The sequence below is a fragment of the Genypterus blacodes genome, unplaced genomic scaffold (assembly GCF_046128005.1).
Source record: "Genypterus blacodes isolate CSIRO-AG114 ecotype Tasmania unplaced genomic scaffold, CSIRO-AGI_Gbla_v1 ptg000007l_1, whole genome shotgun sequence".
Classification (NCBI taxonomy): Eukaryota; Metazoa; Chordata; class Actinopteri; order Ophidiiformes; family Ophidiidae; genus Genypterus; species Genypterus blacodes.
The window spans coordinates 6,004,742-6,075,786 of record NW_027466821.1 but is presented as its reverse complement, the minus strand read 5'-3'; the positions used below and the strand labels follow the sequence as shown (position 1 = coordinate 6,075,786).

Below are 71,045 nucleotides of genomic sequence, written 5' to 3'. Positions count from 1 at the left end.
TGTGTGTTGGTGTTTATACTGCGTGGGTGGACTCCATGGAAGCCCTCGATGGCAGCGAGTCAGTGTGAGGAGATGCAACAGACGGGAAAAATGGGAGTCGTGAGTGAGATAACGGAGAGGTAGGAGGCCGACAGATAAGGCAGCACAAAGGCTTCAGGTTCTCACACACAGACAAAGAAGTGTGTGTGTGTGTAAGTTCTTCGAAGTCTGCATACAAGCTACCCACAAGTGATTTATTAAGATTAGATTAGAAATTTGATTAGGGGGCATAAAAACCTGAATGCGTCGTCTTACCTCACCACAATATTTCCCAGGGTCCTCGGCGTCAGCTGGCGCATGTCGTCGTCGATCACGGTGACTGGTGGAGAGGGAACGAGAGCACAGAGCATCTTCAGAGAGGCTGCACAAACATTCAACACTCAGCAGGAGAGGACTTTTGTTATTTAGTAGAATTGGTTCCAAAATGGGCCGTTTCCAGATCCTTTTGCACGAGGCTGAACTGCACAAAATGAAGTGGGTCACACGTGAGCACCCTGCTGTGACCGATTACACTCAGCAAGGAGCCGCAGAGGCACACAGTCACATTTAGTGCAATATTGTGGAGTCGATGCCTTGAGGTGACGTGGGAGTTTATGTGAATTCAGCTGTGCACTGGCAGATTTCTGTAGGAGGCGTGTTGAAATATTGTAAATAATTAATCTAAAGGATTTGAGAGTCCTCAATCAGCTTTCCTTTGGTTACAGTTGGTTTTTCTTACCATTGTAACCTGGAACGGATTTGCCAGCTTGGCCTGCAGGGGGCGAGAGCGAGTTGCCAAGGCCAACACAGGAGGAGGTCATGGGTGAGCCGGTCTCTGATATGAGAGAGAGAGAGAGGAGGAGAAGAGAGAGAGACAGAGAGAGAGGGGCAGTTAAGCAACTTGACAGTTTTGATCATTCTTCCTCCTCCTCTTCAGCAGCTCTAACCTACATTACAGTAAACTGTCACACCTCCTGTGGGCTTGCTGGCTCCACTCTGCTCCACTTTCTGCCCGCCTGACAGCCCCGCCAAGACCAACACCAAACAATCAATTACACACACACACACACACACACACACACACACACACACACACACACACACACACACACACACACACACACACACACACACACACACACACACACACACACACACACACACACACACACACACACACACCAGAGAGCACAGAGATCTGAATCTGTGTCATCATCGTGTGTTCCACTTCAATTTCAGCGAGCCTGCAAAGGAGCTGCCTCGTCGATTTCTCAGGGAAAAATGTGCCCGACTTAAACTGACAAAGTTGCTCCTACGCCTCATGGGTCAAGAGTAATGGAGCACATGCACACACACACAAAACAACAAATCAAGCACTTCACAGCCTATTTCATTCATCAGACTGAATTACTGTAAGCTGGAGCACAGTTCATCAACTCATTGATCTCGACGCGCTGTCCTGGTTGCGGCGATTTCGGCTGTACCAATCTGAGGTCGACGCACATCAGCTGGAGCTGGACTTGGCGAGACTTCATCAGGGGCCCTTGATCATGATCGCCCTCTAAATGAACCACAGATTATCCACACGAGAGCTCAGTTTCCAGTTTTTGGATACACATCAAACATGTCTGAGCTCAGCGCCATGGGTTTCAACCCCCCATGAGCTCACGGGGGAGAAGAAGGGATGAAACCATCCAATGAAGGGAGGAGAGGGGGAGGAGGACACTTTAGATTTGACTGCATTGGCCTCTGAACTGGCAACCGCGTAGGCCTCATTTATCAGCGGCCAGTTAGCCACTCCCCCCCGCTGGGTTCAAAGCCCCTCGCTGTCATTCCACGCTAACTCTGGAAAATGTAGCCCCGCCCAACTCGGTCAAAGAGCGAGGTCGCGACAGAGGCGATGATAGAAGCCTGTCGACCGATGATGTCTTCACACGTGCAACATTTATGAGCGTCACATCACCTGAACTGGATCAAAGGGGAAACAAGAGAGCACCTTGTTATTACAGCCAGATGAGCAGGAAATCATAAAAAAAATATGGGGTTTGATGATATTGACATCCTGTTTTCATGACAGACCAAACTGATGTGGCACTGCTTCATAAGAGCGCTAAGTGCTCGTCTATTAGGCCTGGACACAGTGGCTGAGCTGTTTACTCCCTGCAGGACACTCATACACAAATGTAAAAAGACAATTTAATTGGACCTTGACATTTCACGAAGGCAAGCGGCGAGACGGAGACTCGCCAACGTGCAGCTTCCGGGCGGGAAAATCAGGCCCGTGCAAGAGGCAACACAGTCACCGCCACGATTTCAGACCAGACAATTATCTATGACTGTTAACAGCTTCTGCTCCGTCTCCTAATGGACGCAGATGTTGCCAAAGAACTGCTGAGGTTTCTCCAGAAGCTAACGCATGCCATAGATCACGAGAGGAGTGCATCGTAATAGATCATAACACCGTCGGTGTTGAATATGCATCCCCCCTTCCTCCCTCTGTCCCTCCCTCCCTCCCTCCCTCAGCCCCGGGAAGACGAATGCTCTGCCAGGGAAGCACAAAACGTTTAAAAAGGACTGAAAAAAAATGGGAGTCAAGGACGACGAGCGGGAGGAATTAATAAGCACAGAGCAGAGACAACAAGAGGCCCAAAACATGTGGACTGCAGTAAATCGAGAACTGCAGTATGATTTCAATATGAGAGACTACAGAAGGACCAGCGGTATCAACGCCCCCTGCTGGAGGAATTGATTGATTGACAATGCTCAAATGTCAACGATCAATTAGTCAAGACTTGATTTTCCCTCATTTCCATACTTATAAGCATTGAAACAGTTTCAAGACACGCTGCTCAGTGGATATATGAGCACTAATCTGTTATTGAATTTGAAGAAATCCATTTTGGCAATGAAACTTTGTTTAGTGATTTGTCACCATATCATTCCTCTAATTAACTGATAAAACAACCAGTAGATTCATAAATATTCAACATAATCATGCAGTATCCCTCAACAACACCATGGAGGAGATTATAACTTGTTGATTTAGGCCATATTTGTGTCCGTTTAATACTTGATATTAAACAACACAGTCAGCTGAACAGCCACAATACTTCTGTCGGCACGGCTGATTCTATTGTGGTCTCACGGTGCGGTGGAGATTAGGTCTGACGGATAACAAATGCAGACAAGAGAGGCGTTTGAACATCAAAAAGAGCAAGCGCTGCCCGTCTACACACACACACACACACAGCTTGGTATCATGTAAGTCTCTGTCCTCTCCTTTTACCGCCTTCCTCACTCTCCCCCTCTCCTTCACTGCCCTGTAGTTGCACAAACAAATCAATCTTCCCCCTTCGACCTGTTGGAGATGAGCTTGGCAGGCGAGAGGCACGTTGAGGAATGGACGAGGGAGGGAGGGAGGGAGGGAGGGAGGGAGGGAGGTGGTCGAGGAAACATCAGCTCTTTACTGGAGGCCACTGGTCAGGGAAAACAAACCCTGCTCTCCACTTTCTTTACAAAAACAAGCAGGACTGAGGGACAGGGTTTTGTTCTTCAGCACGGCACGTTGGGGAAACGCAGATTTATAGACGTCACAAGGCCAATCACCAAGACAGCTGCTTAAGAAAATGAAAAAATCTCGAAGCTCCAGCTGCCTGTTCTTCTTCTCCCTGTGAAATGTGTGGTTGGTTAAACAAAACTAGCTGACAACTGGCTAGAGGGCGTTTGCATGCAGCAGCCACAAGACGGCGGTGAGGCACACTACTGCCTTTGCGTACTTGTCTAACGGGTGCTAGTGTCCAAGCCGTGAAGTGGTACACACGACTTATAGGAACTGGTGTAGTGTCAACGAGTTTATGACAAGTTTACGAGTCAAACGACTATTTGATTGGCGAATCTTTTTACGTCACATGCAGGGAAACTCAGCGGCCATAAATAACAAAAGCAGATCTTGTTTGTACATCACATACAGTATATGCGTGGTGGGGCTTATGGTTGTCCTGGTGATGCGTGGTTGCTGGGGAAACTGTCAGGGGCTGAACCTGAGTTGAGGGAAGCTAACGCGAAAAGAGGAGTTGGTGTAGGAGTATGAGAGGGTGTAAGTGAGAGAGAGAGCGAGAGAGAGAAGGGATGGAGAGCTGTTTGGCCAAATTTAGAAATGTATTTTTACTTTTTGCTTTCTTATGCAATACAAGTTCACATATTACAGCCTTCAGACGACAGTGATCATTTCAAAGCAGAAAAAATGAAAATTTGAAATGAAAAATGAGATGTGTTTTTTTTCTGCATCCAAAACATAAAACCAAACTCTCCTGAATGAGACGTAAAAGGAGTAAAAGAGGAATGAGTCAGGAATCAGAAAGTGCAAGAGGACGACTTTGTACCAAACAAAGAAAAAGGAGCCATCAAATTGAGCGCACACACTCACACACACACACTAGTCCTTCATTTACATCTCTAGAGGATAATTTCATTCCATTATCTAAAAACATCCCCCCTTCTCCTCCAACACGTTCAGAGCAAAGTTGGTTGCATACAAATTCACTACTTAGCTCCTAATGAAAGGCCGCCGCCTGGTGTCTCAGGAAACCTCGGCAGACAAATGCCACAGTGGCTCGCCGTGAATGCCAAATGAATTCTCGAGTCAGAGAGCTGGCAGCGGCGGCCTCCAGCAAACATCTCAGATATGCAAACACGGCAACACGGTTCTCGGAGAAGTAATTACACACGCCGCAACATCTGCGACGCCGCCACGGCTGCTTAGAAACGGAGCCAAAGACGCGGCGCAGATCCCACAGGTGGACCGCCGGGTGCAAGGGTGCCGTGACCCAGGAACTACTTTAGTGATAGGAAGAAATGTATTCAGATTCATGTCTTAAAAAGGAGCAGCAGAGGGACTGCTGTGTGTGTGTGTGTGTGTTTGTGTGTGTATAGAGAGAGCAAGGAGGAGAGAGCGGTGCTGGGAAGGAATATCAATAAGCAGAGGGACGAGTGGGTGAGTCTCTTTGTTGCAATTCTTCACTGCTTTATATGTTTATATTCATTTACTTTGAATAAATCCTCTCTTTATGATTAGATATGAATGAAGATCAATAGTTACACAGCGAAGGAAGTGCTCTGGATGGAGCTCTGGAGCGGTTTAAAGTACAATCGAAATGTTTATTCTTCACTGAATCAGCTTGGTCTTAACGACGATGTGACTTTGAGACCAGCAGATCAAGATCCTTCAGGGTACCAGCCTTGATTTTCTGCTTCCATCTAGTGGTAAACTAGTGATACTGCAGGCTGAGCTGTCAGAATGGCTGTCTATGGCCTCAACATAATCCCAACCCCGAATTCCTTCCTGTCCTCCCCTACACCTTTCCATGAAATTTCATAGAAACTGCATTGGCGAAGACCTCATTAAGTGACATCAGAGACGGTTGTAATAATTTGAACATCCTTCAGATTCAAATCCTCATCAACACAACGTTGGTATTGCTGTTGAAAGCATCAGTTCCAGGTGCAGCTTTGTGGTTTGCTGGGCTGTGCTGATGCCTGCTGAGCTCTTACAAACCCGTTTTACTTCACAGAGCGTTGCATTGATTCCTGCTTTGCACAGCCTGGCCATGAAACCCTTCCACTGTTTTCCAGGAGGAGACTCACAAAAGGAAAACAAACCATCCCCAAAACCTGCAGTCAGCAAACAGCAGGGGGGGGGACTCAGAATTTCCCATTGTTATTTCATAAGAGGGACGCTTTGAAGGAGTCTGACGTTGCTTTGAAAGACGGTTCCATCTCTGCACAAAGACATCTGCTGCCTGACAGAGACGTCCACCACACTGCAAAACCAAACTCCCCTCGCCACCTCTTATTGGCGAGACAGCCAAACCCTGCCAACTGGAAACGCACATTTGTTGCCAGGCAACACCAGTGACATCAGCAACCTTCATCCTCACACCCCTCCCTCCTCCTCCTCACCCTGCTAGTGGCGCTTGGGTCTTAAAATAGCACCCAGATTATTATCAGGCTTCAAAATGGCAGACATTATTTCATACAGTATGCACATAAAGGGACGCTCGCAGAATTGCGCAGCTCAGCGGTGATTTTTACAGTGTGTGCGTGCGCATGTGTTAGCACAGCAACAATGGGTGTTAATTCCTGCGCCCAATAAAGAGGCATATTCACAAGACAATGATGATGATGAATGAGACGAGGAGGAGGAGGAGTAAGAACATGCAGGTAACAGAGTCGTGTCGGGCTTGATGAGACAGACTGAATCAGCAAATCAGGCAACAGTGGGAGACTGAGAGATGATTGACGCCGGTGCACATGGGAGTAATGAGCACACCAATCACTTCTCCTCGGCACCGTTGGAAAGACTAATCTCTGCCTCTGCACCAGCCGCGCAGTCTTCTCCTCCTCCTCCTCGGCAAAACTAATCACCGGCCAAATTGGTGGAATCGGTCACATGCGCGCCCAGCGTGCTTGTTAGTGCAATTTAATATTACATTTAATATTTCCATGGGAGGATTTCTAAGCTGACACCAAATGAGAACAGACGGAAAAAATGTCAGAGCCATAGCTGGTTTAACTTCTTGTCTTTGGATGTTTGGAATCACAAGATCAAAGCCGCAGAAGAAATGTTCGGGTGCCTTTTCAGTAGTGAGGCTTCAATCAGCCAAATGTGAAGTCACAGATGAGAAGAAGTTTTGATGCTCGCTTGAGATTGTCAATGCAACTGATTTTAAGAAGAGCTGAATCTAAATCGCTGAGGCCATTAAACAGAATCCCAGCCACGTCACAATCGACCCTTCAACTTCCTAAACAGTCATCTTAAGTAAGACTTCCATTTCTAACCCAGGCAGAGAGAGAGAGAGAGAGGGAGAGAGAGACTGCAGAGTGAAATAAGTGGTTTGTGAAGTTTAGATGAGTTAGGCTTTGACAACAAGGCGTCAAAGCAGCGGCGATTCAGCTCAAAGGTAATTTTCCGGGCTGTAGTTAGCCGAGTAGTATTGGAAGTACTGTTGAAAGTACTGCAAAATCACCTGCGGTCCCATTATTTGCTTGTTTTCGCACTATCAATTTTACATCAGTGGTAGAATATTCCACCGGCAAGACGTTGAGATCAATGAGCATCAGCGATTGATTCTGTTCAAATCTGTTCACAACAACTACAAGGGCAGAAACCCCAGATGGAAACCAGGGCGATCACACATCTGATTAATTATAGATGCAAATACAATGTGCCACCTTTTCTGAAAAATAACTTGAGTTCAAAACCCCGACGCACAAACAAACTTTGCATCTCAGGTGTGTGTGTGTGTGTGTGTGTGTGTGTGTGTGTGTGTGTGTGTGTGTGTGTGTGTGTGTGTGTGTGTGTGTGTGTGTATATATATATATATAATGAGTCAGACTCCAAAGCAGCGGTTTGTCTCGCGTCGCCGCGACTATGGCTCCGGAGCAAACAAGCCTTGAATGTAAAACACGCCTCTACCGCCAGCCGTGGCGATGCTCGTCTGATGGGAGTGAAGATGAAGGGGAGTTGTCAAGGCACCGACCCTGCTTAAAGTTACTGGATTGATGCCCCGTCTGCAGAGAGACTGTAAAGCAGTGCACTGCAACACTCCCTGCCATGTCACTCATGAACTCACAGGACACACACACACACAGTATCTGAGCATGTGGTGAATAACAGAGCAGCTAGAGAATAAAAAAGTCATAGGGTCAAATCCCTGGACTGACAGGTAAACACAATTACCTATCAACATGCACAAAGGGATGCTCGCAAATAAAGACTGAAAACCTGCTGATCATCTCTGCTGTACAGCCCATGCAAATGTGAGTGTGGGTGTATGTGTGTGTGTACACTTGGACCTCTCCAGCTCTCCTACATAATTTAGGAGTTGAGCCGAGTTCTGTAAGAGTCAGAGTGGAGTTGCATCATTCTAAGAATCGTGGTGCATTTACATATCTTTAGTTATCGTTTTATCAAAGAGCGCAATTTAACTACTGTAGCTTTAATGCTGCCGATGCTACGTCTCACACACACACACACACACACACACACACACACCCACACACCCACAGGGTTCTACTACCATTTCACTTGACACAGAGAGGAAAAGACACGAGTGACACTCCGAACCTTATAACTGACTTGGTTGAGAGAGAAACAAGGTGCTGCAGTGTTTATTCTTTCCACCTCCGCAAAAACAAGACACACACACACACGACCACACACACATACACATAAAACAGCAGGGGAGCCAGGCTGGTAGAGCTTTGGTCAAACGCTTCCATCTGCCTCTCCGGCCAGATGGAGCTGCAGGTGGAGCGAGAGCGAGCGAGCGAGCGATCCATAATACACAACAAGATACTACATCACGCAGCACCAACAGGCTTCCTGAGGCCATAATCCTTTGTGTTCACGCCCCAACAACCCACACCAGCACAGAAAGCTCATGCAAACCTTACATAATACTCTACTCTGTGTGTGTGTGTGTGTGTGTGTTGGCTGGCAGAGGCTGTATGAGTTAAGCCAGATTTTGCGATGGGATAGAGCCGCCTTGCAGGTTTTGTTTCGCTCTAAATCAAGCCGATCGGAGTGAAGTTGCCTGGATCGCCTGCCTGCACGAGCAAACCCAAGGTCGATGGCTTTCCAACGGTCCAACAGCAAAATTGATTCCCATATTTAACACGGCGATGTCGTCTTGTCCCTGCATTGACCTCCCATCGGCGCTGGCAGCGTATTACAAAAACAACAAGACGTCCAGCAGAGCTCATCCCCTCATTCATCTTACTTTCACTCATTCTGGGGAGGGGGGGCAGTAATTGAGGCGAGTTTGGGGGGAGGATAGTAGCGCGATGGCTTTCTGCCCGGGCACGGGTGCTGCATCTAAGAGAGCTAATGGGGTCGCAACCAGTTGAGAATTATAAGAAATAAAAGCCTGAGAAACGAGGTGGTGGAGCAGTAAAACCCTGAAATTCAACAATCCAATTACAAATTCAATGGGAAAACAACAAATAAAGTGAATAATGAGAGAAAACAATGAGATCCAAGTCACGGGCTGAGGTGATAGAGTTTCTTAGAAATTCGTAACACAAGGGTCTTTAGCAGAACGAGATAGCGTCCAATCCCCTGGTCAACCATTCAAAAACACTGAAAAGGATTCATTAGCGCGGGAAAGTGTGATAAACGGCGCTTTACTGTGACAGCAGGCATTCTGGGAAAACAGATTCTGCAGCTATAACTTTCCTCCAGGGCAATTTATCGTCAACCAGCCAGTGAAATAAAGCAAAGAAGCACATTTGTAGTCTTCACACAAGCGTAGCTTAGGTGAGAATGAAGCTAATAATGAAGCAATGATCTAATCTATAGTAGAGTTAAATGCTTTACGTTTTCATGGTAAAATGTTGCTAAATTGGTATTATTGGAAGTCCACAACAGGAGGGAAATCTCAGAATTTGAGCATCAATCTCCAGAAATCCTAAGGTCAGTGAAGTGCACACAGGCTTCTCCTGTTTATCAGGACGCTCAGCAGAGCAGATTCCTACCAGTCTGCCACCAGTGGTCCAGGACGGGAACGCCAAAGTTCTTCTTGGCCCATTCCAGTGTGTCGACATCGCATCGCTCCCCCGCCAAGAACAAGGTGCGCAACCTGTTAGGACACACACACACACACACACACACCTGTGAAATCATCTCTAGGCAACAGGAAATATCTTACACCAGCACAGGATTGGTCCAGACTGGAACATATTTTTTTCTGGGTTTGACATTTGAGCTCATGTTTTGCAGCAAACCAAATATACCACTCCGATATCCCCCAATATCAAATCCAACTCCTGTGCTCGTCTTATCTCGACAAATCTATAATCCTCTGTGGCTCTGCTTTGCTCCTGCTGCTCGCGTTTTCCGTTTTGAAAGCAGAACCCGTGTGCGTCTGCACCCTGTGGCGTCACGGCGTCTCTCCCTCTGTGATGTTTGAACACATTGGCTTTTAATTCAAACTTGTAATGCAATGTAACTGCGATGCTTCAGTGTTAATAACAGTGTGTCCCAAAGGGGTCGTTCTGACAAAAACGCTTCACGCAGCAACACTGTCAAGTTTGAGAGATCACGTTAGAGCTTATAAAGTCTCCAACTGAGTTCATGCAGCTGACTCTAGGTATGTTAATATTTGGCCTCAAGGTGATTCAATTCAATTCAGAGCTTGGAACTAAAAATATCATCATGGGACCTGAACGGCTCAACTGCAAGTGAGAGTGCAAGGATCATTAAAAAGTAAGTTTACAACAAGCATGAAACTTTGGTTAACACAGTCTGACGAGCTTGAACACTGAAAACAATTCACGCTGAGTGCGTTTACACACACGGGAGGAAGGAACAAAGACAATAAAAATGAAATGGCGCCCTGATGAGGCTTTGAGGAGGTAACTTTAAAGTGTACACTTCCATCAAAACCATATTGTTACACCATTTTAAGTGAGACATGGCGCAGTGTGTGATGGTGGAAAACTTGATCACGCAGCAGAAACAGCAGCCAACAAGCGAGATTCTGCAGAAAGTGATTTTTGGAGCAGAACCCGTCTTCGTTCAAGGCGGCCGTCTCCAGTTCCACGTCAGGGTCCAATGGTCATTTTCTCTTCAGCCCCTGTCTTATCTGCTGCCCCCTTACAGATGATTGCTGACACTTCTGCTGAAAATGCTCTTTCCCTCCCTCTTCAGAAAACGCTCCAGTCGACTCTTTCCCCCTCCTCTGTTCTCAGTTCTAGTCGCCTCGCGGGTATTTCAAAAGCCTAAGGATGAACTACAAAACAGATGCTTGTCACTCCGGCTTGTGACCAGCTTGCATCATGTTCAGTTCCAAACTCCCATGTGGATGTTGCCAGGGTTACCTTCCCGCTGATCAGCTGGTGCCTGTCACTTCCAGCTCCCCGTCCAGACCCCTGGAGCGAGCCACAAACCCCTCACCTCATTTCACCTGCATGTATATTTCCACAAACACGCTCTTTTGGTCAATGCCCGCGAGCCAAGTTCGGACCAAAGGCTCAGCGCCCACTTCTTGGAAATAAAACCCTATTTTGAATACCAAAATTACTCATTCTCCACCTTAACTCACTCGTTGTTCCACGTTTCAATCAACTCCCACTTCAGGCCAGCTGCTGCGTCCTGACACACTCTTCTCTCTGCCCTGTAACCAACACAAAACCTGATATCTCCCACATTCCTTCGGCCCACTCTGTAGGCTGCCCGCGTTTGCTCACAACAAATTCAAACTGCTTTTTGTGAGCTACAAGGCTGCGCTCTCCTACAGCCCTCGCCATCTAAGCGGCAAACTCTCTGAGCTCCAAACGTCTGCTAGTCATCACTCATCAGTCTCAACTGCCTCCTTAATGGTGGAGTGACCTTCTCACGCCAATCAAACCGACAGTCACAGTCCATCTTCCATCTGAAAAGTGTCCACACACACACACGCACACGCACACACACACACACACACACACACACACACACACACACACACACACACACACACACACACACACACACACACACACACACACACACACACACACACACACACACACACACACACACACCAAAAATGGAGCTTCTGTATTTCACATTATTATCAGATAGATTCTCCCCTGCAAGAGTGGAATAACATGCGGGATGAAACCATAGTTTTGTGACCTTGTGCTCTAAATATAAATCCATCAAACATCCATCACACACAGACAGTTTACATTCTTTGTGGTTCCATTTTGTCTACGAACCTCAATAGACACATAAGTTTAGGATGTTTACATGGGAAAAAAAATTACACTGACCTTGGAAAGGCTGAGAAACAGCAGTGGACTGACAACAGTTTGGCTGAAGCCCAAACTCACAGCCTGAGCCCCGGATCAGCAGTGTAAACATCTATCAATCCTCCAAATAGAAAATGTAATGTTAAGCAAACAAGCAGCGAGTATTCTACTTTTGTGGTCAAATATCTTGACCTCCAATGGACCCAGAAGTATCCAGAAGTTGTACATTTTTTGCAACTTGGCCTCAGATACTGCATAGGTTACCATTACTCAGCCACTTTATGAACAACTCAGCGCACTCACTCCACTTTGTCTCACGCCTGTAATAAAAAAACGCTTCTCTGAACACGGTAGATCATCTCTTATTTCACACAACTGACACAAGTTGAGGGGTATGCGAGCCTCCAGGGCAGGGAAAGCAGACATGTTGGAAATAGCACATGATTGGTTGCATTCCACTGAGGTGAAGTTTTCATTCATTGTTTTTATATGTTTTACATGGCATAATAAGTTATCACAGCTCATCTTCATCATCATACCCGAATACTCTCAACAGCCTTTATAAAGTAGCATGCAAGCCCAACAAATACTTGATTTAGGCCAAACAGTAGCACCAACAGAAAGTATTAGGTAACCTATTCACCGTAATAAACAGGTGCAGTCCAAACACCCACTGAAGGTAATAAAGTAATAACAGATGTACTTTGAAATTCAGGGACACAAAACTCTGAAGCAACATCAGTAAAAGCACTCCATCTCAATGGAGAGATCATCCACTCAGAGGCCACAACTTTTTACTCAATAATAACAACTTCCTGAACAGTTGAAAAGGTTCCTCACACACAGTTGTATCCTTAGTAAAACATTACCCAGGTTTAACAGCACTGCACTAATCTCTACGGTGTGACCTTGAGTATTTTCGATAAAGTGGCAAACATGGTAATCTGAGGTTATCCCCTTCGTGCCCTTTTGTCACATGCTGAGTCTACTACTTGATAATATATGTAGGTAAACGGGCAAATAGATGCTTAAAGCTGCAATAATCCATTTTGAGCAGTCGGCTAAAGAATAAAACGAAAATGTGACAAATTGTGGCTTAGCAGGATACTGCTGTAAATAATCACCCACTTATATGTTCATAAGACACAGAGCAACATGAGGAAACCCCTGGAGTTTGAGTTTCTGTTAACCTTATGGATTGCAGGTAAAGTATCTGGGTCATCCCTGGTTTGTGAAGAAGGTCCAGCATCTAGCAAGACAGTTTGATGTTTGTTTGCCATTTGACGTGGCCATTCCATTGCCATTGTTTGTCTTGACAGCAGAGTCAATACAAGGGATATTCATATTACACGTAGTAATTAGATTAAATGTCAAATTGAGAATATTGATTCCTGCAGGTAGATTAATCTATGGCACCATAACATCTGCAGTTTGTTGTTCGATATAGAAATGCGTGAGCACTACGGGATCAATGCAGAGGGAGAACACACACTCTACTCTCAGGAGTCCATTTTAATTAAATGCAGACGAGCAGCAAGCATCACCTGGCTGAGTGCTTCTCATCCACCAGCTGGAGTCGTGCACTTCGTCACTTTGTTTACGAGGCATCCAGATTTACGTCAACTCTCCCCGCCGTGCGCACCTCGCCCCGCCTCTGCCGCAGAACAGCCCCCGCAGTGTCGTTTTCACATCAGCAGTGACAAGTAATATTGCTCGAGCGCGCCGATAAGGGAGCGGGTCCATTACAGTCGAGCGGGCAGTACAGAAATAGAGCGTCTTATAGTGCCAATAAACCCTAGATAGGGACGTTGAGCTGTGGGCAGTTACCTTTCAGGCTTCTGTGGCATGAAATTATGCATTTGATAAGGTAGCAAACACTTTTATGAAGGCTTTCCCCGCTTCTATCAACAGTGTTTTAATTAAAGGCAACAGCATGAATATCAACATGTCCTTTTAGGTGTTGTGGGAGGCAGCATAGCGCGTTCCCTACACCTCACCGTCACCACAAGCACTGCGACGGGATATAGAACCAAGAACATGAGGATGATACAGCCCTCAAAGCAGAAACACTTAAGGGCTTCTGGAACATTTGTGGGAGCGTTTTCCCCGTAAAATCTTCCCTCTGAAGAAAATGAAACATTCAAGCATCAAGAACTTAAGTAGAAACTGTCACCAACTGTGCTTTGTGCTCTCAGGAAAACTACAATCTTTCCAGCATTATGACAATTTACATAAAAAGGGGACATTGGGCCTTCTGTGAGCTTCCTTCCCTTCATTTTTATGGTGCAATATAATTGTGCAAAGTGTCAAAAATGGAGCTTCATGCATATGGAGGGTTCCAAACAGTTCAACTGGCCTTTCAGAAGGGTGGTCTTAAAGAGGTAGTACCCACAAATGGTCTGTTCTCACTCGCAGTGAGGCAGCTATAAGGCAGAGCAGAAGGGGGTCAATGGTTTTTTCCACATTAACACATTTTAAACAGAACCTGGAATGAAAACTTACTTACTTAACTTACTTAAATAAATCAAATACATACATCTAGACGTTTAACTGCCCCACACCGACATGTCATTTCATTTCTGCCACTGTGCTGCTGCTGCTGCTGCCGCCGTGTCACGGTGACATATTTTCGCTCAGTGCCAAGTGCTGTAATCTTTCACTTACCTGCCTCACCCAAGGGAAACAGACGCATTAACAATAACAAAGTGCACACACACATAGGATGACAGATTGCATTTGGATAGGGAACTAAGACAATAAACGCCACCGACACTGGAAATGAAACGCCGGGGAAAATAATTGCCTCTGCAAGATGGCAGTGTGGAGGTGTTCTGGATTCAGCACATTGACCAACCGAGGGACCATCATACTCGCCACACAAAACAAGTGGGGTACTGAATGATTCACAGGGGCCGCAGGGTCAGCCGCACTCAGAATTGCTTTGCGATTGTGTGCTTAGTGGCATTTTCAGACCGGTGAGCAGAATGAAAGTGGTGTGACAAAAGCACAGAACCCTACAAGTCAGAGCTTCACAGCGGCACGCCCAAACAATTAACACCTGCTTAATCACAGCCAGCATCTGATTCCTTGTGCAGAACTCATGCACTGAAAAAGGTCTGATTCTCTGTCGAGTAACAGATGACCTTTGCGAGAGCGGCGAGGAAGCAGGCAGGTCGTGCGGTGTGATTGAACGCAGGGAGGGTCGCAGTGACTGCCGATGTTCGTCATCCATCCTGATTAACGCCCAAGCTGCGGATGAGTGATAAAGCTCGGAGAGAGACTAACAAGAGGCTGGACGGGTTGAGCAGAACCACCCTCAGACATGCAGTACATCACATCACAGCTGCTGGTTCAGAGCAGTAATCACAGGAGATTGTTAAAGGTGCACAGCAGGGGGTCTGCAGGTAGCCCGGCAAGAAACTGATTACATGGCAGGAACAGGTCTACAAAAGGTTCTCCTGACAGTCAGCATCACATAGTATGATTCTCCCCACATTACATTACGATCATTTGGCAGACGCTTTTATCCAAAGCGACTTACATTGCATTACCACCCTTTGCAGAGGGGGGAGCAATTGAGGGTTCGGTGCCTTGCTCAGGGGCACCTCGGCAGGGGCTCAAACCGGCAACCCTCCGGTTCCCAAGCGGAAGCACTACCCACTGAACCACTGCCTCCCACATGGTGACCCTCACTAATACATCTGGAAAACTCTGACTGAAGTTTGTTCGAAACATTTTGATTTAGCAGGCAAAAACTTGGGAAACTTTTTATGGTTTGCAGATTCCATTTATCATGGTTTTGCAATAAAACGCCTGAATAAAAGTTTCCTTTCACCTTTTGCGCTTTCTTTGCAAATCTAAACTTTATTCATAAAGTTCTAGCCCTGTCTAGCAGCCTCGTCCTCCAGCACCGAGTACTGTGGTGCTTGCTAGGACAATCAGTTTCCCGCTTCCCGTGTGTGTGTGTGTGCGTGTACCTGGACAGGGGGTATTTCTTCCCAACAGCAGCATGAGGATCCTGCTGGCGAATGGCTCGGATGGCAGTGGGGGCCGTGAACATGGAAGACGCTCCGTGTTCCGACAGGACACGGAAGAACGCCCCGGGGTCTGGAGTCCCTACAGGCTTACCCTGTTCACACACACACACACACACACACACACACACACACACACACACACACACACACACACACACACACACACACACACACACACACACACACACACACACACACACACACACACACACACACACACACACACACACACACACACACACACACACACACACACACACACACACACACACATATCACAGACTAACAATGGATGCAGCCATAAAAAACATGACTCAATTAGCTAACAAATAGATGTGTTTCTGAAAATTTCTGATCAATCTGCGATGCATATTCATAGAGCGTCTGTTTAAAATGCAGAGACAGCCTAGCTGCCTTCCAGACAGATGAGCACGACAAAATCTATGACTTAGTCGTACTATTGAATAAGTGTTGCGTGTCTGTGAGAGATAGAGAAAGAAAACGAGGCTGCGGGCAAACGCTTCCCACAGCAATTTCCTCAGTTTTAGCAGCGTTCATTCAGACAGTGAGCGGACAATTGCACATGAATGAGAACAGTGAACAACAGAGTCAGAGTAATTTTTCGTCTGGGAAAATATTTGCTTCGAGACAAACATGGCTGCGGGCATCTTGGCTACAGACGACAATCAAAGTCAGACATTGATTTCAGAGAGGAAATCACAGCGTTAATGTAGATAAATGGAAATCAACTGAGCGGTTTTGGCTCACCTCGTAGAGAATGGTGGTGTTGCCGTGGAGCAGGGGGGCGTAGCAGATGTAGGAGTGGCCGACCACCCAGCCCAAATCAGACGCCGCCCACCACACCTGCAACAGGTCATTGACAGGACTCAGGCATCTTAATAACATGTGCTTCACGTTTAATACTGGACACCGTCGTCCCTCTGTAGCTAGTTTTGTTGCCTTACATCTCCGGGATTGAGTCCATAAATATTGGACATGGTCCATTTCAGCATCACAGCGTAGCCGGCGGTGTCCCGGACGATGCCCTGGGGACGAGAGGAGGACGAGACCACAGCGGTGACAGCACAGGTTTAATAACGGTTAACACAGCAGCTCAACCCTTTGAGTTGACTCTGCGCTATTATTAGTCTAAATGTTTGAGAGAAAAGACAAAACACTGAGTCCTGAAATCTTTACGTCGAGAATTTTGAGTTTCCCCCTCAAAGTTATTGTGCTCCTGCAGCCATCGGCCAGGAGTTCACTTCTGCTGATGCTCTTTATCTCTGAGGCCACGGTCTCCGATTATGGCGGATATTTCATAGTGAGAGATGGTCAGAGATGAAATGATGCTGTTGGAAAGGAGCAAAGGCTTTTCCTCATTCAAACCTGCCTGCAGGCGCTTCCTCCTGTGGACACTTTGTCTTTTTTATGTCAAGGTAGAGGCACTTAGATCAGGTCTGGTGAGACATAAATGCTTCAATCCCACATCGACTACATTGTCTGATGCCAAATTGCGATTTTCCAGCCTATATCTGATGTTTTCAGTGGCAAATATCAATACCTGCGTTTACAGATACAGGCTATTGCTTTCTGAGGCAACTTCTAAAATGACTATAAGTAAACTTGAGCATCTATAGAATGTCTGTACCTTTGGCGTTCCAGTGGTGCCAGAAGTGTAGAGGACATACAGAGGGTGGTTAGAGGGAACGGCGACGCAGTCGTGGGGCCGAGCGGTGGCCATCTCCTCCTCCCAGTCCAGACTCAACTCTGGACCCATGGACACTTTCTCCTAAAAGAAAAAGGTCAAGTTAAGGAGATATGGTGATACGCCACAATTAAACAATATATATAAGTGAATTCAAATGTCTAAAACGCTCCAACTTGCAAAAATCAAACTATGTCATTGACCTTCTTCAGATCTAAATTCCACAAAAGTGAGGAAATGTAGTAGAATTGTCTGAATATTCCTTCAACAGCTGTGATATATTCTCAACTGGCAGTCATAGAATTGTTGTTGGAATTTTCACAACCAAGTCTTGATGTTGGACAGGGTAACCATGGGTAACCACCCTGCTTACCCATGTGCTCAGCAAAAAACTCAAAACAACAGGACTGGGCCAAAGGTCATCCTGTTTAAGATCTCTCCCTCTCTCTCTCTCTCTCTCTCTCAACTTCATCTCTCCTCGCCGCTGCGGCAACCAGACCAATTTAATGAAGCTTTCATGTTGTAATCTGAGCCCGCCCGCATGTGACCGTGACCTCTTATCTCACTGCTTAGCCGAGAACGGCAGAGCCCAGTGAATGGGGAGGGCGGGGAGTATGGGAGGGTGGAGCGCCAGCCTCTTAAATGTTGCTTCGCATCAGTCCCGAGACGTTCAGTTCCCCTGCGAGTATCCAGTGAAATGATCTCTGACAGCCTGGAACCTTAACGACAGCTCGGCAGAAGCACAACTTCCATGCCCGGCGGTGATATCGTATCATTCAATTTATCATAAGATTGAAACGATTAAAATTGATCTTGTAGTATTCATTTAAAACCACGAGAGAGATATAAAGACTAACTGAAAACAAATCCGACCTAGGCGAGACGTAGAAGATATGAATCCAATTTCAGCGCCACGACCTCAATCCTGTCCAATCAATTTGACGATTGTTTTCCCAGGAGCCCAAACTTCCGTCGTTTTCATTCATGGGCCGTGTAAGTGAAGCCGTCCGCCGTCAACATGTGAATATGGAATCAGTGTGGATGGGTGCCCTGGGTCGGCACGTGTCAGATCCGTGAAAAGAGGGTGTGCGGAGCTCCAGGGCGTCCTCACCATGTTGGGTCTGTTGTAGATCAGGACCTTGGAGGGCTTGTGGGAGCTCATCTCCAGGGCCTTCTGCACCAGAGGGAGGTACTCCACTCTCCTGCCTGGCTCGATACCAAACGAAGCCGTCACCATGAGTTTAGGCTGCGAAGAGAACACGTCAATGAGGTGAGTGAGGGTTAAATGAAATCGAGTCATTTAACGTAAGAATCAAATGCACAGGCGCATCTTCTCACCTTTGCATGGCTGATGCGCACCGAGAGCTCTTTGGCAGCGAAGCCACCGAAGATGAGGCTGTGGGGGGCACCGATCCGCGCACAGGCCAGCATAGTGAACATGGCCTGGGGCACCATGGGCATGTAGATGACCACCAGATCTCCCTTCCTGACACCGTTGTTCACCAGGACCCCGGCTAGTCTAGACACCTGGATCACAAATGCAGAGAACAGAGGAAGTAAGGAGGCAGAGGGAACTGGAGCATATGAATCATTGCATTTCATTGTCCTACATGATCATGCAGACTCCAGCTGAAACCAAAACTTTGATAACCATCTCAGACAGCTTCCATGGCAACACAGATAAAACCTGATTTCAACCTGGTCCTGGAGTTCCCTGAAAGTGATGATCTGCTTGGTTCCCGTCACCGGGCTGTCGTAAATGATGGCTGCCTGCTCTCCGCGGCCGCTCTCCACGTGATGGTCCACGGCGTTGTAGCACATGTTCAGCTTCCCTCCCACAAACCTGACGGGGGGACAATTCAAATCAACCCTGTGAAACGACTCTGGCAGTCGTGACGGGTTTTAAACTCATAGTGGCGCCACGCAGCAAAGTGCAGCAGATGGTGTCTGGGCACTGCTGTTTTCGGTCACCGTGGAGACGCAGCGGTGGCTTCGTCCTTCGTCTGCACCAGAATCACTCTGTCTTCTTCTTCTTCTCAGACTGGCGGAGAGTCACAGCGCTTCCATCTTCACATCACTGTCTGTGTGTGTGTGCGTGTGTCTGGGCCGACGTGCATTTGACTAACTTTATGAAAACAGCAGAAAGGAAACTAAACTCTTCTGCATATGAACACTGGATAATGCTGATTTAAAACATCTATCTTCTATCTGCCATCTTGATCAGAAATGACCATATGGAAGCTTGAATCTCTGACCTACACAGTGCTATTTTATGGTTACCAATATATTTTCAAAGGTATCAAAATCAATCGGCGAGGTTATCTGAGAATAGAGATAACATCATGTTCCCAAAGATAACGTGTCACATCCTTCAATATCTGGTTTCCTCACATGTTCCTGGCTAAAGCTTACACGGTGATATCACACTCCAACAAAATACAGGAGAAATATTGTTCCCTCCTGTTTGCACGATGTCCTGGACAACACATTCCTGGACTACAGACAAAGGTGGCTGTTGTGACTTAAAGCTAAAAACTTGATTCATCAATTTTGCAAAAAGAAGAAGAAGAAGGAGGAGGATTGTTATTATTGGAACAACTACTGCCCTGACTTGACCCATGTCTCCTCTGGATGTGGATCTCTGGTGCAGGAATGGGGGGATGTCAAACAGCTGGAGTGTGTGTGTGTGTTTCTCACAAACTTTCCAGGCGCATGCCCGTGAAAGCAGCGGCTCGGGTGTTTTGTTGTTGTCTGTGGAGCGTGGATCACGAGCAAAATGCAACATTTCTTCACTTTTCAAACTGTTTTGCTCGCTTTGTGACTCACCAGTTTGGAAACACGGGGTCCTCTACGTGCAGCGCTTTGCTCCATGGCTCAAACCAACTGACGCCGCGGCTCACCTCGGCCCAGAACGCCTCCGGTCGGTCCCGGGCCGAGGCGAATGTTCGGTCGTACGGGTTCGCGCAGAAAGTCCTGCTCGCGGGGGCGCGCTCCGCGGGTCCGGTGCTACGTCGCTGCGCGCAGACGGTCCGCAGCTTCCACGTCGCCGCGCGTGGGTTCAGGCGCAGCAGAAGTTGTTTGAACTCCGCGTGCATCATTGCGGGACTGGATCGCACGCGCTTTGTCTTTTTTCCGGTGTTGAAGCGATAGGTATTGGGTTCAGTTCAAGGATCCGCGGCGAGGCAACGTGATCTGAGGCCGCCTATGGGAGGGGAGCGCCTCAAGACACACACACACACACACACACACACACACACACACACACACACACACAGCCTCAAGGAATGTAACATTTCTTTATTGCAATCGCAATTATCTTAACATAACAAGCATTAAACAAGGGAAACAAAACAATTCAAATGTGGATCACTTTCATCAATTTTTTTCACACAATTATATTAGCTAAAACTACAAAATACTTTAATTAAACCTCACAATCCTGCAGTAATCTGTATATGCAGCTGTACTTTATATTCCAAGCACGTAATTGCAGAAATGTACCAACTCTTAACAATTTTTGCAATGGAATGTAACCTTTGACCTGCATTGAGTTGGAGTACTGAGGCGCTTTTCACAGCAGCAAGGCTGTTACATAATATCACAGTTATTTGAAGTTTATGAGCTGTAATATACAGAGTCCTCTGATGTTGTTGTACATTCATGCATAAAGATGATATTTTGTGCAAATAGGTTTTCCATTTTGTGTTAAGACGAGTATCAACTATATCCACAAGATATTACATGTTTGAACAAACTTGTTTAAGGTGTCATTTAGGGGGAAATCTGGGTGACTGAATCTGGGTGAAACTGTATGGCACACGTGTGTTTGTGATCAATAGAAATTACACGTAAGATTGATCTGCTAAATTAAATAAGAAGTTTTGATCCTTTCTTGCACATGCTCACAAGAGTCTCTTCCTCAAAAGGCATTTCAATTTTAATTGATAGTGCACAATAGAATCCTGGACAAACCCAACACAAGCCCCTATAGGGAATATTAGTTTAAACCCACAATACAAAACGATAAAGCCGGTCTAATGTAAAGTCAGTTTAGCATTGACTTATTTTGGAGTTTAATCCCCCAGCAGATGTTACAGCCTGCGGCAGATAATTTACGGTGCAAAACAAGAGGAAATCCATATCATTGCTGCTGCTTGAAGATCCTCTCCGACACAAATCGTTGTTTACTCGCACTCACAAGCCTCAATGGCGGAGGAGACAAATACTCTGAAGAAATCTGTGTTCATGAGGGACTAGGTGTGTGTGTGTGTGTGTGTGTGTGTGTGTGTGTGTGTGTGTGTGTGTGTGTGTGTGAGCAGTTAATTTGATCTTTCTGGTCTGACTTCAACAACAACATGGACAGCAGCTTTCATCTACTGATTGCTATCCTTTCCATTTTGTCACTGCCATTAGCTAAGGTGCTTGGAAATGATCCATAATCGAAAGGTTAAAGGTCATTGCTTCTGTTAACAGACGCACCGGCAATGTCTTCCATCTGACATTTCTGTAAAGATCAGGCAAAGTGCTCACTTAAGTGTAATTTTGACTCACTTTCAGGTGCTCGTACTTCAAGCGAGTGATTCAATTACTGGCCATTTTGTACTTATTCGCCACTAAATTTGAGAGGGATAAAAGGCAGTCTGATCAGGAACTACAGCAAATGTTTGGCTGAGATGCCGCTTAGAGAGCTTCTACCAGTTCTGTGTTTGTCATCTAGTTCAGGAAATGCCAGAATAAGACAGTTGCACCATATTAACTGAATTATTAAAGACTTTGGAAGACTCGGCCGGTGCAGTGCTCATTATGGTGCCTTGTCTTTGCACTTGTTCACTTCCATCACGTGATGAGCGTGACTCCTCTGAAGCAGAAATCAATGGGCTGCCCATAATAACAGTTAGAGGCAAATTACCCCTCACTTATCTCCAAGAATGCTGCCTGAGTGTGGGCTTATAATCACACCAGTCACAAGATAATTGTCGCAATTTTACACTTTAACTGCGTTTTTAATCAGTGATTTCAGTCAACACTCGTCAAAGTTTATATAACCCAGTTGCATGATTTCTGCTTTGTATTCTCAGTCGAAAGGATTCTAATTTGCATCTGAATATACATTTCATAAGGAAAAGCAATAAAATCCATTATCCATTATTATCATAAATGAATTGGTAGCGATCATTTTACTATTTTCTGAATGTGTCTTTTCATTTGCCACTGAAAGTTTAGTTAAGCTTTAATCAATAAAAAGTTAAAATATAAATGCTATAAAATCCAAATCCAGAATTAGAATGTTATGATATCCTGAGCAGCTAAAGTAAGCGAGCAGTGGGCAGAGCATATCAGAGACGCTTCAAGTTTGGATTTCTCCTTTAATTTGATCAAGCAAAAATCATATTTAATAATCACCGGTCCATGCAAATGCAAGTGAGTGCCGTCTCCCTGAAGGGGGCATCAGCGAGCGTGTAGTCTGGTACAAACAAGGCAGCATTAACCCACCCACTTACACCGATTTATGCTGCCCTTGAGCAAGGCATTTCATCTCTAAAGCTGCTCCAGTGATAAATAGTACAAGCCAGAAGAACTGTGCTGACAGCCTTGAAAAATGACTCCCTAAAGCTTCTGCCAAAAACACAAAATGTATTTGTTTCACTCCGTATTGTAAACACGTTTTTAAGTGTCTGCCATGTCCCGCCCACGACTTTACATGAAGATGGAATATTATCTGTCCGTGTTGCTGGGGGAAAGCTGTCATGTTCAAGAAAACCTTTCTACATAAAAGCATTGGATGTGTTACTACATCGTAAGGGCTTATTTTTAGTGTGTTTTATCAGGGCATTCAGTGTGTGACACGCCACACAGATCACACTCAATGCTGCGGAGGGATTAGTGTCTATGGCTGTCTTGTCAGTAAATCACACTGCCTTCCTCTGTTAATAAGTGCAAGATGAAGAATTAACAGAAGGGTGGCAGCATCTTTGGGTGCAAATCACCTTCATCTAATCATTTCATGAGAATATCTGCTGAATTCATCTCCTGAACACATTGATGGGAACAATGGCCAATTCCCATTCTGACAACAATGTCAGTCTACAGTGTGAGTGACACAAAACACAAAACAGAATTTCCATACATGTCAACTGCAGAGACCGCCACCAGGAGGGGGCGCTGCAAGTACTACATGTGATTCTCAGCTGTGCCACAGCTTGAGAACCCCTCGGAGCAGCTGATTGCATTTGTTTTATCTACGCGGCCTCTTGAATCTACTGGAGTGGAACGCTGTCAGAAATCAATTCATTCCCAGTTTAAGGGCTTTGGGAGCACTGTGGTGTAATCCCACCTCTTTAAAAGGCACCGCTGCATTCCAGCCCATATGGGAGGGAGCCTGTAATCTGTGTGTGCCCTCATTCTGCCTACTCTCTAAGCCTCGCCTCCATCCGGCCCTCCAACCTGCCGCTTACCAGCAGTTCACATCTGCATGCACGCTGGGTGGGACTGTGGGTGGGAGGGGAGTGGAGGGTGGGAGAGTCAGCAGCACATATGGACCAAGAGCAGCTGATTAGAAGAGTGCAGGGTTCAGATCAAAGATACAACTGACTGAGACGACAGAAACACACTGGAGACCTCAAAAACGATTAAGATTTTATTTTACATCTACTGAACATCATTCACATTTGCATATGTGTTACACATTTGCATATTTTATTGATTAATTTAAGCATTTAAGCATAGATTTCAGGTGCTTTTACAATTGAGGTTTATTAATTGTAGTTGTTCATCATTATTATACATCACTATACAAATAGGTTTTAATTTTTTCCTGATTTGCTTGTAGAGTAAATAGCATAAAGAATTTTATAAAACTGAATCAAAAATAAAGACATGAAGTGTTTCTACTGTATTCTCAGATTAAGTGTAATTTCCTTGATTAGCAGAGCGTTTAATCCTTTGTTTCCACTTATAAGCGTATGACATGACATGGTGATCATGGAGGTGCTATATGCTTGAGTTCAGCCATGTGTGAGATGTGGGCACCGTCATTAGACAGCAGACCCACAGTGAATGAACAGAGGCGTGTGTTTGGCTCCGTTCATCAACAGAAGGATTAACAAACCCTCCAACTGGGGTTCACTACCATCATTCAGTCCTTATCAGGCCGCACGCCTACTTAACCGTGCATGTAGCCAAAGGAAGAGATAATGGGGGAGGGGGGGCGCGGCTCAGGATAAACCTTAATGGCAAGTGTGAGTGCAATCGATTGATCCTGATATGTAATGGGTGAGTGGATGGATTATACAGGGCTAAGCCTCTGCACGTGCAGGTCGGGAGCTCACCGGAGCACATGCATGAGACTGGGAGTCAATCTGGGGGGATATTCTCACGGTCAAGCATCCAAAACCTGAGAATGACTGACCACACATGTACATTTAGTCTGGGAAGTAAAGTGTATTTACTCACCCAAAGGCTTCAGGAGCGAATGCTGCTTTACTCCATTACACTGACCTGGAAAACAGAAACGAAACAGTACAGTTGGAAAACTGAACTGAAAAAAATGTATATGAGCTTGCGATCCTTCAAACCAGCAGAAAGGATGAGAGCCACCAAATTGAGTTTTTCAGGAAAAGGACTATTTCATTGTATATTTTCATTATTTCCCGTTTCCATTGCAAATCTCTCTTGGTTCATCTGTAAAATTGATGGTCTGTTGGCTGTGCAAAGATGGAGCTTTATCATCATCATCATCATCAATGTTGTCTTTACTGTTATTACTGTAATTGTTTGCATTACGTGCGTAAAAGTGCAGTTCCAGAGCCAGCTGAGGATGGGCGGATGTAGATCTCTCTCTCCCCCTTCCTCTCCCGCTCTCTCTCCCTCTCTCTCTCTCTCTCTCTCTCTCTCTCTCCTGTGATGCTGCAGCTCCTGCGCTCTCTCTCTTTCTCTCTCTCCCTCCCTCAGTCTCCAGTAAGCAGCAGTCATGGCGACAGTGGTCCAACCGCTCACTCTGGATCGAGGTAAGGCGCTCCAAGCTTTCTGCTCTCACTTCCTCTCGTTTCGCGCGTTGGAAACTTCACTGAGTACCAGATCCTGCCCGGATTAGAGCCCGGTCTTCTGGTACCCGGAGTCGGATTCTGCATCGATTCTCTATCCGCGTCGTTATTTCACGGGCAATACGCGCCTCACGCTGTAAACGGCTCTTTTTCTCGAAATACAAACGAGCGTCCCGATCGGTGCGCGTATTTCGCAGATCTGTCGGATGAAATCAGCGTCTGCGTCTTTTCACTGCACATTCATACATCCACGTTCATTTATTTGACAAGTAGATAAGCTCGCACGGTGCCATTTGTTTATTCCATCTCTATTATGTAACCTCGGGGGCGAATATTATCCAGTTCCAGCTCGGTTTGCTGTGGAAAAGCTGCCAAACTGAAGCTTTGTTGAATAAGAGACAACTTTTGTATCAGATTCGGGCTTGTGCCTAATCCGAACCTGGGAACAACATTTTATGAGCGAACTGTCTCATCATATTGGCTCCATTACCCGCTCTGCTCATGCATATGCACCACAGGTTGTGTTAACGCACTGGGAGCGGACCATAAAGTACATATAAATAACCCAAACCACGTGATCTAGACACATATTCGCGCACCTCCTGGCCTCACTCTTCTTCTTCTCACTCGTCTTTTAATTAACTGTGGGATGAATAATGTGTTTCATCTTCATCAGCTGCTGGATCGTGTTAGAGGGCTCAGTGGGGATGAGGACCTGTCTTATTGTCTTTACTTTCACAGGATGGCACGTAAAAGAACCCAAGCTTGTATTAAAATGGTTATATACAAAAAGGGTGGTTCTCAAATTGTGGGACGTGTGCCACTGGTGGTATCCCAGATTACTGGAATTGCTGTTAGTGGCTGTTTCAGGCGCTGCTGAGATGTCTTGAGCTGCTCAGAGGTTTCAAACGCGCTTGATTGGAACAGGTTGTTCTGGAAATTGCTTTGCTGCTGTCAAGCTACTGGAAAAAGCGGTTAAATTAGGAGCTACTTGTAGCTAGCTACTTATACTCAGGCCAAAGACTCATCAGCAGATCAAATGTAACGCGGCATGTAGAGGAACGGCATGATGGTGTCAACATTAGAGAACGCCACCTCAGCTGGAGCCACCATCACACCCAAACCTCAGGAGGAAACTATTAATACATTTTGTGAGCGAACAACTGATTACAGAGGAATTAATGTGACTGATGGTGCAGGCTGATCATTATCTGCTACGACAAATGGGACGCTTGTGGTATTTGGGTTTTTTTGGCAGTGAAATGTGAGTCGGAGCACTAAATCAGGCTGAGTTTTTATTTAATTAATGAAACGAGTCCAAGTGTTTTACCAGCCTACTCTTTTATCATCAAGCCATCTTTGGAAAGTCAGTAATTAGAGGGGAGGGCTGTGCTGGATTGATAAACAAGATTTCAATCCTCAGGAGTGATTGTTGCTTTTGATTTAGCTTTTCAGGACCATTTGGCTTTTATTTGCCTCCTACAAGCTGCAGAAGAAGAGGAAAAACTCAAAGATATGATGAAGTCTAGAACCTTCTTCTGTTTTGGAGTGGGAGAGTCCAGCAGATGTAAAAAAGAAAAAAAAAATGTAATCTTTAAAAATACAGAAAACACAAAAAGAAATTAGAAAAATTATCTAACTGCCAAAAAATTAAACATGTCCAAAATAAATTTTAAAAGCAGATGGAAGAAGATGGTAGAAAATCCATTTAGTTGTCGAAAATATATTTTGTGTTTTTCTGAATTGAAAGTGTCGCATTCAGTATAAACAACAAACGAGACAGACTAAAAATGTAGAAAAAACACATTTATAAAACCTTTTATACTTATTCAAATCCAACTCCCAACTCTGGGAAATACAAATCAATCAAAAACAAAATCTTTCGAAAAACCTGCATTTCAGGAGGTCAGTGAGCCAAAATGAATGAAAAATCTAATCATAAAGACAAATTCAGACTGCAGAGGGTTAAATGACTAACAGAGGGCGGGTGTTGGGGGCAGAGATGTTCTTTTCCAAATGTCCCTCTTGGCTTGTTGGGTCACAGCAGGATGAAGAGACTGTACATCGCTGCTCTTCCTGTTATTGTCAGAGGAAATGACTGTCATAATCCAGCGCCAGGACCCTATCAAGAGCAATTGTTTTGAACCTCCTGTGCAGTCACTGTGCGTTCTCTGCAGAGCCGCCACTAAAGGAATGAACACACAGAGGCGAGTCCCGGCGAGGAAAACCTTTTCAGATATTTAACACAGAGTGGAGGGGAAGGAGGATGTGTATTTCTGAGAATCCTCACTGAGCTTGTGGCTTTTAGTTTTAGCTTCAAAACAATCCCATTCTCTGCAAAACAAGCATTTTAAAAACAGTCTAATTAGCATCCAAAATGACCTCATCTCATCACACCAAGGATATAAATAGATCTGCAATGGCACACATACGTATGTACTCTTTGGCACTATTGCTTACACATGCATTTATCTTTGTGCAGGCATTTTAATTAGGAACATTTTAATTTCAAGAAATTGCTTTCCTTCGCTTTTTTCTCTCTGGTCTGGACTGTCAGATTCCCATAATGTTGTGTTCGCACACACACCCCCCCCCCGTGAGCCGAATGTGGGGTGTGAGACATGATGTCACTACCCGTCACTCCTTACCTGCAGGAGTCTGGTTTCAAGAGGAAGCGGGGGTGAGATCGCTGTGCCACCTCCCCACCTGTGGGGACGGATAAGTCGTGCCTGTAAGATCACACGACCAAGATGGACCTCTTCATCTAGTCCTGCCTCTTTTTCTACCGCCCTACATCGTCTTGTAGCTGCACTGAATTCTGGTCTATTGAGGCCAGTTCTTTTGCTGAAGCTCCATAAAGAATCCTGTGTTATCGGCCTCCGATTTTTAGATTGCAGTCGTATCGTTTCATATCAAACTTTGGGCCGTACGTTTTTTCTAGTTTCTCTGCTGATGTTGTCTTTGGTCTTGGGGTATTAAAGCAAGCACTCTGTCTGTGCAGTATAAAGGCCTTTGTTTTCATAGCTGGCAGAGACGGATTGCGGCCGCAGTGCCCCGAGTCCCTTGTTTTCCTCAGAGAGATCACAGCAAGTTCACTGATTTGAGGCCAGGTTTTATTCTGGTCACATGCTTGGAGTCACGCTGGTTATTCGAGTGCTTTGAGTGCTATTGAGAAGCTGATGTCACCTCTGACACAACATTTTACACTGAACTTGTTAGTGGGGCTTAACTAGAGAGGAATCAAAACGCACAGCACTAAACGTATTCAATTAATTCCAATAATAGTTCAAGCAGCAAAGGGAGTAACACAAAATACACTAGCAGGTAAGAGCCAGAGCGAAAGTCAAGAAGTTCAAATGTCTGAGCAAACATAATCCTAAAGTTATATAAGGTAATCCACGAGTGATTGAAAGTGCTTTGCAAAAATCAACTCACGCAGCACAAGGAGGAACAATTGAGGAATCCAGCAACACAATAGATGATCCAGTAATACAACAAGGAGTGAAGAAAAATCTCAGGAGCAAACTTGACACTGGTAGAGAACCAGAGACAACCGATTGGTGGACAAAGACAATGAGATAAACGGACACAGGTGAAGCCAAGAAGGACGGAGCACACAATCAGGAGACACAAAAGGGCAGGAGGTGAAATGAACAGAAATGAGAACAGAGGGAGAACAAAATAGAACAGGAAACCAGACGAGCCAGCCAAATACAAACCAAATTGACTTGAAAATTCAAAACTTTGTGCTTGTACTTGTGCTTGGGTTTGCTTGGTTGGGTCATTGTCTCGTTATTAACCTGAGAAGACAGTAAGAGCACAATGTTTTTGGTGTCTGCTTTCACCATTGCCTCCTGCAGGAGTCATTAGCTCTGGAGGAGTGATTTATGTGTCGTGCATGGAGGGGGAGCGTCACAGTAGGGCAAATTACAGCTAATTTGCTTGGCACACCGACAAGACTTTGTTTTGTAAGAAACCTTGTCGTTCCATTTACGTCGTCCACGAGGCGATGATTTAAATTTTTTATGGCTGGATTTAACAGCAAGAGTGGCCAAGGGCACCAAGGAGGCACGGGTCAGAGCGGCGGTGGCAGATGACGAGGACTTCTCGGGACCGATCATCCAAGCGTCTCTCAGGGTGATTCTATAGGAAAGGTATGAGGGGAGGTCACAGAAAGGTCATCCTCGCCTTCATTTGTGGAGGTGAAATGAGAAATTAAACTCTGATTTCCAATGAGTTTTAAGGAGATTTAATCACGACCACATGGACCTGTGTTTACTTTGCTGTTTCTTCTTCAACATGACACTAGTAACGACTTGAAAATGGATTAAGTTTACTTCTGCTTGCTGTCATGAATGGACTAATTACAGCAGAACATTGGACACGTCCCAAAACAATGCTGTGAGGCCTCGTCGGGAGCCGTCGCAGCTTTGTTCGGCTCGACGCCTCTTTTCTAATCAGCGAGTGATGACGATGACCTTTTCTTAATCACAGCCTCATGTTGGGAGCTTAGGGAAATGAGTCTCCACATTATGATGCCGCGCAAGCCCAAGTCATCTCCCGTTGATGAAAAGTTTGTTTCATTGTCTTTTACAAGGCGGTATTGCTGAGAATTGCGTTACTCTGTTAGATATTTCATTACGTGCATGGTTGGGAATCAATTCTTGATCACAGTTACATGAGATTTGCTGATAAAAACCAGATTTAGTAAATATAGAAAGAGATTCCAAAAGACAAATCTGCCCTCGACTCCTCTCACACTCTGGTGAATCAGCCATCTGTGATGCGTAACACATTTCTGGAGTTATTTTGTGATGCAGCGTTGCGATTTAATGCTCGGTCGGGTTCTGAGTTCACATCCCAGTTTCCCAGAGAGCCTTTCTGCGAACCCCCTCAGGGACAGAGAGAGAGAGAGAGAGAGGGAGAAAGAGAGGGAGTGAGAGAGAGAGAGAGAGAGACAGAGAGAGAGAGAGAGAGAGAGAAGGGAGAGTTTGTGAGGGCGTGCAGACTCGTAGAAGCATCAAAAATTCAGCCAGCAGTACAAGAAATGAGTCTCATTTCGGTCCCTTTCTGCCCGTAACAGTGGGAAAATCGTTACTTCTATGTCCTGGATGATGCATTTTTCCTCCAGTTGTTGTTTGCTGATGTGTTTGGTGAAATTGTCTTGTCTGTTGTAGCTTTACTGCAGATGTTCTCGTTGGGGAAGGTGGATACCTCAAAATCTGAATGCTGTGTTCACTTATAGGGTGTCTGTGTTAAAACCTATGCAATTAGTTACTGTGCCCAACATATTCACCACTTACTTTGTAATTCTTCTACTAAACAAAAAACCTATTGTATATCCTTTTTGAATGATTCAAATCAACCATATTCATCTTTCGACTTAATTTATCTGCAGCTCTCTTCTGCTGTGTGCTGTGGCAAATGTTCGAATAGAAATAAAACTTGCCAAGGTCCATTAACACACTGAATGTATTTGTAATAGACTTCTTTCCCCAAGCTCCCATCTGCTTTAAAAGACCTCTGGTCAGGCTTCAGATATACGATGACTCAGCCAACTCAGTACCGTGCAGGATTTTGTAAACGATGAAGTGGTTTCGGTGTGTTATCCAGTTAGGTCACAGGTGAGCGAGCTATAAGAGCTGCAAGACAAAATGAAGTGGATATATTACCGCTTTCCTAAAAGTTAGGTTTCAGAATGGTGACAGATGATTCAATACTCAGCGCTCAACACACACTTGAAGCTCCGACACGCATAATTCAAAATCTCCTCTCCAACTTCGCTAATTTAGTCGGCAAGTGTCACTAATGAGAATATCCTCAGCCTAAGTATAGCAGAGGGAAATGAAGGACTGACTGGCTCTCTGGTGGTGTCATCACTCCAGCTTATATGGCAGCAGTGCATCACAGCTTAACCGTATCCACTCCTGAGCTCCCTCTGCATGTTGTGTGTTCTTTTTTCCATCTTTTCTCACCGATGATGAAGAGTAACGATGTGCTGCATCCAAATTTAGATTTGGATGCTGCACGATTGTCTCTGACCTGATTAGAAATGGTGTGTTTGCGCTGCAGATGTGTTAAATCTGGCAGGCCTGACTTGTCACGGTTTACTTTAGGCTGAGATGTTGTTCGCTCTGACTGAGGGAGGAGGCGAGACCTTTTGCAGATGTTACACACATCTGGACCTCCTGAACGGCCCACAGCACCAGGAGCTGAGGGGATTATGGGCATGGAATATTGCAGTAAACACACTGAAGCAGTGGAAGATTGAAGCGTGTTCACCTTCACTATGTCTCCAGTGCACTGATGTTTCAATTGAGGTCTCTTGTGTTGTCAGCAGATTGCAGTGATTGCAGTGAAAATTAAAACACCGTTAGTGCGGCTGCGTCAGATGGTTTAATATGTATAATAAAGTCAATCAATTTGTATTATTCCATAATCGAAAACGTAATCTAACGTTTGGGATTTTTATATGAAAATAACAGCATTTCAATAGCAGCAAATGCTTTAATTAGTTTATTCTGTTCCTCAAAATCCCAATAAAGTGAAAGTAAACTGAGAGGAACGACTTGAAAAACAACCTCTGTGAATCTCTGAATCAAAATGAGTTTGGAAGGAGATTTAGAAGGAGGTCTAGTGTTAGGTTACTGTGAAATGTAATCCCACTTTTGGGACTCCTGACATTTCCGATAACACAAGGAAATGCTGAAGTGCTCGTGCATGTTGTTATTGCCCAGCACAGTTGGTTAGTCGGGGATGCGATCATATTTGCTGCCTTTTCCTCCATCTGACCCTTTTCAAACAGCCTGCATCTATCACGCTCACCGTGTGAGTGTGTGTGTGTGTGTCTGTCTGTCTGTGTGCTTTGTCATGGAACACAATCACCCTTCACTGCCTCTTCCTCCTCCTCCTTCTCATCCTCTGGTTTTACACCCTTCTGATCACAAGTGGCACGGCTCAGCCAATGTCCCAGTTTCATATTGGCGAGAGCAGATACTGAAGAGCCCTGACGGAACATTTTCGCTTAAATCAGTGTGACTTCATGTTCCACTGAGCCACAGGGAGGAACTGAAGACTCTGACCAAAATAATGCAGGCAACACAGTTTGCTCCAGTTTATCAAACCTGTAGTCATGTAACTAATGGAACTAAAAGACCAAATTCTGATCTCATATTGTCCTGAAAAACAACCTGGGAATCTGTAACATGATACTCTTGTGGTTTAGGTCTTTCCTAACAAATACATCACTGTGTATCATACTAAATGATATCCGATCATCCCTCTGTTCTGTAGGGTTTGGTGTTCCTCACGACACGATTCTTGGTCCACTTCTCTTTACAATATCTGCAACTCGATAACTGAATTTGCAGTTTTGGCACCGCAGCAAATGTTCACACCTGTAATTCTGTGCTAGAGGGGAAAATGCAGTGCTGGCAGACATTTTCTTACCTCTGAGGAGCTCAGCTAGAACCTGAGAGCTATGTATATACTGTATGATTACCGTTCATCAGGGAGCGGACACCTGCAATTACATTGTCTCGCAATCACCGTTTCTGTGCCCCTGTGGTCTTACATGGGGATAAAGCTGTAGAGAGACATGACACAACCTGACTGGAGGAGACGAAAAGCATTTGCAGATGTTATTTAAGCTGCTATAATAGTGGTCAAAGTCTGCAACACTTCAGCTTTTACTTCTATTTCAGAAGTTAAAACTGCAAAGCCCACACATTTAACTTCACCTTAAAATAAAGATTATATTGGGAAATGGGTCAGCATCATTCACCACCATCCAGATTAGAGCAGTAAAAGCAGAGAGCGAAAACCATCTTGGAAATCAGTCTTTGAAGTAAGTGCGGATCCAGCGATGCTGTGTGTAAAATGGTTGTTAATGAGTGCCTGATGGTGGATAACAGCTGAAGGAAGAAATCTCCCCTGAATAACCTTTGACCTGCCTTTAATGAGAGAGAAACGCTCATAAACCTCCCAGACGGACGCCCTTGATACTTGGAAACGTAGCAGCACATCACAAGTTACTCTGAATCACTGTTTTTGATTTTGAGGCACAGGGGGGAAAAATTACTCTAACGCCTTGAGATTGAATAATAATATCGCTTAAATAGCAGTTTATCAACTCTTGTGTGTGTGAAAGGGTGATGCAAGAAGAATTTGATTGGTTGTAGCTCCTTGTTGTGCACATTTCCTCTTAGCTGGGTGTTGCTTCCTGTTCCAGAGGGCATTTCCATAATATAAACTGTGATAAGATGACAGAATATGACCTGACCGGAACCAAATGACAGTCAAAGTAAAGTTTAATTTTACATTTTATTGATCGTTGAGGGAATTAATGGAGCTCCTGGTGTACAGCCAAGTGTCTTGGTCAAGGGCAACGGCAGGAGCATTAATTTAATGAACATGTTTTTGATGGTTGGAGAAACTGGAGACATTTGAAAACCGGCGTGTACTACTACCTTGGACTGTTCCACTAAACTAAACACCTGCTCCAGATGATGCATGAACTCACAACCTTGGCATTGCCCTGCTGAATACTGACATATAAGTACCACGCCTACTACTGCGCCACTGGAGCTATAGGAAGCTAAAGAAATAGAAAGAATAAACTCTGCTCACTGGTTAGTGGCTACAAAAGCATAGATAAAAATACCACAGTGGGTTGCTCATGTTGCTCTGTGACTGTCGTTGGATGTTCATGAATCAAGACTTTGTGTCGTTTGTCTTGTTTTGAAGATTCTCAAATACATCAACCACAAGGTTTGCTCAAACATCACATGGCAAAAATAACATCCAGTGTTCTACCAAACAACCAAATTCAGATGATTAATGACTGATTAGCATTATCCTGACAGCGTGCCCTCTGGCCAGGGCTCATGTGCCAATACAGCTCTCACTGAGCCACTTTCGCAAGTCACAACTGGGCTCAATGGGAATTGAGGTTCAATTTCAAGTGGATCAATATAATCCACAGTCCTTTATTACAGTCAGCTTGGAATAGAGGCTGCGAGGGGCACTTATTGTGTCCATACATACACACATACATAGCGTTAAGGCAAAATGCAATAAAAGGTAATGCGTTTCCTTTTTATGGCCTGGTATGAGCTCCTCACAGCCTTATGTGTATGCACACAGACTACTTCTTCTCTCATTTCCCACAGGTCTGCCAAATAATAAAAGCTCGTCTGCCTGCCATCTGCTTTATCAACTTACTCTATAGTCCCAGAATCCAATACCAGCGTTTGAGTGTCTGTTTCTAAGTACAGTTTGTTGTTGATTGCTGTTGTTGAACTGTGGAAAGGGAAGCCGGTATGAATCACCGTAATACCTGAGACGAGTGGGGAGAGAAGTTGATTAGTCAGTATGTGATAGCAGCTTAACAGTAAATCCCGGCTGCATACATTTACAGCTTCTCATTCACCCAGGAGATGTAAGGTCGTTCCCTCCACCTGCCATTTAAAATATTGACTTCGAAACAACTTTAGGCAGCTTGTAGCCGCTCGATGCGAAAGAAAACAGGTCAAGCTGAATTGTTTATCTCAGACAGAACACAAGTGCTGCGTGATGGAGCATGCGTTTGTGCGTAATGTACTTGTACCTTGCTTTATTGATCGATCCTTGTCGGGTGAGCAAACATGGCTGAAAGTGTGGAAAAAATGCCGTTGTTGCTTGGCAGGTCGACATGAATCTCAAGATCGCTGCTGATCTGAGAGTAAAATGGGATATGTGATCTCTGGTCGCATAAGGAATTCATAGAATGGACGAAGCTGCATATTTAATGGAATAAAACATTGATTTATCATGTTGTATATGGAATGAGACTCTAAGCCAAGGCTGATCAATTCAAAGGTGTTAATTATAGAAGGAGATCTACACCTGGAGTCATAACTGCAGAGGAATATACAGTAGATAGTTATATATCTGGACAACTAGGTCTCATTAGTTTTGTCTGTCAGAAAAAGTAATTGGCTCCTCGACCCACTGCCTCATACATTTCCAACAAATCACACAGCCATATTTATAAAACCTCCACTAGTGCATTTTGGGAATGAAGCGAGAATGCACACAAATATACTGGGGGGAGAAAAAGTACCCTAACCTTAAAAACACACCAATCATAGGTCTCTGTGTGGCCACAGCTTTCTGGAAGCACGTGCTGAATAAAACATGTTATTGACCCAAGTGTCCGACTCTGGTGATTGAGTACCAAATCACTTCCCTCTCCCCCCCATTACCAATGTCTCTTCGGCCTGCCAGCTTCAGAGGGCAAGAAATTAATCAGTCGAGCTGGCCGCTTTGCCAAGCGCTGGGTAATGAGTGCAGGAGTGCCCAGACCACACAGTCGCGGCCTCCGGCTGATGGCCGTAGCGCTTAACGATAATACTTTGTAAAGACTCCTCCAGGAGCTGTTACCTTTGAGCAAACGAGCGTCTAACTTATACCTGCCCTCCTTTATTCTCATGCATAGAGCTGAGCCAATGCAAACGATCAGGGATGAGATTGCTTTTCTCTCTCTCCCTGCTGGCTTTAACTGAGTCTATTTCCATTATCCCCCCCATTGATTCGCTCTTTCGCCCCTCATCACGGCTCTGATTTTAACGTAATTGAACACAGGCTCTCTAGCCACTGTCCTCCTGGCACGTGTGCCCACACACCTATCACACACACTCTCTCTATCTCTCTGTCCCTTTCTGCCAGATGTTGCCAGGGCCATCGAGCTGCTGGAGAAGCTTCAGGAGTCCGGTGACGTGCCCGGTCATAAGCTCCAATCACTGAAGAAGGTGCTTCAGAGTGAATTCTGCACCGCCATCAGAGAGGTGAGTCATAACCAGCACCTCCTCACTCGATCCGTGTGACTGATTACTGCGGACACATCCCCAGTGGTAATGTGTCTTTACTACTATAAACTGATACTATTCCGTTCCATTCGTCTGTTCATAGTACTCCAGTATCAGATAGCACAAGTACTCATTTTGCATTGACATGTATCTAGTAAGCTGATAATTGATAATGTTACGTTCAAGACCTCATCAGAAATGTGAGATAAAGCAGCACATAAACCTTAAGAATGTTCCAGTGCTTATCAGACGAAACAAGCAAAACACAGAGGGGCAGAAGATTGCAATTCTACTTTGGCTCATGTAGCCCCAAAGGTGAAAAGGTCTCAACTGATAAACTACTGTATAATGTTGGTATTTTTAAATTTCTAACATCCCTTGAACGCAGCATAAAACAGTGCTGACACATGTTTTCTTTCACCAATAATATTTATCTCTAGAAACACTCGGGCAATGTACAAGTGAAGTGCTTGACTGAATGTACAGAGTTACTTTATACCTCTGGTGAGTCAAGGTGACTTAGTACTTCTTCAAACAAACATAAAAGCCATTACTCTCTTTTGTAGCACCCAGTCGCACCGTGACATCCCAAACTTTCCTCCCCTTGGTCTCTGGTGATGTTCTCCGACACCTCGGCAGTAACCTGGGAGGGAAAATCTGTATCTGGGGCTGCAGCTGAGCCGCACAACCATAAAAATCACAGTGCCAGAACAAAAATCACGAGCTTGCACCTTCATATCCATCAACCGAGGCAGCAGCACAATGAAAACGTCAGACGTGATCACACTGCGTCGTTTGTCTCGCCCGGGAGCACAACTATGAAATTTTTGACTGTGAAAAATCCCAGCAGAGCTTTGAAATGATCAGAGCCAGAAAACATTATGAGGATTTCATTAACTCCAACGCCTGATACGCTTATTAGAATGAATTTTAATGGAGTTATTCACTGCTAGAAATTGGCTTTAATCACATTTTACAGCAGCCGACCGATCCACTACGTTTGTCACCGCTCATCAGGGTGATCGGAGGCCTCCACTCTGCACAACAATGCCACAACGCTTGACAACCACCGATTTAGCATATTTAGCATCCTGGCCATTGGGATGCTGGGCTTGCTTCGGGCTCAAGCTGGGAAACTGATAACGGATACCACAACGACCCCCCGGCGTGCTGCAAGTTAATAGTAAACACAGCAAACGTGTAATTTTCCCTTAACGCGCTAACAGACTGTCTTTGGAGCAGGCACGAGAGCTTGACTACATATCGTTAAAAGAAGGATATTGTAATTTTACTTCTCTGAAGCACAGACAAACCCTGGTATGTTGTGAATTGGTTTGGGTTATTGATCAGGATGATTTTTGAGGAAGCACTTGATGTTGTGTGAGTAAAAACAAGATTACCTCCTCGTTCAATATTTCTGTTGGATCTCTGCTTTAATTTCAAACCCCTTGTCAATAATTGCCCAACAAGGAGAGACGACAGTGATGAGATAAACAATTCATGAGGAACGGCCGAGAATCTGATGTAACCGCTCAACAAAAACAATAACAACAAAGGTGGGCGTAGGTGGCGATGGCAGTTGCAATCAGCGCTTGCATTATGTTAATGTAGAGTAGCTTCAAAGAGGCCAAATCATCTGCATCAGAAACAAAGAAACGTTTATTAACATTTAAATGGAGTCTGCAGGGCTGGAGGGCCTCTCTAGGTCGATCAAAGATGTAAACAATAGGAGGGTGGTGATCAAGGGTGATTTCACTGATACTGTCCTCGCAGGCGAAAATGTCAGTTTTTAGTCACTCACAGGCTTTCTATTGACTTTTGTTTTGCACATATTGTGAAAAATGTATAATGGAATCTTTGCTAGACCAATGACATAATTTGACTGTGGTGTTGAGCAGAAACGCGACAGGCAGGCTATCTGACGGCTCCGCCTGCGATGATAATGACGCTCAAATGCCTCCTGGAGAACAGCAGACCACTTCACCCACCCCACCCACCCCAATATAGTCGCCAGGGAAACCGGCGACAGGGAGGGTGGCGGCGGTTTACGGGCGATTATAGGTTTGAGACCTGCTTTTCTGCGGTGCTGAGCCAGCTGGATAACACGCCTGAAGTCCTCACACAGTAGATTATTACTGTTGTTATGTGGAGCATTAAATGAGCCGCGGTGACCTACAAAGAGCCACAGATCTGGACAGCTGCGTCCTCTGATGCTGTGTTTGTGTCGAGTGTAGCCCGATGTGTGTGTTTGGGTGTGTTTGGTTCTCATTCACAGTCACAGGTTACACACAAGAGTCCACCATTTAAAAAGGGTCATACAGGTGTTTCTTTACCTTTAGCACATTTAGCATTAACACCATGTTTTCTATACGTAGTTGAATGTGCAGGCCAGTAATTTCCATTCATTTCAACATCAATGTTAAGTTAAACCAAGTGGCTTTTCAAACCCCAGATTTCATGTTCGCTAACAAACACAAGAAGTGCCTAAGTATCCTGTATCGTTATGTTTTCTTGAGATTTGGTGACCCAAGTTATGACTGTGATCTAGTAGCTGTTGGCCTCAAGGTGGCACTGTAATTACCCCTTTTCCACATTTTGGCCTTTAGTTTATGAACCGTAAGCCACACAATCAAAATTCCTGGATTTCTTTGGTCTATCCGTATCCATCTACAGTATACAGGCCACGCCCATTTCTGCCAAACTAAATTTTCGATGCTAGAGGAGATTTGTTTTAATGCTGATGATGTCAGGCAGGGGTGAAGTCTTTGCGAGTTGGTTTCATGTACTTTCAAAAATGAGCATCTGTATCGTAATGTATATATAAATTGTCGTAAATGGATTAACACTACTGACACTATCAGCATGGACCTTTATGGGCATCAGTCCTCCCGGCGATGTAATCATATTAACATTTGATGTGACCCCTTCATTTGTCCAAGTCGTCCATCATTGTTTAAAGCTTTACAAAGCCATTAAGCGCCATTCAAAGTCAGTTAAGTCCACACCTGCTGTTGTCCGTGTCGATCGCAGTTGCCACGGTGACATTTTAGTAATGCCGGCCACCTCAAACAGGGCATGGGCCTCGTTTGGGCTCCATATGGTTTATTCTCCCTCGCCTTCAAATACGTGACGCCAGCTCGTTTCACAGTCTGGTGGGCCTACGTGGCGTCTGACAGGAAGGACAGGTTGAACACCTCGCCATAAATCCACATCCAGCGCAAACCAGACCCTCGCTTTGTCAATAGAGTTTAACGAACATGAATCAGCCTTGTTCCGGGAGACGGGCAAGCTGTCAATATGAAGAATGGACAGCGGAGGAAGGGGGGAAAGCGCCTGTTCAGCAGCGACGCAGTAAATGATGAAGAGGCGGTGTTTGATGAGCTGGTCGTCTTTACCCTACGCCACGTTTATCAATGACACGGCCGAGAGGGGTCTCTCAGTGAGCTGTCAGGGTCAATCAGCCTTGCAAATGGAAAAGGAAGGACACAAGACGAAATGAGTGGATGAGCTAACCAACCGGAAATGATGGACGGTGGGAATTCACATCACATGACGGGTCCCGCTGATGCCGCCGTCCTAACGCCCAGACGCCTGGACGCCTTTTCCGCTTTCATCACTTTTTCCACTCCGGCAAAGGTTTTCAATCCGCGTAATTGCCGACGTGTGTTTTCGCAAAAGCTAAATGGCTCAGGATAAAGGCTCTGGTTGATTCTGTGCCGCCCCCTCCCTCCTTCCCTATCACGCCAACATGTCCCTCTATGTCATGTCGACAAGCAAGGGACCTGTTTGTAAGCTGCAAATGAGGCTTTTCCAACGTTTCCTGTAAACATTAAACCTCCCTGGTGATCCATCTCTCTCCCGTTCCCTCTCTCCAGATTCCACCCATCCCCCTCTCTTTCCCACTTTCCTCTCAGCAGTGGAAGCAGCAAGCCATGGTTACAAGCAGTGCCGTCACATCAGTTTGCCCTCCAGGCATCTCTCTCTCTGCGTGTGTGCGCTCCAATAACACAATAGAGATCTGGATTCAGTGGTCAGAACACACAAAAACACTTCATAATTGGAAGTTGCCCTGAAACCATAGAACAGATTCAAAAAATCCGACCTAATCGGCCTGTATGGGGAGATTGACAGATAAATGTGAACTGCTGCTTCATTTCATTTCATCTCATCTTCTTCTTTTATCTCCTCTTAACCAACTGAGATCTCAACCCAGAGTTTTCAGGACCAACAGAACTAGTTAAAGATTCATTAATAAGTAATTAATTCCTCAATGGCCCTTTTCCTTGGTAACTAATCGAAAGGCATATTGTAATCGTTGTGATCAGCATTGGTTATTATTATTGGTCGTTCCTGTACTGCAGGGAGGAAGAGGAGAAATATCTGTGGCATTTATTAAGCTGTGCTCAGCCAGAGAAAGTGCAAAGGTGGGAGAGTTTCTCAGAGGAAAAGCTATCCAATTGGGATTTGTGTGTGTGTGTGTGTATGTGTTTGTATGTATGCTCTTCTTATTCCCCATAGTGCCATGAATCTGTGGAGTTGTGCAGAATGGTGTTTGTTTTGTCATTAGATTCACCAGCACAAACACTATAACTGATGCTCCGGGATATTTCTCTCCTTCCTCTTAAATCTCGACGGGTTGGACTACACCAATGTAGATTCCGATGACGATGAGGAGAACAGAGGCCTTTGTTATGTGGCGAAGCTGCGATGCATCTAAGCTCACGTGCCCTCCGCTTTATAAAGGGTGTGTTTTCGACGGAGCTGAATTCATTACGTGGCTCATTCAGATATTGCTTGGAAATCCCCAAGTTATATTCCCTTAAGCATAACTCATCGCTTGATCATGCAAGTCGGGTGGCTTCATCTCTCAAGACCTGATTACATCAGCTCAGCGAAAAACAATCCCCCCGCAGGCCTCGCACGCCGCCGAGACGTCTCAATCACATCCAACTCCTCTCGAATTCATCTCCATCCTCATCTTCATATTGTTGTTGTGTGTAATCACCCCTGGCCGTATCAGTGCTCTGCATACCGCTGTGTTCATATCTACGTTTGCATACGTCTGCCTTCCATCCCGGCCAGTGCCTTTGACTTCCTCCTCTTTATTCCTTTGAACAAGCTCGGCTCAGAAGACAGGTATTAACTGGAAAGGTCAACCGCCTGCATTGATTCTGTCCGACTCGGTGAGGAGGCAGATAAACTTGTTTTTCACTGCGGTGGACATCCAGCAAGCTGTGTCTTAGCGCACTTCCTGACTCAGCAGCAGTTATCTAAAGGCTTTTGTCCAGTCTGTACAGTCTATACAGGCACGGCCACGCACAAGGAAGAGCCTGTTTCCTGGAATGAAAGGGCATAGAGATGTTTCACAGTCACTGTAGGCCTTTGAATGGACCCATGTGGACCCCCCACCTTATCACTCCAGCAGTGCAAAGACAGGAGTCATGCACAACACATTTGACCACATTTCCTTTCATATTTTCTGTCTGCCAAACTTGGAGATTTGCGTTTACGCTCATATTTTGTCAAAGCTTCCATCACATGCCAGACTTGTGTGATGGTGAGAAGCACAATTTCGCCACTTACCAATTAGTGCTGGTAGTTTGATTTGGTCATTCTCATGAAAGAAAGTGCTCTCCACTCTAGTGATTTTGATTGCCATGTTTTCCATTAGAGTGAGCCCTGCAGTGCCTGTTAATGCAGTGTGTGTGAGTGTGTGTCTGAGTTTGTGTGTGTCTCTACAACCAGCTGTGCAGGAACACCATTATTTGACTATGGAAATGCTGCCTTGAGCTCCGATTCTGACTCGGCGAAGCATAATTATAACACAGTTCTCTCTCTCTCTCTTGCTTTCTCTGTCTGTGTTTACTTTAGGTTTACCAGTATATGCATGAAACAATCACGGTGAATGGCTGCCCAGAGTACCAGGCCCGGGCCACGGCGAAGGTAAGACATATGGGCTCTACATCTGTGCGTTTAAGGGAAACACTTTAATGTTAAAATAAAACTGCTCTTCCTCTCACTCAGTGTGCACAGAGTGAGAGGAAGAGCAGTTTTCAGTTGCAGTGTTGCGAGTCTAAACAAAGGAGGATGAGGATAAGGAGGGCAAGGAGTTGCGGAGAGGGGGAGTGAGTGCAGGATGAGTGCACCTTGCTGACCTTTGCCTCTTCAACCTCCACCAGCTGGGACCACTTCAGCATATCACAGGGCCCGGCAGGCGGGAGGGGGTCAATACGATGGGGGTCGTAAGAACTTGGGTTGAGTGGAGGGTGCTGCTGAATAAATGAAGACGTTTCTCAAATATTGGATGATAAAATTCACAAAACAAGTCTTTGTTCTCCTCCCGCCTGCAGAAATATAAAACACCACCCACAAACATCCTCATTAATATCAAAACAGAGGTGGCGCTGCATCATGGACGGACTGGGATTGAGGTGCAATGCATGCTGGTATAAAACAAACAATGCCTGGACTAGTTCATCAAAATCTTCAGCTCCGCAGCGCCACCAGTGGTCCAAAGTCTCCTCGGTGGTGTTAAATTTGCTTAAAGAAAAACTCCTTCCTATTTGTTACAAACTTGAACAAGTTACTCAGACATTGGCCTCAGAATTCAGCATATCAATCACCCTTGAAAAAGACAACTAATGGTCTAAAGTGTGACTGTCAGATGGAAGCACTAAAGTGAGATAGTGGTACCGCAGTGCCATATCTCGCCGGCCCCGCGTGGGAAACAAATGCATCGCTGCGACTCTGAAAATGAAGTTCATAAGCTGCAGCAGCAATCCTGATGAAATACGTGAAATATGTGACAAGCCTTCTGTTCGTCTGCCTCTGGAGTGTTTCCGTTAGCGTGACGGCAAAAACTCCAGACGTCTTTAGATTTGCGTTTCACCTGAATGACTCGACTCTCTTTGATTGCTTTATTAATTAAATCAATTCAGGCTCTTATTCCTGGCCCGAGGCCTTTCTAGCTGATCTGAGTGGAGGCAAGGATGATCTGAGCTGTGTGGGCCCCTGAGAAATAATAGAAGCTGATAATCAAGTGAGTTTGTATATGCAAGTCCAATATATATTCAGAACGGTGTGTTTACAAAGAAAGGCTCCACAAGCAAGCTTTCATTTCAAATGGGTTCGGAGAGGAGCAGGCCATCTGCCAGATTGTTTTGTCTCCCGTCAAAATCCCAGATAAAGTTGTGAAGGTCGATGTGATGTGAGCCTGGTGAGGCGACGGCGTGCATGCAGAGGAGCTTCGTGGTGGGAAGAGGGAAGGAGGGAGGAAAGGAAGGAGGGAGGAGCAGGGGAAAGAAAAGAAGGACAGAGACGGAGAACACAATAACCAGATTAAAAGCAGGCTGCGGGAGATGAGAGAGGGATGATCAGAAGTAGAACGAATGGGAACCCAAAGATGCATATAAATATGGAGGAGAGAGTGGAGACATTGATCCTGCTGGGATAGAGCGTCAAAGACCTCAAAGTGCTGCGCCAACGGGTACGCGTTTGCCGCGGCTTCTCTTGCTTCTTCATCGCACTCGTGCCTGATCTAGCCTGCGTATCAGGAGTGATGCCGAGTTGACAGCAAAGCACCTGTGGTGGCGCGCTTTGTGGATCTGTGTCTCCCGTCTCTGTACATGGTTAACGAGCTCGTGGGCGCATTGTTGCTCGGTGCTTACCGTGGAGTTCAAAGGAACACCCCAGGCAAAGAAGCAATTTGACCCCCCTGCTGGAGATGCCAAGGATGAAAGTCGTCTGGCCGCCACTCTAGCGGGAATTTGGACACGTTAATCCACCTGCTTAGAAAGCCAGGCACCTTCTCAAGAAGAATCCAAATCCTCAGTGCCTCACTAAATCCTTTCATTTTTGTTACCGCTCTCTCCACTGAATTGAGACGGCGCAGAACTCACTTGATTTCACAGCAGGATGAGAAATTAGTTTCCAGGTTTGCAGGCATTTTTGGTGTGAAGGGACCAAGAAAACTAATCAACAACACTCTGGACGCATTATAGTAAGAACTTTGCCATTTGGGGCGTTTAAAATGGATATGGAAATGTCAGAAAGTTTGGGGAAAGAAACAAACATATTAAAATATTTGCATCATACTTTTTTCCAGTCAGATGATTCCGAGGTAAAATGAGGTAAAAGCTCCTGGGTATTCCTGACTACTGCAGGTAAAAAGAGGCCCTACATGTTTCTCTCTTCCCCCAGGCCACTGTTGCAGCCTTTGCGGCCAGCGAGGGTCACTCCCACCCGCGGGTGGTAGAGCTACCCAAGACAGAGGAAGGACTGGGCTTCAACGTGATGGGCGGCAAGGAGCAGAACTCGCCCATCTACATCTCCCGCATCATCCCGGGGGGCGTGGCCGAGCGTCAGGGCGGCCTGAAGCGAGGGGACCAGCTGCTGTCCGTCAACGGCGTGGTAGGTCCAAACCGGCCAATGAGGAGGATCACGCCGGATACACCTGGCTGCATAGAGCATCAATTGTGTCTTCATAAATGTGTAAATAACCTCTCTCTCCGTCTGTCCGTGCAGAGCGTGGAGGGTGAGCACCACGAGAAAGCGGTGGAGCTGCTCAAGGCGGCCAAGGACAGTGTGAAGCTGGTGGTCCGCTACACCCCCAAAGTGCTGGAGGAGATGGAGGCTCGCTTTGAGAAGCTGCGCACGGCCCGGCGGCGCCAGCAGCAGCAGATCCTCATGCAGCAGCAGCAGCAGCAGAACCTGGCCTCGCAGCAGAACCACATGTCGTAGGTGAGGCGCTTCATTGCTTTAAGGGTGAGGGGCGGAGGGGAGGATGGGCGGATGCCGGAAGAGGCAAGGATGCAACGTGAGAGCAGGCCGGTGAACGCGTCTGAGAATGATGCAGTTTATGAGAAAAGGAGTTCAGCTTTCGCTACACACAACGTGCCAGTAGGGGGCGTAAACTGGTCATCCATGGCGGCAGAGAGAGGAGCTGATTGTGGCGGAAGGTTGGTTCATGTTCAACAGTCAAATAAGGATGAAGACAAGATTTGTTTCTCCTCAGAGTGTAGTGTTGTGCAGTTCTCTATTGGCATTGCATTTACTTTATTTCTGTTATTCGATTTATCTATCACTCATTTGGAAATTTCCTTTACTTTTGTTTGATTTCTTTTTTATATTTTTAATTATCTGCCTCACCTGTTTGTTTACCTCATTTGCTGTTGCGTCCGTTTAGCTGGGATGTTGGATTGAATCTACTTAATTTACTTCATTTTATGCCATCTGGGCAATGTTTTGTTTGTTATTTCCTTCCTGGATTGTGCAGCACAATTAAACAAATCTAAAGAAAGTTCTGCATCGGTGAAGGTTCTCGTTATTGTTCTGTTATGCTGATGGCTTTAGTGTAAAACGATCAGATTTTGCACACACACGCTGCCAAGGATTACAGACATAAAGAAGCCAAGCAGCTGCAGGTTCGGCTTCGGGTTTCATTTCCATCCTATAGCAGGAAACTGGAAGCCTCGGTGGGATCCTCTGCAGACGGGGTGGTCAGTGTCGTCTGTGCAGGCATTACACATTCTGCTGCATTATGCCGAGCAACTCTGATGAGCACTGTAAATTATTCAAGCATAAACAGGTTGGATCTTCGCCTTGTGCTCTGCAGGTATGCGGATGAGTACATCCTCTCTGTATCTATAGAACCGCTGGATATTGCACAATGATGTTAGAGACTGAAGCTCTGAGCTGTTGGGGCAGGAAGTGAGTGTGGTTTGAATTGGTGATAGCAGCGTGCTTGAAACGTGATTGAAATAGAGACAAGGTTATTGAAATGTGTTTCTGTTGGGCATAATTCAATTCGGAACTTCAAATTGAAGAAAAGTCAGGTCAGTGAAACACACATGAAGTATGAGTATGATCCTTGCCTTAAACCAAAGCAAACCCAAGCCTTAATGGGGTCAAACTAGTCAAACTGGATCACTTTGGACACTAATCAAACCATGAAGCTACATGATATCATGCAGCGCAGAATTCCACACGGAGCTCCGCACTTATTTTGGCTTTTCCTTGATGTGTGGGAGTCGGGCATGTGTCCAAGGCCTCGGCGTCAGCAGAGGGGGAGAGATCTCTGGCGGCTCTGCCCGTTTGAAGCTAAATCCCTGTAGCATATCCGCTGTCTGGCGCTGGGCACGGAGGGGCGAGCGGGAGGTATTTGGGAGCTTGTAACGATGTGTCGCCGTGGAGCCACAGAGGGTGAGCTGAGCAAGGATCATGTTGGTATCAACGCCGGCACGCCGACCGCAGAGATTTGCTGTGGTGAACACACACACATGCAAGACAAAGAGTGTAACATTAGACTGGCATCTCTCTCTATGTCAATTTCTCTCTGTCTCTGTCTTTGTCATTGTCTGTCTCTATCTCTGTATCTCTCTCTATCTCTCTATGTATCTCCCTCTTCTTATCAGTTTCTCTCTCATGTATTCTTCAGAGTGATTCAGTCAGTATGTTTAAAAACTGTTTAAAACTTTGATTACACAATTAAGGCATGAAATGGATTTTCTTTTAATTGACTCACATTCGCTGTGAGGCACTAATGTAGATTATGTGACTGCAAATCGTAAATATTATTTTTGAGTAATATGCACGTCCTCAAAGGTGTCACGTATATTTGTCAAGTGGTGAAATCCTCTTCATTATTGCGTCCGTGTTTTAGTCTAACTGGCAGGTTCCCACTTGTCTGCGCTCTCAGCTCGTGTGTTCTGTCCTCCACAGGTTGTTCCAGAAGAAGAAGAAGGAGTGAAGGCGACGGAGCCGTGGGAACCCAACGACCATCTGTTTCGTTTTCTGAGGATCCCCGAGGATTCCCCCCACTGCGGTGAAGGAACACCGTACTAACATCGAACGGACGACTCTTTTCCTCTCTCTTCCCTTTCGGCGCGCCTCCGATGGCTGAGCAGAACACAAAGATGGCGGTTTGTCTTGAAAATCGATTGACCCGGAAAACACGCACGAGGCAGGCTAGCGCTGGAACCGACTTTGCTCTTTTTAATTGTTAAAATTCCCTTTTCTCAGTTGTTCTCCCGCCCCGGATAGTCGACGATTGTGGCCCTTTATGAGATTTCCTTTCTTGTGTTCGCTGTTTTGTTTCCAGCCCGTCTCCGAACTCCATAACTGCGTGGCACCTTTTCCCCATTTTCTCCATCGGTATCATTCGTACAGTGGTGTTTCCATTGATTCCTCAACTGGTGCTTGTGTCTTATGTATGAATGAGCGTCCTTTTTGATTTCCCTGTGTCAAATTTTCAGTTCCGTTTTTGAAATAATGTTAACTCTTTTTTACCTTCTATATTGTAGCAAGAAAAGATTTTGTATCTTGTAGGTGTAGCAATAACAAACATTTGTCAGTTTTACGTTTTGTGTTCAAATCCATGCTGGGACACAGTTGGCACTTTGTTTTAATGAGATAGTTACAAAAATTACATCAGAAGCGACAGATGAGGAACCCATCTTCAGTGCCATTTGAAGAGATTATTGGTTCATAGCCGGTGTCTACAATTTAATGTGCAATAACAGCAAATACAGTTGTAAAATACAGAATATATCCAGAAATGATATGTTCCTGAGAGATTTTATCCAGATAAATAGAAGTATGTACCACTCGTACAAAAAGGAATGTCCCCACTCTAAATGACTAAAATTGTGTTTATTTTTCAGACCTGTCTAGAGAGAGAAGTTTTATTGTTCTTTTAAATATATTATGTATACTTTGTAAAACATGTAGATTATTATTTAAACACTGTAAAGCAGCTAAACACTCGCACATAGTTCACGTTCGCCCACGTTTTGACAATCATTGCGTGGGGATCAGATGGAAGAATGTCCTGACGTTGCTCTCGCACCCACCGTCTCCATCTTTGGTGCTAAGCGCTCATTGTCCTTGTGTTTTTGCGCTTCTTGGTCTGTAGGCCGCGTTGTTTTCTTTATGCTTATTTAGCTACTATGTCTTCTCTTCCTCATGTCAGAAAGGCAAAATGTAAAAAGCACCACAAAGCGTTGTGAACAGGCAACACGTTAGCTGGATTTCAATTGCCAGTTTTGCGGAAACATGCACATTTTTCAGAAACTCATTCCTCTAAAACCTAAAAATCTTTATCACGAATTAGAGGCTACGACAGATTACAACGATCGACATATTTTTTGATTAGGATACAAATTAGCGACATCTATGGGTGAATTGTCCAATTTGGAAATAAAAAACTATACAACTAATTTGCTAAATCTGTTTCTATTGCCGTTGTACCAAATAAATCGCTACACCTCAAGTGAGCGCTTCCATTATTCGCACCAACTAAATGCGCAAAACCAAGTAAATGGAAACCTGGCTAATGATTCTGTTGCATCGGTCAGCCATAGAAATTCACAAACATAAATTTATTTACACAAAACCGTTGCTGATTAATAGTTTTTGTGACTTTTATTTTTTTATTTTGTTCATAATATTTCTTCAGCATGTTAGCACTGTGGTCTATCTATTGCTAGAGGTTTGGCATAACGTCATCTCTGCACCAAGGCTTTTGTCGGAACACCGCCGCCACACACACCCTCACAGACACACACACACTGTCACGTACATTTCAGATCCTTTTTGTATCTTTTAACTAACTCACAGGTACTCTTTCTTAATTGACTTGCATTTTTGCAGCCGATGGTTCTGTACTTACAGTGAAGATTAAAAAAAAGAATTGCAACAAACTGTTGATATGCAATTGTTATACATAATATATTTGTATAAATAAATCTATGTGCTTGTGTACAGTCATCACGTTGTCGAGCATTCTTTAAAACATTGTGTCAATTGTCAATTTAAACACCAGTTTGGTTGTTTGGTTCTGATTGGCTGATGAATCAGTGAAACGTGACAATTTTACAGTTTCATATTATTTTTTAACTTTTTTACATTTATTTTTAACAACTACACAAGGTCTCTTGTGTACTGTACATGCCGTACAAGTACACTATGATTGATTCCACATGTAACACCCAACCCAAACGTTAGCCTGGGACGATAAGAAAATGCTTTACCGCACCAAGAGACCCCTGGGTTGTGGATATGTCATCTGTACAAGCAGACACTTAACTTACTAACATGTAAATAAGTGAGTTCAAGAGGTCAGGAATCATTTAAAGACTTACCTCATTGCAGCAAACTGGACCGTGAGTCTAGAGTCTATTCTTTAGCTGCGTCTTCTCTCTTCGCTACAAACTTGTAGTTGCGCTCAAACGTTCCCAAGTTTTGAGTTTCCCTTCAAAATGTCTTTCCATTGGGATTCATCACGGAGTAGCAGCTCTGCTTGTCGTCTTCATTGTGGAAAATCAGCAGGTGCATCTCGTTTGTGAGTTAATTAGAGGCTCTCGGCGGGGGAGGGGCAGCACCTGTGAGACGTCCTTGATAGACTAATTCTGAATGATTAATTGAAATATGTGCTGTTCAACAATCTTAGTCAATTTACCGTGTCCTTATTTTGCCGTGTTGCCGTGTTTACCGTGTCTTATAACACCTGGAAAAGTGATGGACTCAACAGCTGGCTCTTTGGAGCCAACTGTCCAGCAAGTAGCCTCGTCCCGACAAAACCCGTGGGGCAGGATTTTCGCTCCATTTTATGGCAGGTGACAGATGTCGTGCCCGTGCTCACCGAGGTTAATCTGGTCAGCCAATGTGACGATGTGACGCCTCCAGCATCACATAAAGAGAACACCCCCACTTTCGCTGTGAGGAAAGGTCACAAAAGGCTACGAGGAAGTACAAAATAAACATTTAAGTACGTTTCCAGAGTGGGTAGCACCTTATACAGTATGTCTCATATTTCCCCTTACGTCCCTATATCTGCCCTTTGGTTCATCCGACATCTTGTACGTCCACTTTTAGGAACATGTTTACACATTCAATGAACTGATATAGTGGGGAAACTTGACCCCTTCAATCGTGTTTCCTTTTCCATTGAAAGTAACATTTTGAATGCAGGAATGATAAAAGAAATGACACACAAGCTGTGCGTGTTGTGGAGTGTGTTTGATTGAGGCAGCGTGAGAAAGTTCAGAACAGGCAAAAATAGATAAAGCAGGAAAACCACAAATATACTGACAATTTATATTCATTTCTCAAAAATGACAAGGAAGAAACTTATGTGATGGTGCAGAGATGCAGCTTTAAAGCTTCCTAAAGTTCTTTGAGCAAGGCATTGGGTTTCCACTGCAGCAGCCTTCATTCTTAATGCAGCCACACAACATTGAAAGTTTTGCTCCAAGACACCAGTTCATTTTCCTGTATTATTCACCCCTTACAGAAGCAAACTTCAAGTGTCCAAGTGTTGAAGGAATAACATTAAACACCGCTCCCTTGTGGTTCCACATAGTACTGCACTAATGGCTGTTTTGACCTTTGAGTAGTGGTAGTAGATGAGCCCAGTTGTCATGACTCAATAGATAATGACAACAGTATCAACTTGAGTCATCGTCTCAAATCTTTTTCAGCTTTCGCTTCATTACATCCGCACTGACACCCCTGAGTCTGTGAGTGAGACATTTATCAATCTAAACTGATGTTTGGTCATGGAGAATGACTTCAGTGACATTTACAATTTCACTACACACTCTATGTTACTTCCTCGACATTTGAGCAGATCAGCATTTGCAGCAGAAGAAAAGTTACATTCACTTCTCAACCCAATGGACTCGAAATCCGTTTGTGCCACTCTGCCATCTGTCACAGCCAAAACAAAACTGTGCAGAAAATGAAACTCTCTACATTTTAGAAATTTTAAAAGGTTTTTGCTTTTATTCTATTATATGTTTTGAGTTCTCAGATGAATTTTAGTCAACCAGAAATCAGGGATATTTCTAGTGTCCCTTGTGATTGTATAAATAAAAACAGAGAAAACAGTGATTTTTAGTAGAAATGTTTCAGTCAAAATGACAAATAAAAGACTTCAAACATAAAAGCTACAAACCTGCTCTCTTTCCTTACAGATTGAGCATAGTGCTTTGATCAAAGTAATAATGCAATATGGGAGACATTAACCCCCCTCCCACTACCAGTACACACATTCACACACACAGATACACACACACACACACGCACACACACACATCACACACACACATCACACGATAAAAACAATTAGAGGCCATTTGTTCTCCGCCGTGGTGTTGATGGGATAATCAGGGGTGTTAATGATGACACAAGAGAGAAGAACAAACAGGTACACAGAAATGCTGCCTCCCCCGCATGACAAAGGCTGAGACGTTTGTTCTCAATGTTGTCATTTGCTACTTTACAAAATGTCCAGACTTGGAATCATCTTGACATTCTTTGTGACGTCTGAGGGATGATGTGTGCTGCTAAACTATAAATATAAGCTTGGCCCGGGGCTATATTCCTGGGAAATGCTGGAAATGGAAATAGGGGTGCAAAGGCACAACATGCTGAGATGATGCTGATTCAACTATCTTGCAGTAACTTTAACAACAGAAAAATCCAGAAAACGATTGTGTTTATTACCATTGTTTGTTTGTCATTTTGTCCGGCCTTGACAGAGGTATGTGTAATTAGTGACCTTTTGGTGTAGAGTGATTTATTAGTGCTGCTTGTTGATGTAGACAGTCACACAATAAGCCACTAAATCATATTAATCTGCAATCTGAAAATTCTGAATCTTACTCTTGTGCTATCTTTCAAAAATTGCAAACCTCAAAATTAAATCATGTGCGACTGTGTTAACCTTGCCACTGTTTTTCTTTTCCAGTGTATTAAAGCAAACCTGAAAGCAACAGATGATGCATTGGTGCTCTAAAGGGACGCTCATACCTCCACCAAGGCCAAACAAGCCAGAATTTAAGGACTTTTAAAGTCTCAGACATGAAGGATTAGGGTCAGCTCAGGATTGAACAAAACATCCCTTTATCTGCCCCTGGATTTGGAAATTAGCTCAATCCTGCAAATAAACAAACTAAATGACTGTGATTAGTATTCAGATCGATAAGCGAGGACATCACGTCCAGTTTGGAATTCCTCTCACCAAATTATGTCTGCACACCTCCTAATGGGATGATTAATGAGACGGGTGAACTCTGTCACATAGTGCCCCAGGCCACAAAGGAGAGGAGGAAGAAGGTGAACAAAAAGGAAAAACAATTGCCATGGAAACAAGCACAAAATGCTGAAAAAATACATACAAAACAATGCAAGATTTAATGGCAAAAAGTAAGAAATACTGCTTAAATACAAGTTCATGTTTGAATAATACACACTGGGGTCATTAAATATGTCTCGCTGGGTATAATAGCATGTATAGAATAAATGAGCATTTACATTATGTATATACAGTCTCATGTACAATATGAAGCTGGACTTGTTTGCCACAGTTCTGAGTCTCTGGTGTTTGTTCTAAGCTCGGTGTCTGTGGCAATACAATCCATGAAAGATGGAGGTGGTCTCGCTCACAGGACGTGGTAGACGGGCCTGGACCTTGGACTGTCCGGCGTGCAGGGCTGCGAGTCAGAGCTGCAGGGGGAGAAGGTGGGCGCGTCCCTCATGGCAGAGGGTCCGCTGGCGTTCACTGAGGACAGGCGGTCCACGATGCTGGACAGACATTCCAGGCTCGAGGCACCGGCTGTCTTATCGCCCAGACTCTCTGATTGGGGGACAGGACAGAAAGACAAAGTGAGGACGACTTTAATAATACACACCACTTGTATGAGACAAAAAGAAATACAGACAAATGTATGTAATTAAGACAAAAATGTTAAGTCAATCAATGTAATATGAACAGGCTTAATGGAAAAAAAAGGGGTGTAAAAAAACCAATTTATATTTTTAGATTATATTTTTGTTTAATTTAATTCTTAAAATGTATACACAATAGATTTTTTTATATTAAACATACATCTTTTTTATTCCTGTCGCTATCAGGATTTGAAAGACCAAAATAAGCAAAATAAAACATAGGACAACAATCAACAATTCAGTTAATGATTTGATATCCTCCTTTGGATTTTGTAAATGTATATATATTCATTTTTAAGGGTCTTACCATTCTTTCCATAATAGCCGTTGCTGTAGTTTGCATTCATCTGATGCCACACAGGACTGTTGCTGTCGGCCTGCAAGGAAATGAGAAACCATCTCATTACATTTCATATTTACCATATAAACGCTCCATTTATCATCTTACATGAGCGCAACTTTGCAAAACAGAGAAACAGGAAGGACGCGGTGATGTTTATACGTGCAAGAATACCAGGCCAGAACTTCAGAATAACAATCACTTTGAGTCACCATATTTTTCGACAGGCTCGTAAATCCCGAATTCCAAAAGTTATGGGGTTCTTTATTTCTCATCCACCTTGAAGCCAAAGTGGCAGCGTGCACTCCCACACCCCGGCCCCGCTCCCACCGTGGAGAATCGATTGTATCAGTGGAAGCAACACCAGTTTGTGCAAGATGACACTTTCTCCCAGTAAATCTGCAGAAAATCCTGGCAGCGGTGGAGAACATGCAGTCAGGATGGAATGCAGAAAAGTACCCAGTTTTTCCTGCCAGACTTCACTAAGGTGGATTTAGTCGGTTTATTAGGGCTATAAAGTGTCCGGTGGTGGGAAAGCCATTACACTATCCATCATTATAAGTTCTATTGTGTTAGTCGGTGCGTTGCTCAAGGACAGAGACACATAAAACTACAACACCGACGCATGGAGGGACACAGTAAATGAACAAGATCGTTAGAGTAATGTTGAAGCGCTGATTTCTGTCTCCTTTTTAATTAAAGTGAAATGTCCTGCATGATAATGAGATAGGGCAGCTTCACAGCACTGTGAGGACACTTTGATCAACAACAATAAGACTGACGTCTTTCAGCTGAAAATCCTATATGAAGTCCTGTCTAGCATGCAGTGCAGTCCTCCTCTCTCCATAGGTCTGAATGAAAGCACACAGATACCAGATGTTTGCATGAGGAGACAGTGAATGAGTGGATCAGATGGTCTCACCATGCCGTCAGAGCAGCTGGACAGTGGGCTCCCGGGCTCGGAGCTGCTCTCCCCAGGCAGGGCGTAGTAGTTCTCCACCTGCTCATGTAGCAGGTCCTGCAGGCTCTCTATGTACTGGATGGCGTTGCGCAGGATCTCCACCTTGGGCAGGCGCTGGCTGGGGTTGGCCGAGGTGCAGCGCCGCAAGGCCTCGAAAGCGTGGTTGACCTTCTTCAGCCGCCGGCGCTCCCGCATGGTGGCGGCCCGTCTGCGGTCCACAAAGCTGGATTTGCGCTTGCAGGCCTTGCAGGCCCACTGAAGACAGTGTCCAGGCTGGTGAGGAGCTCCGGGGACCCTGACGTGCTCGTCCTCATCAGAGCCGGTCAGCTCTAAGCCACCGCCAAACTCCAGGCTATCTGGAGACGACGCACAAGCTCTGTCGTAGAAGACCTGGGACGGGGAGAAGACATCCATGGCTGGGTGAATGGTGTGGCGGGTGAAAGAGAGGAGGCTTGAGTGGACGGATAGAAGGAAGGAATGAAGGAAGTCTGCAGGGTGAGAGAGAGGAGACCTCTGAGTGATATGAGGGGTCTGTTGCCCCGGGCCCCCCTTATATGCCCCCAGGCCAGAGCCCAGGGCCCACATTGGTCAGATCTAATTACCATGGCCCACTTGCCCAGCCAGAAGGCAGGCTGGGGTTAGTTCAACTCCCTCCCTGCCCCATCCCAGCCCACACCCTCTCACCCCCCAGTACCCTGCAGAGTTTCCCACATCTGCACTTACTGGTGCTTTCCCACTCATCACCACGCGTTCCTTCCAGTGGCACTTCTCCTGCAAGGCCGCTGTGAATACAAGTTTGGGAATGTTTGAGGAGACTGGCCGAACCTAAGCAGCTTTAACTATATGACCTTCACCTCTTTTTAATAGTTTGTTTGCTTGATTGATCTGTAAACTGTCTCCAGGCGTTTTGTCAATGAAAATGACAGTTAAGTATAAAGACGTTAATATTAAAGAGAGTGTTTTGTTTTGTCAGGCTGGGAGAGCATGTTGAGGAGTATGCAGGCCAATTTTTACGCTGGAGACAAGAGCGTTGCAGATGTAGCCCAGCTGCAAAGCAAGGTGTAACATTTCAAGCCCACTGACTTCACATTACAGCGGTAAGCCCTCTAAACACCCCTAACTCATCACTCAAGGTGCCGTGCACTGGGTGTCTCTCTGTTTGCCAAAGCTCATTAAAACACTAATTACACAATTGACACCACTGTGCAATCCCATGCACCATTCTGCCTGCAAGGGCCAAATTTTAGCCATTAAAAGTTATTGACACAAGTCAAGCACTTCAGTCTACCCGGCAACAGATGGCCATGATGGTGCAATAAGTTTTATTCAGGTGGAGGTCAGCTAAATGCCTGTGAAGTTAATTGTGAAGTTAATGCTGTGTAGGACACAAGGGACATATGGAGTTATGAATACACCCATCGAGCACAAATCAGCTCATCTACACAAGTGAGTTTGAATTCAAACTAATTTAGGTGATATTAGCAGTTTGACATTCCCTTTTCTTATCACTCCATATAAAACTATATTACTTCCTTAGAGTGTAGCTCTATTGACACTGAAGAAAATGTGAAAAGTGATAAAGTACATTTACTGTAGTAGGAGAACAGACTGACAGGATAATCATCAAATGGTGACAGGGTTTTTTTTTTGTTGTTGTATACCATAGTTGTAATGATTGTATTTCAAAATCCCGATAATCAGAGTCACAAGATGCCAATAAATCCATTTGAGTCTATGTTAGTATGGATTTCCTTTATTTACACAGAGTTTTACGGTAATTGCGTATTTTCCGACTGTAGTGTGGGTACTTTAGGGCCGCCCTGATGAGCTGACCGGTTCAGGTAATTACGTCGTTGACAGCTAACAAGGATACAATGCGGATATTTCTCACAATGTGTCAAAACGTTTGGCGATCCCCCAACTCTGGGAACTGCGCGCACCTAAGCAAACACTGCGGGTACCTGCTGCTGCTGCTGCCCACCGCAGTTTGCATTGCGCACAGCTGAAGAAGACATCGAAGGAGGAGGAGGAGGACGCTGGTGTCTGCGCACCACACCAAAGGCCGCTCACGCTCAGAACAACACACACAATGAGAAAACCATGGAGGGGACTAAAAGAGTCCGCAGCAGTGATCGGAGCAGCACATGTGTGATTGCGCGCACCGGGCGTAGTTTTTGCGCAGTCTGACGCTGGTCCGCACTGCCGGTCCCTTGGGAAAAAATTCGTCGGTTTGCTTTTTTTGTTGTTCTCAAGGGTCAGAGACAGAGTTAAGTGAAGGGCAGGAGGTGATGTCCTTTATGTGCGTGTCCCTCACGTCTGAAAGCATTAAGTCTTCTAAACGGCCTCACTCTTTGACTCAATTTGCTGTTTGTTTGGTGCTTCATCATCCACGTTCCTCTTAAATTAAAAAGACCTGGCAACAAAGGGTACTACACTCAGATTAAAGGTCCACGTTCAGTTGTGTTTGGTTTATTCGTGTTTATGTATATGAGGGCTTTGATCCTCTGATGTCTCGCAGAAAGTGAAGCTTAATTATAGAAAATCCTGAAATTAGGATGCTAATGCTAGCGAGATTGGTAACGTGTTAAATTGCTTCCTTACCATGAGGGGAGTAAAACAAAATTAAAACAAACAAATTCTACCAAAAAAAAACCAACAGAACCAAAATATCTCCACACATGTACAGAGAAAACTAATGATAAGATAAATCATCACGTGATCATCAAATACTAAAATAAAAAATGTACTAATAGCACAACAACAACAAAAACAAACAAACACTATTCTATGTCCAAGTAATAAGAGGAATGACCAACAAAATACTCAATACATAAGCATTCATACTAATTCACTGATGCATGAATACATTTGAATCTGATACATAAGTTGAAGTGAAAGGCTTTATATCTCCCATTCTGATGCTTTGAGTCTATAACAAGGCTGAGATTCAAGGTTTTGAAGCTCCAACAACAACAATAATTCATCAGTTCTATGGCATGTTGGGCCTAAAGCCTTTAAGTCATTAAGCTTTTCGGTGTAAACCACAATAATTCCCTTTGAAATGGAAATACTCAAATAAACTATATCAAATTAATGGAACAAATGTGCTTTTATAAAGTTACTTTACTTTACTTTTCACGCCTGGATATACTGTAATCGGATTCCGAGCTCACAGGTTGTTGTTGTTTAAAACCAATTTCCTTGTAAATAAAAAGGACGTCGGTGCTGGATTTCCTAGTGGATTTAAAGCCAAATACCACAGTGCGTCATGAAAAAAAGCAGTTTGAGTGGCAACAGCATTTGTCTGGCAGCGGCCGGCAGTGCAGAGCCAACAAGCCCAGCTCCAGAGAATCCTTCCCTCACTGGATATTCAAGGAAAGTCTGGCTAAATGGAGGCACTGAGCCAGCAGGCTTATCCTCTCCTATATCAGAGTTTTTAACCACAGGCTTCATCGCCAAATGAGAATTATATGGTGTCATCACTAACGCCCAAATCCCTGTAAAGTCAGAGGCGAGAGAGAGAGAGAGAGAGAGAGAGAGAGAGAGAGAGAGAGAGAAGGGGCAAGTGGGCCTTTCTGTTACAGGCATTGTGTTGGGATTGTGTGCTTGTAATTCACAGCTTCCATCCCTGACGGAGCAGAAACGTAAAGATCAGAGACAAACATTCACCTCTCAGCTGCTTCAACTTCTCAGATTAACGGTGTAAAGATAACAGAATGGCGGCGCAATACAACAATTTTGCAGACTCCTGTGCTGTGCTATTGATATTACAGCCTCACAATCATATCCAAAAACACACACCATTAGTGAGAGGAAGGAGCTGCACGTTATGACAAAAGGAGCAACGAGTGGAGATAACGGTGCTATCACATCATGGAGAGCGAGGTAGCAGCAGCAGCCCATTAAAATCACATTATTGCTACAGGCTATCAGGTTTCACCCTGCGCTCTAGAGAAAATGGAATATTTGGTTGAAGATATGTGTGGTGCTGTTGAATAGAAATGTATTAGAGAGGTATTTTGTGTATATACTGTGTATCAGGACTCACTGTCACCTGTAAATACATAAAAGCTGCATTTATGTATGGAACTGATTTACTGTTAGATTTAGGTCTGTAGCTTATGATAAAGCTAAAAATGGGCTGAGACTTTTGTCTGTAGAATGATGGAAAAAGTACTGGAATCCTTATGTAAGTAGTAATACCTGAAGTGAGAAATACACTGTAGTCAAGTAAAAGTGTTGCATTCAGAAGTAGAAGAAGTAAAAGAAAGTATTAGCAGCAAAAGTTATCTCAAATATCTAAGTAAAAGTGCTCTGCGTGAGGAATGATCCCTGTTATTAATGTATATATTTGTCATTTTTTAACATGTTTTTTATTTTGATGTATTTTTATCACATCTAATTTTCTTTCATCTGTATTCTAATTTTACCAAGATGAGTTTAGAACTTTGTATTCAACCGTTACATTGTAAAAAACTTCTGTTTGGGTTTCCCCCTTTGTATATGAGAGAGAGAGAGAGAGAGAGAGAGTGTGTGTGTGTGTGTGTGTGTGTGGGCCTGAGGTCATGGTGTCACCCTGAGAGATCTGAGGCCTCCCCTCAGCCTCCACTCTTGGGTCGCTCAGCACGGCAGCACACCCTGACATCAAAATCAAGCGCCCCCACCCCACCCCCACGCGTCAATACACAACACGTGAGGCTCATGTGGCTCTCCAGCGCCGTTAGCGTCGTGTCACATTGGCATTTTAATAGCTCGCCTCTCAACTCTTCTGTCAGGTGAAGATGAAGCGAGCGACGATGATGATGAATTCAGCCTCGTTGGCTCAGATAACTTCATTATCCGCTCAGGCTTTGCACTCGCGCCTGCTGCACAAGTTTTCCGTGTCCCAGAATACGACGAGGGGAGGAGCGGCGCTTTTTGGCGGTGACTCGAGTTACTGTTGTGGGCCCGTCCAGCAGGGGGGTGACCGGCAGCAAACTACACATTGCTTTAAGGGGCTCCTAACAGCCGTGAATGTTGGGGGGACGGGTCAGTGGGGAGGTGGCCGTGCTGTAAACAACGCCAGAGTGAAGAACATACTGAGCTTTATGAGTTCGGGAAACAGCAACTGAACTACTTTATCACCAGAGTAGCCTGGCTGTAGCTTATCTACTTCCAATCAGGGTAGCTGACACCTCTCCTTTGCCCTTCCATTGTGTCCTTGAAGAACGAGGGCCACTGCGGTTTACAACATGGCAAAAAATGTAAATTTATTTATTGGTCAGTTCTGTACAAACAATCATTTAAATACAACATGAGCTTTGGTAAAGGTTTTTCTCAGTTTTAAAATACAAAATAAATTAACTTTAATATTACGTTCTTATAAAATATGTACAAATTCTGCTGGTGTTCCTGCTGTACAAACATAACAAACAGAATATGCTGGAAATCATTTAGAGATGCACAATGGAAATGTCGCGTTTTATCTTGTTTTTTGTTTCAGTTTTCCGAGACCTCCTCGTTAAAGGTGATCTTCTCGTCGCTGGTGATGCTGTCCACGATGGACGACAGGCGCAGGAGGCTGGAGGTGCCGGATGACTCGATTCCTGAAACAAAACAGAAAGTTGCTTAATCCCGTTAAATTATCGGGGGGTTTATCCGATTATTTGTGTCAGATTTGACCGATTCACCTTCTCTCTGGTTTATCATTGCAGCGGTGGAATGATCGGCAGAGGACGTCCAGCCCTCGGAGGACTTTTTCCACTGGTACCCCTGGCTGGACACCTATAGAAACACGTATTAGATGTGTAAGACATTCAGACAATGCAACTAATAACCTGTCAAACAACAAGAAACAAAACGAATGTGGTGCCAAACTGATAAGACATGAACATATACAGTACGTACATGATTAAAACACACCCTAATGTCATTATAACATCTATAATCAGGACCACACACACACAAGGCCATGCAGGGATCTTAAAGGGTCATAAATACACAAAGAGTAAATAAAAACGTGCTTGGTTTGGACAATTATGTTAATACAGTTTGGATTTGTCCTGGGATTGGTGTCTATAGCTTACACTTTGTTCCTTGGCGTTATAGCTATAAGCAGAGCCGTTCTGCTGCGTCTTCTCCTGCTCATCCAGCGTCTGCAGCAGGTCCTGCAGCTTCTCGATGTAGCTGATGGCGCTGCGTAGGATCTCCACCTTGGGCAGCCTCTGGTTGGGGTTAGCCACCGTCTTTCTCTTCAGCGCTTCAAAGGCCTCATTGATCTTCTTCAGCCGCCGCCTCTCCCGCAGCGTGGCTGCTTTGCGCCTGTCCGTGGGTGCCGACTTCCTCTTGCAGACCTTACAGGCCCAGATGAGGCACTGGCCCTCGCAGTGGGAGCGGAGACCCGGCGGGGCCAGGACGTGTTCCTCCCCGCTGCTCTCCTCGCCGGTCTCCGAGGGGATGTTGTCCTGATCCGGGCTGTCGTTGCCGTTGTACAGAGGAGACACGCCCGCCATGTCCAAATGCTGCAGTGCTCCATGATCCCCTTCCTCCAAATAGCGCAAATCACCGAAAAGATAAGCGTTGGTCTCGAAAAGGTCCATCATATTGTTGCGCCCCTCGCTTCTGTTTTGACAGTGGGACTCTGGCATTTAAATAGAGCAGGACAGAAGTCACCAGGCTTATATATAGAATGTGAAACCCTATCCAACGCTCAGGCTGCCAAACTGCACCAGGCCGCCTCTCTTCAATGGGGTCTTTACAACCAACTGACTCTGTGTGTGCGTGTGTGTGTGTGCGTTTGTGAGGGGAGGAAATAAATATACATTAAGGCCACAACTCACTATCGAAATGTCACCGCGGGTTTCAAGAAAGGGCTTCCAAATATCTGCATCTGTGCGAGATGGCGACGGAGTGTATTGTGGGTACTGAAAATACATGTTGGAGTGGGTAGGTGGGAGTCGGGGGGAGGGGCACAATAATGTTGTTTCGCAGTTGTTGACAGATTGTGACCGAACAGAGAGAGAGAGAGAGAGACAAAGACAGAGACAGAGACAGAGACCAAGAGCGAGAAATGTCTATATCTTAATCTTATCTTAAATTAAGAACAAACTAAACCTGTGTTTACAAGTACAAATACCACAATAACATCTAATACATAGCTGGATTGTACTTGCAGAGTGTGAGTGAGACTGTGGTGAAAGGACGAGTAAAGCTCCTTGAAATTACTACACGTACAACATACAGCACATGTACAGTAAAACAGTAGGTGACGGAAATCCTCTATGTTGGCGCAACAAGGTCTTTCATCCAGCGTGAACAATCTCATTTTTGTAAGAGAGAGTTTTGAGCTTCATAAATATGTTCTAAAGTGATCGTTCAACCCAAATTAGAAATACAAGGTTTTCTCATATCTCTAATTTTAGGATAAGTATTTGAATATTCAGCTTAAGTGCCGTATTTGAGCAAATGTTCTTCCACTACTGAATGCAGGACAGAATACTGATAAGTAAGCAGTTAAACTTACAGTGTATCATTTGTAGACGTTACTTTAAGAATGTATTTCTAATACTTGGTTCAAACGTGCTGTGTGGGAATGCTACAGCTAATTGTAACATGTGGAATATCCCAACATAAATAGATCGGAATGTGCAGAGTCAAAACGACTTTGAAAAAGCGCATGCATGGCGCTCTATAAATAGAAAGCAGGCTCACTTGTCTTAAATTCACAAATAGAGATAAAAGCTCGCACGGAGGTGATGTACGGCTGGCCGGCGGGAATGTGAGGGATTCCTATTTCTGTGTATGTATGTGTGACCTTGTGTCAGGAAATGGAAGGAGAGGAAGGATCCTTTTTCGAAGCACAGAGGCAAACACACGTTTAAATGTTAACTATTGATGTAACCTGATCACCATCATCAGTCAGAGGGAATAAATACAGTATAAATACAGAATAAGAGTGTCAGCGAAGGTTAAAATGAGGTTATTTGCACCGTGGGACTCGACATTTTGTATCGCTGTGTTGTTTGTTTGCTTTCATTGTTGTTTTGCTGTCAGCGAAGGTTTTAACTCCGCCTGTCATGCAGCGGAAACCATGCAAACAGTACAAAGTGAGTGTCTGTGTCTGCTTCGTTTTAAATGTGACATGTCAGCACATTTTGCTTCCTGTGTGTATTGTCGTTGTCAGGTAAGAGCGATTTTGCCTCCCTTAGTTACAGTTAAGATGTAAACGAAAATAACGCCGGCGTTTCTCATTTTTATGGGTTGAGAGAACAGTGAGGAAAATGCTGCGCAGCGACCTGAGAGCTATTGTTGATCTCTGCATATGGCGTCTTCGCTGTATATACGTTAAACTAAGCCTGACAGAAGAACGCCACCGGTTCGGATCAGCAGCGACACATTTTGAGAGATGAATGGAGTCTTGTCCTGGCAGCGCCCGGCTCATGTATTCTCTCCCCCCCACAGGGGGTCGAGCGAGCATCCTGAAGTGGGCCATAAATTCCCCGTCGAGTCTCCTAGGGGTTTGATGCTTCAGCTGTCATGGAGAATCATGCTAGTGTAAGAGAGAGTCGAACTAACCCAGAGAGTGAGAGAGAGAGAGAGAGAGAGAGAGAGAGAGAGAGAGAGAAAGGGGCAGAGAAGTGGGCGGGGAGCGTTTGGAGGCAGAGTCAGGGAGGACAGCGGGAACTTTAATTTCAAAAAGTGTATTATTGTAATTTGAATTGGGTTTCTATTTCAAATTGTTTCGATTCTGGTGCCTTCCGTAGCACCAGGGAGGACTTCATGTACCACCTTGACCCGTGCCACAGTTTGAGAACCATTGCTTTAGTCTGTGAGTCATTTGAAAACTTCATACAGCTAGGTATACTACAGTAAACCAGAATAACTTTGCCTCATCTTTTAATAACACAGATTGAAAGGTTGTTTACTGACCTGGAGTACTAAACACAGATGAACTATTCAATGCAAAAAACGCCCCAGTTACAATATGGCCTGAGTGTGTATGTGAGAAGTCATATGTGTATAGGCTGTAGTATGATTAAAGTCTAAATATTACAAGAATTCAGTTGTAAAAGTTGTTATCCAGGTGCAGCAAATTTACCGATAAGGAAAAGGTAAAATGGCGAAAATCCCAGGAGGAACGTTGCCTCCTCCAGCCATTCATATACTGAATAATAGATGTGAAGAAGAGAGAAGTGTGACGCACATATATTCAGTAAATATATGATGGGGCATGTGATCAAATCCCACTACCACATCATAATTCATTCGGCACAGATCTCCTTTCCCAGCACGTGTCCTATAGCTCCATCTTCCATTTCCTCCAAGGAAGGCGAAGTGAAAAGCGTTTAACTTCGTGTGCGGGTCATGGAAATGCATCACGGTTCAGCAATAAATAAGTTCAACAACACCGAAGGCGCTTCAGTAAATCTAATAAGGAGCTGAGGCAGGAACAAATGTTTCAGCCCGTGGCCTTCGTCGGGTTAGGATGCAGGATTATTTATAGTGGAACCTCCAGCGACGTGGGCGTAAACTGGTTTGGCAGCGTCGGCACTGCGGTATATACACGCTCTCCTTCTGGCATCTTCTCCCCTGAACGTCACCGCCTTTTGTGAATTATGACTTTATTTGGCCTCTTCCGGGGTTCTTCCTCTCCTTCCTGAGGAGTGTGAAGACGGATCCAGTTAGGATGAGCGCTGACATGAAGGGGGGTCACAGACACAACTGATAATGAACATGAACTTTTAGGACCCCTCCCCCTCCCCCCACCTCTCTCCTCTCTGTGCTTAACTGGACCTCCGACAGTGGACCGTGACGGACACAGCATATATAACCCAGCTACCACACCTGGGATATGAATTAGCCAATCAGGGGTTAAGTACCCCGGTCACGGGCCCGATGACAATGCCTCACCTGGGGTCGCGGCCTGTGCACCCTCAGGGTCACCTGGCCTACTGACTCAGGCAGTAGGCCAGCACGGGGCTGCTGGTTGCTGGGTGGAAAAGAGCGGTCATATCTCAATAAAGTTATGGTTCTCAGCAGATGTTGGGAAATGAAGATGAGTCGTGGACCAATTTCAATTTTTAGTCCGATGAAGACAAACTAATGTCACTAAAACCTAAGAATCATTGAAACTTAATTTTATTTTCATTTGGAAGTTAGGTTTAATCCCCTAGAACTGAGGGTGCGCCACCTAAAGGTGCAGTACCTTCAAACACCAGAGGGGCGGTAAAGTCGACTTGTGTCACATGCGTATTAAAACTAATTATACATAAAGAGATTCAAGTCATATTAACGGCATTTGTGCTATTTTGTCCCATGTATATGATTAAAGACATTAAGATGATCAAAATGAACACACACACACACACACACACACACACACACACACACACACTGTCGCTCTACGACAGAGAACATTTCAGAACACCTTGCAGCGTGGGCAATTGGAAAAACATGTTTACTCTCTGAGACTCAGCTGGTCCACCTTAAGACACTCGACCATATGTTCAACTGTAAGGATGATTACATAAAAATGCTAAATATATAAAGTGGTGTACTGAATCATACACAGGCAGTGAATTTCCAGGCTCACACATGCGTGGTTCTGGATTCCTGAGAGCTTGGATCAGTGTCGCTCAAGTCCACTGTCACACAGAGGCTAAATCCTAACGCAAACACCGTCTCCCCTCCTTAGAGAGAGTAGCCTCTCAGACGGTCAGACAGTATCACAGCAAGATAGCATCTCCCACTGAAAACACAAGGCTAATCTCCCTTGGCCCGGACACTGCAGGCCGAACCCCGGGTTAGCGGTAGGACAAAGGCTGGGAGCGAGGGCCTGTCGGAGCTAAAGCTAACAGACGGCTCCTCTCACTCGTGCCGCGGCAGGGCCCATGAGCTGTGCGGTTAGACAGGGGAGGTTTGGGTTTCAAAGGCGGGGGGGAGGGGGACGCTGATGGCATCTGCCTTCTCTCCGCCGGACCACGCGGGGATTCAGTTCAAAGCCTCAGCGGCTGAAGTGCATCAATTAGCGAGGGAGAGAGCTCGGTGCTCCACGGAACGCTAACATGCCCGTTTGCCGACTAACTCCGCATGACCTCAGAGCAGAGTTACATTATGAGACGTGATGAGAGCGCGGCACTCTGGTCAGGCCATGTCAATATAGAGCAGCACAAATGGACGGGTACTGATGGACTGGCTTAGAGGGTTATTCCCTAAAATGGCTGCAAAGAATAATAACTAAGCATCAGTCAGTACGCTTACACGTAAACCCAATACTCTGAGTATTTGTTGTATTAAGCTGGACACACTCTCAAGGAATTAGAGCTGCACGATGAGGCAGCACATTCTGACCACGTGCAAGTTGTTTTTATTGTACTAAAGTCAAATCTAAGTGTTGCACTTACATGCACGTTACTTTAATTCTAATCTGATTAAGACAATATCTCATGTAAACTGATTAGTATTGTAATGTAGCAAAGTATATCTTGAAACTCCCAAACCTTGAGATATTGGATTAAAGACAGACAGATTTTCATGCTTTCAAGCCATTTCAAGGTTCAATCTGCAAAGTAATCAGTCACTGCAGATGTCGGATTATGTCGCATAAATTTAATAAGTAGAAGAAGAACGCAGCACAAAATGTAACACTCGAGCAAAAGTATTGCGCTTGGGTGAATGTGCTTAGTTACCATTTAGAGTTCAGAAAAGGAGAGAATTGCTGTTTTCGAAAGAATCCTTCACCGCCATGACCAGAGTGGCAGCAGATTTCACCATCTGTTGGCATATTTTGTCCTTTGTTTCAACAGTTCCTCCATTGTTCCTCCATTCCGCTGAGAATGGACTTTTCACCTGACAGTGAGCCGTGATTTAGTTTCGGAGTGATCTGGCCGTCTCTCCTGATGGATTCTGTCCTCATTCAGGAGAGTGATGGATTAGACCCTTTCCCATTCCTTGTGCGTGCGTTTGGTGTGTATCCCTATCTGCGTGTGTGTGTGAGCCAGACAGACCCTTGTGCTGGGGACTTAGTGGGGGCAGTGGCCTTGACCCCGACAGCAGACGATAGGAGACCTCTCGTCTGGCCCGCTGAGGTGAGACTTTGACCCCTGTGCCCTCTGTCTGGCCCTTTGGGTGCAAATGTTTCAATCCCGGCTCTTATTCGTGTACGCATAGGTTCAGTTTGTAGGAGACGCTGCTCCTCTATAAGAGCGACTATCTTGACACAATAAGACAGGAAATTGAATCCGAATCAAAAGGAGCGTTTTCTTCCAAGCTTTCAGTGTCGCTTTGATGTCTCGGCCTGTAAACGATACGGTAGAACATCGCTATCATTAATATCACGCCGCCTCTGGGACGTCGGGGATGCAGCCAGCGATAACACAAGATGAATCCCAATCGCCTGGCGAGTGTGACTGTAGCCATGGCAACCTCAGGAGACAGTGCTGCACCAATATTAGTTTTTCCACAAGTGTCTGAGCCGAGAACAAAGCGTGTTTGGTTACAATGAAAATTACCCGTGTGTAGATACGCAATAACAACAGTGGCAGATTATTTTTTCTGAGGGATAATCCGCCACCGATCCAAGAGAAACTAATAGGATATTGATGAATGTCGGCGTTGACGAGGGAGGAGAGGGACACCGCAGCGCTGTATAATTGGTTATATCGTGTCTGTCATTAAAAGAAACAACAGATAACACGGCCACTGGAGCTTTTTGGCTGGTCGCAGGCAATAACGTGATAGCCATAAAGCCGTGGTGGGTAAAGAACACAGCGTGTCCGGCTCAAGCCTTTGTTATTCAAAACCTGCGTGTTGATGCAGTTAAGTTGAGTGAATACGAGCCCTGGTTCCAAAGGGCGTATCATCCAAAGTCAACATCGTTTGTCACGGATGCTGAAGACAAACGTCTCTCAGGCTCATTTGTATTATTTTGGACGTGATTTCACTTATTTACAGCTAGAAGAAACTCATCGATTGAGTTGCAATGTGTGCTGAAACGTGCAGGACTTTGGAAATGCAAACTTTGAAGCCGTTTGATGAGGTGGTAAAGCAGCCCAAACATCCCTAAAAAGGCCTCAATTTCTCAATAACGTCTCACATTTCTATCTCTGCATTCCATCATCAATCAAATTTTGCCTGACTGGTTTTATTTCCTTTTTTATTCAGTAAATGTAGCTTTTTTTGAACCCAATATCATTGATTGATGTTACAGGAAATGCACCATTTTATAAAAACATACTAATCAGCTTCATTTCAACTAAAATACAGAAGACAGAAAAGCGACTCAATATGATTATAGCTTCAAATCCTTTTACTCCTCTGCTTCTCTTATCTAGCTCTGCATGATTGGCACAGACTTAACAAAGGGAATCAACAAAGGATGGCGGCTCGTAATTGGTTTCTTCTTATCAGTCGATTTCATAAGGGGCCCTCCATTTTTTGTTGTTGTTTTTTTTTTAAATCATAACCGGCAATCACTTTGAGTTATGATGTTTGTGCACGTCTGACTGGCTTAAAGAGCAATAAATGTAATGTGAGTTACAATCGATCCTCGTAATGTTGACAAACGGGGGTTGGAGGGCTGAAGCCTTATCCAGATGTGTGGCCCACTAAATGTAAGAGAATCCCCACGTTCACATTTTTGACACTGGCATGAATTATTCTCAACAGGTTGCTCTCCACACCCATCATCCTCTGGACTTACATTACTGTCTAAACAAAGCAGAGGGTAATTGGGCATTGATGATTGTGTGGACACTGATTCTCCATGTCAGTGCGTGCGTGCGTGCGTGCGTGCGTGCGTGCGTGCGTGCGTGCGTGCGTGCGTGCGTGCGTGCGTGCGTGCGTGCGTGCGTGCGTGCGTGCGTGCGTGCGTGCGTGCGTGCGTGCGTGTGTGTAATGCCACTCAAGTACAGCGAGCATGGTAAGCGTCTCATATTAGGAGGTGGGATGTTGTCGTTGGCACGCAGCTTCTTCAGAGTTTGGCAAGAACAAACAAGAGGGTGAGACCGAGGATCGCTCTAAACATACAGTATGCATGACACACACACACACACACACACAAGCGTGTGCAGACACAAAACACACATGCCTGACGCCATGCGTTGCGCTAGGCCCACGAAGGTCATCGCCACCTGTTTGATACAATAAAAATTCTCGAGTTACTGTTGTGGAAGTTATTGGAGCTTGAGTTTCATTGTGTGTTTATAATGTAAGTGCAGGTGTGTGTAGGAAAGTGGTGAGACGGGTGGAGAGGTGATAAAGGAGAGGAAAGAAGGGATGCATGTGCACTTTACAGCCATTTTACTTTGTTTTTATTGCCGAAATGAATTTAGAAATTTGACTTTTCATTGGAACCAATTTTTTTTTGATTTTCTGCCTGTAAAAAAAAGAAAAATGTATTTAGGGAATAAATTCTACAAAAAAACTTAAATAATAAATGATAATGATAAAGCATAAAAGCCAAGACTAGATTCTAGAACTACTAAATCAAAAAGAGTTATTCTAGAAAATGTGGAAGTGTTTCAGACAATTTTTTACGATCGCATCTTTTTAGGTGGCATCTTAAAAAAGCCACATTCTATTGAACTAAAATCACCAAAGTGACTCCTAAGCGTTGAATAATGAAGATAATCTGCAGTAATCCACTGTGGAAATGATGTGATTGTCTAAAGTAAAGCTCAGAGACGTGTCCTCGCCTCAGAGGAAAGAAAGAAAATGAGTCAGTGAGAGCAGAGAAGATCTTTTTACAGAGAAACTCCCCGGCTGAGCTTTCAGGCGATGGCTTCCCTTAATGACTTAATCCAAGTTCAATCTCAGCGGCCTTGGAGCTTTTGTCTCTATGTGAGCCGGGAGCCCAGAGCTGACCTCACTGTTTGGTTTCGCAGGGTCTCAGGGGGCCCCCGGTGGAGGTTCTGGTGCAGGCCCGGGGCGTGGTATCACTCTGATACGCTGACACGCAGGGCCTCGGGGTCCGCCGGGAACGCCGGCTCGGGCTCCTGTTACCGCCGGGTTAGTCACGCTCGCCGAGATTTATGTGTGGAACAGTAGTGAAGGCTTGAGTTGCACAATACCACCAAAGTGTCGCGATATTAATCCGCTCCAGGACTGAAGCCGTAATGCCAAAGATTCCCCAGTCTCACAGTTTTGTAAACACATGTATTAAAATTTATGGCCATGTGGAGGAGCATCTAATGTCACCGTCGCTGACACTGTTTCCATACCAACGTCTCTACTTCCAGTCGCTGCACGTTACTCTGTGCCTGCATGTTTTCCTCTGCTCCTCTGCAGACAGATTGTGTTTACTATGCAAGGGAAGTTAATAAAGTTAGTCTCCATTTCACGCTCTGATTGTATGTTCATGTTAACTAAGGTTGACGGTGATAAAAAAATCGATCATTTTCATCAGGTGTGAAGGAAAACATCCACACGGCTGAAGGAAATTAGGTATTATTTGCATGTTCTTGTTGTATTTGAAATATTCGCTGGAATTTCATTCAAAACATGGATAAAGACATAACTATTGTGGATGTGGAGTGCTTTGATTTGCTGCCTGGCTGGTGGTTGAATCCTCGTACTGTTTGCCAAGCAGCGCTGCAAATGGCCTCATCACAATCACACCTCTACTCACACACAAATGTGAGGAGCAAATAAGTCTGACGTCCTCTCAAAAATCATAAATTTCACAATCCACTTTGCAGCCTAAGCTATAACAACAACAACTCCTAGCCAATCTTTAAATCGCAGCTTGATTCCTATCACAAACTCCCACTTAGTTTGTTGCTGTGACCCAGGTGTTGCATGATGGTACTTCTGCTTAGAAAACAACGGCGGCGTCCTAACAAACATAACGTTTTGTCCGGAGAGAGACCACACAACAAGATGTTGGACGCGTGGTGGTCGTTTTTTTTATGCTAGCGCTTGTCCTCGCTGACATTTGGACGAGACTCCGGTTAATTTGTTGTTTCACACTGTTTAGTGTCGATAGGGTGCCAGGAGCCAGGCGGACCACCTCTCTTGCTGGGTGACCCTGGGTGCTCAGGGCAGGGGGACAGGTGGAGCGGGACCTCCCATTATCCACGGACCTCCAGCAGAGAACACTTAGCTCTGTCTTGCTAGGTGGCGGTTGGCGATGAGGGAATCATATACGTGTAATTCCAATTTAAGCATCCTAATCGCGCGCATAAACGCCATAGTAGTCATCTGTCAAAGCTCGACAACATCTACGGTGCCACACGTCATTCTTTGTGTGGGAGGTTTCAGCATCGGGGTGCTACATTGCAGAGACATAAGGACACACACACACATGGATTCAGACCACAAACAGGCAGCACAAACAACAGCGAGTCTGTCTTGTGTTTTATCTCTTTGCCACCCACAGTTTACGCCGGCAGGGAGCTGAAACCTTGCGCCGCCCTGGGTTCATCCCTAAGCCTCCTCAGCTAATCACCATACCAAGGCCATCACAAAGCATGGCTCCGCTCCATCGCCACTAAACCGCTCTCTGGCTCCATAGTCAGATTATCAAAACACTGCACTGTAACTTTAAACGACTATTAGACATTATTTCACTTTCCCACCAAGCTAATTCGGCTGCCAGG

General features: G+C 44.9%; 4 protein-coding genes across 6 annotated transcripts in view; 1 reads left to right on the top strand and 3 right to left on the bottom strand.

Moving 5' to 3' along the window:
• The window catches only part of acss3 (acyl-CoA synthetase short chain family member 3), a 22,957-nt gene extending 2,212 nt beyond the window's left edge, over positions 1-20,745 (bottom strand). Inside the window, exons 1-11 of one of the 2 annotated variants that reach the window (XM_076153607.1) lie at positions 20,380-20,745; positions 19,252-19,396; positions 18,892-19,080; positions 18,665-18,799; positions 17,497-17,637; positions 16,814-16,894; positions 16,617-16,712; positions 15,789-15,940; positions 9,553-9,656; positions 758-853; positions 295-358 (exon numbers count right to left, since the gene is read on the bottom strand). In XM_076153607.1, coding sequence (XP_076009722.1) covers positions 295-358; positions 758-853; positions 9,553-9,656; positions 15,789-15,940; positions 16,617-16,712; positions 16,814-16,894; positions 17,497-17,637; positions 18,665-18,799; positions 18,892-19,080; positions 19,252-19,396; positions 20,380-20,651 — 1,475 coding nt within the window. In that variant the 5' untranslated portion in view covers positions 20,652-20,745. Of the gene's footprint in view, positions 1-294; positions 359-757; positions 854-9,552; positions 9,657-15,788; positions 15,941-16,616; positions 16,713-16,813; positions 16,895-17,496; positions 17,638-18,664; positions 18,800-18,891; positions 19,081-19,240; positions 19,397-20,379 lie in introns of those variants that run through there. The other variant, XM_076153614.1, reaches the window with a different exon arrangement.
• Positions 20,746-25,465: 4,720 nt separating this feature from the next.
• lin7a (lin-7 homolog A (C. elegans)) lies at positions 25,466-49,201 on the top strand. 2 transcript variants are annotated; one of them, XM_076153627.1, is made up of 6 exons: positions 25,466-25,559; positions 36,303-36,421; positions 42,314-42,385; positions 44,642-44,851; positions 44,966-45,177; positions 47,162-49,201. In XM_076153627.1, exons 1-6 carry the CDS (start codon positions 25,523-25,525, stop codon positions 47,187-47,189), a joined length of 678 nt encoding a protein of 225 aa, XP_076009742.1. In that variant the 5' UTR covers positions 25,466-25,522; the 3' UTR covers positions 47,190-49,201. The 2 variants fall into 2 exon arrangements, with proteins under 2 accessions (XP_076009742.1, XP_076009751.1); XM_076153636.1 differs by having other exon boundaries at positions 44,966-45,181.
• A 3,683-nt stretch (positions 49,202-52,884) lies between these two features.
• Positions 52,885-54,885, bottom strand: myf5 (myogenic factor 5). Its single transcript, XM_076150392.1, has 3 exons — positions 54,433-54,885; positions 53,478-53,547; positions 52,885-53,078 (listed from the first exon to the last, which is right to left on the bottom strand). Exons 1-3 carry the CDS (start codon positions 54,883-54,885, stop codon positions 52,885-52,887), a joined length of 717 nt encoding a protein of 238 aa, XP_076006507.1.
• Positions 54,886-59,949: 5,064 nt separating this feature from the next.
• Positions 59,950-61,052, bottom strand: myf6 (myogenic factor 6). Its single transcript, XM_076150327.1, has 3 exons — positions 60,537-61,052; positions 60,141-60,234; positions 59,950-60,056 (listed from the first exon to the last, which is right to left on the bottom strand). Exons 1-3 carry the CDS (start codon positions 61,050-61,052, stop codon positions 59,950-59,952), a joined length of 717 nt encoding a protein of 238 aa, XP_076006442.1.
• Positions 61,053-71,045: the final 9,993 nt, after the last annotated feature.

Bases quoted from the DNA above. Each gene is read 5' to 3' on its own strand.
- lin7a (XM_076153627.1), top strand. From the start codon at position 25,523: ATGGCGACAGTGGTCCAACCGCTCACTCTGGATCGAG. The intron at 25,560-36,302 runs GTAAGGCGCTCC...CCTTTCTGCCAG, and splicing joins ACCGCTCACTCTGGATCGAG to ATGTTGCCAGGGCCATCGAG. The intron at 42,386-44,641 runs GTAAGACATATG...CTCTTCCCCCAG, and splicing joins AGGCCCGGGCCACGGCGAAG to GCCACTGTTGCAGCCTTTGC.
- myf5 (XM_076150392.1), bottom strand. From the start codon at position 54,885: ATGGATGTCTTCTCCCCGTCCCAGGTCTTCTACGACAGAGCTTGTGCG. The intron at 53,548-54,432 runs GTGAGACCATCT...ATTTCCTTGCAG, and splicing joins CCAGCTGCTCTGACGGCATG to GCCGACAGCAACAGTCCTGT. The intron at 53,079-53,477 runs GTAAGACCCTTA...TCCCCCAATCAG, and splicing joins CGGCTATTATGGAAAGAATG to AGAGTCTGGGCGATAAGACA.
- myf6 (XM_076150327.1), bottom strand. From the start codon at position 61,052: ATGATGGACCTTTTCGAGACCAACGCTTATCTTTTCGGTGATTTGCGC. The intron at 60,235-60,536 runs GTAAGCTATAGA...GTGTTTCTATAG, and splicing joins ATAACGCCAAGGAACAAAGT to GTGTCCAGCCAGGGGTACCA. The intron at 60,057-60,140 runs GTGAATCGGTCA...GTTTTGTTTCAG, and splicing joins AATGATAAACCAGAGAGAAG to GAATCGAGTCATCCGGCACC.